The sequence below is a fragment of the Vicia villosa genome, unplaced genomic scaffold (assembly GCF_029867415.1).
Source record: "Vicia villosa cultivar HV-30 ecotype Madison, WI unplaced genomic scaffold, Vvil1.0 ctg.001841F_1_1, whole genome shotgun sequence".
Lineage (NCBI taxonomy): Eukaryota > Viridiplantae > Streptophyta > Magnoliopsida > Fabales > Fabaceae > Vicia > Vicia villosa.
Window position 1 is genome coordinate 359,406 of NW_026705744.1, and position 61,253 is coordinate 420,658.

The 61,253-nt window shown below is 35.1% G+C and overlaps 2 protein-coding genes across 2 annotated transcripts; both read left to right on the forward strand.

Annotated features, from left to right (window-relative positions):
• The first annotated feature begins 6,259 nt into the window (after window positions 1-6,259).
• On the forward strand, window positions 6,260-8,065 carry LOC131636834 (uncharacterized). Its single transcript, XM_058907431.1, has one exon. It carries the CDS (start codon window positions 6,260-6,262, stop codon window positions 8,063-8,065), a length of 1,806 nt encoding a protein of 601 aa, XP_058763414.1.
• Window positions 8,066-34,095: 26,030 nt separating this feature from the next.
• Window positions 34,096-35,954, forward strand: LOC131636835 (heat shock 70 kDa protein-like). The gene has a single exon (XM_058907432.1). The coding sequence runs from the start codon at window positions 34,129-34,131 to the stop codon at window positions 35,938-35,940; it is 1,812 nt and encodes a 603-aa protein (XP_058763415.1). The 5' UTR covers window positions 34,096-34,128; the 3' UTR covers window positions 35,941-35,954.
• The last annotated feature ends 25,299 nt before the right edge of the window (window positions 35,955-61,253 follow it).

Below are 61,253 nucleotides of genomic sequence, written 5' to 3' on the forward strand. Positions count from 1 at the left end.
GATTGAGAATGTCTTCCCGGTGAAGGCTCTTTCCTAATTAGAGATCTGTAGTTCAAACCCCCAAGATGAATTATTCCCGGTGAAACATCTTGGCAAAAACCTTAGAATCCAAAAATATAGGACACATCCACCCAAAGAGGAATTATTCCCGGTGAAACCTCTTACCCATTTGCTTAGAGCCAAAATAAGTTCAAAACTACATAGCTTTCTCTTGTGCTATAACAAGGACCCTCGATTAGCCTCCTCTTGGGCTTTGTACAAGGACCCACAGGCTTCTTAAAAGCATTTCCAGCTTCCTCTTGAGCTTGTATACAAGGACCCATCAGGTTTCTTATAAACATAGGAACAGGTCTTTAGTCACCTTTTAACATACCCTGGTGAGTTTCTTCCAATTTAAACCAGACTTTAAACAAGCTAAGATTGTCTCAATTTCACATTGAGTACATTTTTGGAATGAGAGACATGGACAGTCTCTGTCACTCTTATCTTCATCAATCTTCCTTAGCAGAGTCTAGGATCCTTGTTTCCTTATCCTCAGTTAGTGTCAGCCTTCATCTTGGGCTTTAAACAAGAAGTCTCCACTAGATAATCTTTCTGCCATCTTTCAACTTTCCCTGGAAAGGGTTAGCCTCCAAAGTCAATTAATAAAAAAATCTGTTTAAAATGTCAAAAACCCCTGGAAAGGGTTAGCCTCCATACATTCTATCATTTTAACAAAAACCCCTGGAAAGGGTTAGCCTCCATACATTCTATCATTTTAATAAAAACCCCTGGAAAGGGTTAGCCTCCAACATCAGTCTTTCAAAACCAAAGATTCATTCTCTTAGGAGATAATTTCCCCAAAAGAGTCAAAACCCCTGGAAAGGGTCAGCCTCCAAAAACATGATAAAAGTCAGTCTTTTAACAGACAATTTCACCAGCTGAGTCAAAATCCCTGGAAAGGGTTAGCTTCCAAAGAAAAACAGTCTTTTAATAAATAAAATCTCCTCAGTAGAGTCAAAACCAACAAAAACAGTTAGCCTCAACCTTGGGCTTCATACAAGGCACCAAACAATAAAACTCCCCTGTCAAGAGTCAGCCTCAACCTTGGGCATTGTACAAGGCAGATAATAGAGTCTCCCCAGTGAGTTCTTCATCATTCAGTAGCCACAACCTTGGGCTTTGTACAAGGCAGATTAAACCATATTTTCATGTGTCAAAGATTCCTAACACCTAGGATCTTTTCCCCATAGAGTCATCCATACTCAGTTTATTTTAGAGTCAGCCACAACCTTGGGCTTTGTACAAGGCAGAAAATAATGTTTTTCCTAGCTAGAGTCAGCCTCAATTCTGGGCTTCGTACAGAACACCAAATAAAAATCCATCAAATAAACACTCTCCAAATAAAGTCAGCCTCAATTTTGGGCTTTGTACAGAACACAAAAATACCCTGTAATTAATCCCCAGTGGAGTCATCTCCCAGAGTCAATAATAATTAATAAATCAATCAAAAAGCCTCAAGCTTGGGCCTCATACAAGCCAGCTAAAGTCAAATCTTTTATACAGTAGATAGACATAGCTTATCTTTATAGAGAGATATTTTTACTACTCTACCACATTCAAACAAACAAACATTTCAATTTCAATTTTAATCAAGGCTCCCATTTAGGATTTTGAAAGGCATGAGCTGGCAGTAAAACCCATACATGTGGTAACTTTCCCTAATTTGGATGAGCATCTTTCTTTCATTTAAGAGGCATTTGACTGGTATACTTGCACATACACAAGTAAGGTCCCCCTCTTGAATGAAATGAATTCAGTTATTCTGTCACTCCTTTAAATGTTTGTGGTAGAATAGTATAAATACCTCTCAGTAAAGATGATTTCATGTCTCTTTACTGTAAACAGAGATTTAATTCAAGCTTCAACCTTGAGCTTCAAGCAAGGCACCCAAAAATAATTAATTTCCCTAGTTAGATCCCCGAACTACATTAAGCTCTGACTTCCGCTAGGGATATGTAGGCATGAGGTTCACAAGGAATCTCAGCGAGCTAATAAAATACCAAAAATAGTCAGTTTGTCTGTCTGTCTGTCTTTTAAAATCAATTTAATTCCTTCTCCTAACACAAAGGAGAAACTTTCCCAATCATTAGCAATAAACACAATCACAATGACATAGAGAAGGTTCCTGTAGAGTACTACAGATATGTAGGGTGTTTAAACACTTCCCTATGTATAACCGACCCCCCCGGACTCCAGAATTTCTAGTCTAGGTGAATCCCCACACTTAGCAAACTCCTAGGGTTTAGTTGAGATCTTTTTTCCCCTTTCCTACTCGTAGGACAATAAGAAAGTTCGTGTGATATCGTAGGAAGAATTGAAACAAAATTCCTCCCACCACGGGCGCATTCTCCTTCCAAATTTCGCGTGAAGGGTCTAGCGTGCCGTCCTCCCAAGTGAAACGGGGAGGTAAAAAAAACGACACCACAACTGTCATACCCCAAAATTTGCCCGTACTATCTCTCCTATTCAAATTCAAATCAAAGCATAAATCTCAAAGACACTCTCTCCTAAACAAGGCTCAAAGATTTAGGGTTTTGTTATTCTGAAGAAAAATCAATGGATCAAAAGACTCCGAGGCACCTCATATGGTTTATGATATTCCGAACTACCTCCATGACAAATATCAAGTCTCATCTCAAAAGATTGGTCACTCAATTGTTCAAAAAGTCAACAAAAACACCTTTTGGGTCAAAGCTCGTAACTTGCACATGGAAAGCTCAATTGAGATGAAACCAAAAGGGTCAATTAGAGGACACTCTAATCTTTCAAAAATGATCAATAAAACCTTCATATGGTTAAAATTCAGAGAGTTAGGGATTACCAAAGTTGGACAATTTTGTGAAAATATACAAAAGTGAAAGTGGTGAATTTTGATGTTTTGGACCATTGGGCCAAATTCTTGAATCTAAAACATGTCCAAGAACTGAATGAAGAATTTTAAATCAATTATTTTATTTTTATGATATTTATTTGTATTTATTTGAATTTTTATTCTTTTAAATATTAAATAAATAAATAAAATAAATATGAAATAATTAGAATTATGCATAGGATTTATTCTCCAAATCATATCAAGTATCCAAATATCACACAATTGGTTCAAAAATTCGTGCAAGGAGATTGGCAATAGAATAGTGGAAATTGGATCCTAATTAGAAAGTTCAAGATTTGATTCTCAATCAAGATTCAATAATTTGATTCAATGAGATTCTGCCCAATTTTGTTGACCTAATGCCTCCTACTATAAGAACAGAGTACATACATCAGGTATGAGGGGGGATTCTTGACGAAAGAACCTCAAACTAGAAGCCATAACCGAGCCATCTCACGCTGAAAAAATCAAAGATGTTCTTGGTGACACAGGCCGATTCAGGCCAAATCAAGCCTCTAAATCGATCCCTTGGAGTCTTCTGGGTGTAAACCAATCTCCATCACTGACCAGAACGCGCTGAATATCGTTTCATAAGTCCTGGTTTGCTCTAAAAAAATTTCAGTCTGAATTCATTCATACATGCGCTATAAACTAATTTTGAGCATGTGATTGTGTTTAGAACTTTGTTTACAAGCTTCCAGTGCTTTTCGATTAAAGTTTTGTTGCAGGTGGCGTGATTCGCCATGGTTAGGTTTTAAGAGTTCAGAATTGGGGTTTCTGGTTAGAGACAGTTTCAGGCCAAATTGAGGAGCCTGTTGAATTCGCGGTGTCATCTACGATTGATCTGAACCATTATTTCGCTTTTGCTCACGCTGTTTTGCAGATTTGGAGTGTGAGAGTTTCGGCCACGCATAAAAAACCGTTGCCAAAGAGTTGTGTTCTAAAAAGTTCCGACGAGGAAGAAGAAGCCATTAGCGCGCGTGGAAAATTTGAATGTTATTTTGTTATTTTTATATTATTTGTAGGTTATTGCATTAACATCATTTGAATATATCCTGGTTGGTAGAAGCGTGGGGATGTTAAGCGTGAGGGCCTGGGTTCGATCCCTACCCTCAGCGCTTTATTTTTCACAACTTACATGTTATAAGCTGCTTGTAGATTCCACGCAGCAAGTCCATGAAGGCTCACCATACACCCTTCAGTCCAACCATCAGATCTGTCAAGTGATTCATCCAACGCCTACAAACCTGCGAGTCTACCATGGACCTCCCTCTGCTCACCACACAAGATCGCAAGCTGAGTTTCTACTTACATAATATTTTATTTAAATTGTTCCTTTTTATCTTATTATTATTTATTTTGTTTTGTTTTTCTTACTAAGAATTATTTGTTTTTTGACTATTTTATTCATTTGTCGAAAGTTCGAGTTTTCACAATTTTATTCGTAATTGTTTTATTATTATTATTTAAAAGTCAATATTATTTTCAAATAAATCTTTTATCAATTACATAATTAGGATTACATCCAATAATTATTTAGTTGACATATTGACTCGAACTCTCGATTTTCTTTCTCCATAACTTTGGTATTATTTCAATTAGTTTATTATTTTATTAACCAGGGTTAACTTGTGCCTTATTTAGGGTTTACGAGAATTTGCCATACACTGAAAAATATTTTTCTTTCTGTGTCCTTTTCAGGGTTGAGTATCAGACATCTTCCGATTATGCGCCGTGCCTTCCACGAAGCTAAGTCCCGACTCTATTATCTTTTATTTTTACTTTTCTTTTTTTAAATAATTTTTTGCCCTCAAAAGTCAATGAACTATTCTACACTCACGTGACTCGTCTCTTTGCCATTTTTCAGGGTTAACCTCGAAGGCTACCTCCGACTACAAACCATCTCAGATCAAATTAAAAAGCTAAGTACCCGTTTACCTATCTTATTATTTTTAATTTCTTTTTACCTTCTTATTTTAGGGTTAACTATGATTGCCTCCGAACCATAATGCACTCACCCCTTCTTTTGTTTACTCTTCCTTTTCCAATCTTCAGGGTTTGTCAATTGCCAAAGCGTCGAGTATCGGTAACCCTAAACCCTAAACTATTATATCTTCTGTTTTTTTAATTATATCCCGCTGGTTTCAATTCCCCTCTCCTCCGCTGGTTTCAATTTCCCTTCCCTATTATTACTGTTTATATTAAACTTCTTGGTTAGTAATCCTAGGGAGTGCAAGCCTCTAATGAATTTAGATAATTAATTATAAAATAATTTTCTGAATATAATCACATGATTGGTGCATACACGCACACTTTTGGGTAAACCTCTATGTTGCCTGTTGCCTGTTGCCTGTTGCCTTGTTGCCTTGTGTTTTTTTGCAGAATAGCCAGTCCCTCGAATACGAGGATACCTCAGCCATGTTGCCTCGATTAAGATCATGGTCCCTAATGATGCTGCCTTCGATATACATGATCTCGACCCTCAGAAGTTGCCTACGAAAAGGCTGAGGTATCCTCTGGTTGCCTACGAAAAAGGCTATTCTGATCCTTCCCCTTAGACTACCTGCCTCTCTATGGCATGGTCAGTCTTATGGCGAACGATAATGCGATGACCCGTTTACATCCAAACGAAAGGCTTTCTGCCCTCCCGTGGCATGGATAGACTCTTTCATCCTAAAAGGCTAAAAGAAACCTATCATCTAAGTTTAAGGTAATTGCCCCTAATTGCTTTGCCTTGCTCTAAATTTTTATATTCTTTCTCATAATCCTTCAAAAGGGCTACGCTCATTTACGAGCTAAAGTCCCTATTCTTTTTCTTCTACATTTCTTTTCAAACAAAGAGCAAAGCAATTAAGAGCCCATGGAAAACCATGGATGCAAAGGGTGCCTTACACCTTCCCTTTGCATAATTACCCCTCGAACCCTGTTTTCTTTAAAAAGGTTTTTCCTGTTCTTTTAGCCTTTCCGATATTTGGGTAAAATAAAAGTCGGTGGCCACTCATGCTTAACCGCGACATTTCGATAAAAAGTCAGTTCACCGTATTACACCTAGTATTGAGCCTGATCAACTCGATGTCTATGTATGTGACAGGAGACTTCATGGCTGAGCAACCAAGGAGGAGGGGAAGGCCGAGGACTAATGCTGCCCAGAGTCAGAATGAGAATCCTGAAGGAGGAGTCGGTGGTAATCAATGGGCACAGTTGATGCAAATGCAACAACAACATCAACTGCAGAAGCAACAACAACAACAAGAGTTTATGGCTCAGATGATGCAATAGGTGCAGGGTTCCCACCCACCTCCTCAACAGAATGATGAGAGTAGGGGATTTCGAGATTTTTATCGCATGAATCCTCCCGAGTTTCATGGTGACCTTGACCCTCTCAAAGCTCATGATTGGCTCACCAGTGTCGAAAGGATCTTTGAGGTAACTCCGTGTTCAGAAGAAGACAAAGTGGTTTGTGCTACTCAGATGTTGCGGGGACCAGCTGCCCAGTGGTGGACAAGTGCTTCTGCTAGAATGACTACCTTAGGAATCGACAAGACTTGGGGCCATTTTAAGGCCGCCGTGTTAGAGAAGTACTTTCCAGATAGCATGAGAGCTCAAGAGGAGTTAGAGTTCCAAATGCTACGCCAAGGATCTATGACTGTGGCTGAATTTGCGGCAAAGTTTGAAGATATGGAAGCCTATTCAAATCAAGCTCTTTATGCCCCAGATGAAAGTTGGAAGATTAACCAATTCAAGATTGGACTCAGAGGGGATATAGATTATTGTATGGGGCAGCAACGTTATAACACTTATTCGGAGATACTTGAACAATGTTATATTGCTGAGCAAAGCCTGAAAAAGATTCAGCTAGAGAAGGAACAAGACAAGCCAAGTCAGGACGAGTATAGGAGGACAAGTCAGCACTTAAAACCAAGGGGATCGCCATCTAAAGGCAAGCAAAACCAGAATGTGAGGCCATCACACCCGCCTCTTTGTAGAAGTTGCAAGCGGAACCACTTCGGGAGTTGTAAGAATGGCGAAGGGGGGAAGTGCTATATATGTGACAAGGAAGGTCATTTTGCTAGGAGCTGCCCAAACAAGAATCGCCAAGGAGGGACTACAGGAAGGGTGTATACACTTAATGCAAGGAAGGCAAAGGGGAACCATGAGTTAATTGCTGGTACGTGTTTAGTGAATAATCAGAAATGTCTTATTTTGATTGATTGTGGAGCATCGCATTCTTTTATTTCACCTCAGTGTGTTCAACGTCTCGGGTTAGAGATTGTTCCTTTAGTTTCTACAATGGTAATTGGCACAACAGTCGATGGTAGTGTAGAAGCTACTCAGAAGTGTGAGGACTGTGTCGTAACTGTTGACGGTCGAGTCTTCTTAGTGGATTTGATTTGTCTACCGCTTAAGAGGGTGGATGTGGTGTTGGGAATGGATTGGCTTTCCGCCAATTTAGTACTCATTAATTGTAAGGAAAGGGCCATTCTAGTTCCAGCTGTTGAAACTGCTCCGGAAGATTCAATGACCACCCTCTTGGAAGGTACTATTCATATGATCAACTGTTTATATGATCAAGAGAACATTTTTATTCTTTTTCTAGCTGAGGATTCGAAAGAGCAGTCGTCTGTTTCACAAATTCCAGTAGTTTGTGAATTTCCGGGAGTCTTTCCAGAGGATATCACTTCCTTACCTCCTGAGAGAGAAGTGGAATTCTCTATCGACTTGGTACCGGGAACAACCCCAGTTTCCGTTGCTCCTTATAGAATGTCACCAGTTGAACTTAAGGAGTTGAAGAGTCAATTGGAAGAGTTATTGTCCAAACACTTCATCAAACCCAGCGTTTCTCCTTGGGGAGCTCCAGTTTTGCTGGTCAAGAAGAAAGACGGTGGGATGCGCTTATGTATTGATTACCGCCAGTTAAACAAGGTAACCATCAAGAACAAGTACCCGTTGCCTCGAATTGATGACCTGGTGGATCAATTGAGAGGAGCGTGTGTATTCTCAAAAATTGACCTACGGTCTGGTTACCACCAAATTAGGGTGAAGAACTCGGATGTTCCAAAAACCGCATTTAGGACCCGGTATGGCCATTATGAATTCCGCGTGATGCCATTCGGAGTGACGAATGCACCGGCTGTATTATGGATTACATGAACCGAATCTTTCAACCTTATCTTGATCAATTTGTGGTGATCTTTATTGATGATATTCTTATCTACTCTCGGATACCACAAGAACATGCCGAGCATTTGAGGATTGTTCTATCAGTTCTACAAGATAAGCAACTTTTTGCTAAGCTCAGCAAGTGCGAATTTTAGATGACGGAAGTTAAGTTTCTTGGTCATGTCATATCACAAGGTGGAGTGTCCATGGATCCATCAAAAGTAGAAGCAGTGGTCAGCTGGGAAAGACCTAAGAATGTTTCAGAAGTCAGAAGCTTCTTGGGTTTAGCAGGATATTATCGGAGATTTATCAAAGGATTTTCTCAAATAGCCTTGCCTTTATCCCGACTCACTCGGAAGGAAGCTCAGTTTGTATGGGATGAAAGGTGCGAGAAGAGCTTTATAGAACTGAAGGAGCGATTGACTACAGCCCCTGTCTTAGTTATCCCAGACCTTAGTATTCCTTATGAAGTATTTTGTGATGCGTCAAAGAAAGGACTTGGAGCAGTTCTAATGCAGAATGGGCAAGTGGTAGCTTTCATATCTCGACAGTTAAGGCCGCATGAAGAAAACTACCCTACTTATGATTTGGAATTAGCGGCTATCGTATTTGCACTTAAAGTGTGGCGCCATTACCTATATGGAGTCCACTTTCAAATGTTCAGTGATCACAAGAGCTTGAGGTATCTTTTCGATCAAAAGGAGTTGAATATGAGGCAAAGGAGATGGATGGAGTATTTGAAGGATTTTGATTTTGAGCTTAAGTACCATCCCGGAAAGGCAAATAAGGTAGCAGACGCATTGAGTAGGAAGGAATTTCATGTGGCAAATTTTATGGTGTTGGAATTAGAGTTATTGGAAAAGTTTCGAGATCTCAACTTATAAGTTGTTGAACTTCCCGAAGGAGTAGTTTTTGGTAATCTGAACATCACTAGTGAGTTAAGAGATAGAGTTCGAAGTCGTCAACTTGTGGATGAGGAGTTACAATCTAATTTTGGACGACCCGCTTACTCTCAAACTGCAGACCGGATACTTCTATTTAACCAACGAGTTTGTGTCCCAAAAGATGAAGAGTTGAGAAGGAACATACTCGAGGAGGCTCACAAAAGAAAATTCACTGTTCATCCAGGACCATCCAAGATGTATCAGGGCTTAAAGAGAGATTATTGGTGGCCTGGTATGAAAAAGGACATTAACGAGTTTGTGGCCCGGTGTATTGTGTGTCAACAGGTGAAAATAGAGCACCAACGGCCAGGGGGGTTGTTGCAACCACTTGAGATCCCTGTTTGGAAATGGGATAGTATCTCCATGGATTTTGTGGTGGGATTACCACGTACATTTGACGGTTATGACTCAATCTGGGTGATTGTAGACCGATTAACCAAAACAGCCCATTTCTTAGCAGTCAAAACCACGTACAAGACAATCCGTCTTGCACGGTTATTCTTTGAGGAAATCGTATGTTTGCATGGTGTTCCTTCGAATGTGATATCAGATAGAGACCCAAAATTTGCTTCTAGATTCTGGAAGGCATTCCAACATTCCCTGGGTACACAAGTACGGATGAGCACATCAAACCACCCGCAAACGGATGGTCAGACTGAAAGGACAATTCAGACCTTGGAGGATATGTTAAGAGCTTGTGTGTTGGAAGGCGGGAGAAATTGGAAGGATCACCTACCCTTGATTGAATTCGCTTATAACAACACCCATCATGCGAGTATAGGGATGGCCCCTTATGAAGCCTTATACGAAAGGAGATTTAGAACACCTCTATGTTGGTCAGAAGTTGGTGAGAAAAGTATTCTTGGACCGGAGATTATCCAAGAGACTACAGAAAAAGTGAGGATGATCTGTGATAAGTTGAAGAAGGCACAGGACCGTCAAAAGAGTTATGCAGATTTACGAAGGAGGCCTTTAGAGTTCGACGAGGGGGATCATGTGTTTTTTTAAAAGTTACCCCTCGGCTTAACCTGAAGACCCTGTTTAAGTCAAGGAAGCTAAGTCCGAGATTCGTAAAACCTTACCAAATCATAGAACGAATTGGAGAAGTGGCTTACCGGTTAGCCTTACCGCCATCTCTTTCTGGTCTCCATGATGTATTCCACGTATCTCAGCTTAGGAAGTTTGTTCCCGACTCTTTTTATCCTATTCTTCTTGATACCGTTGAAGTAGAAGCAGATCTTTCCTTCCAGCCCCATCCAAATTGTATCTTGGAGTATTCAAGTAAGAAGTTATGGACCAAGGAAATACCAATGGTAAAGGTTAATTGGGAGAATTTGAATCCAGACAAGGCTACTTGGGAATTAGAATTCGAGATGCGGGCTTCGTACCCTCACTTGTTCTGGTAAGTTTTAAATTCGAGGACGAATTTATTTTAAGGGGGAAGAATATAACATCCCTAGATTTCTAATCACACTAATTATACTAATATTGGTAATTAGGAATGATTATGATGATTAGTAATTAGAGGAGGGTGTTAGAATAAATTGGTGAAGCTAAACATGATTAGTTTATGAGAGTTTAAGTGGAGGGCATATTAGTCCTTTCACTTGTGAACTACATAAACCAATTTTGAAGTATCTAACTGGTTCCCTTCCCATTTTGTTCTTTTCCACTCTTAGAGTAATTCTGAAATCAAGAACAAGAGGAAGAGAGGGGCAGACAAGAGAAGAAGAAGAGAGGAAGAAAGTTCCAAGTTTCTTGCATGCAACATCATCATCCTCATCACCAAACCAGCCTCCAACCTTCATCTTTTCCCTCTTAAGGTGGGTTTCTATGTAGTGCCTTGGGTAAATTGTTAGGGTTTATGATAATGGGGATTTGGGGTTTTGAGAATGTTGCTTGTCTTGGTGTGAGCTTGATGATCATGAATGTTGTTTTTACATATTATATGAGTTATGAAAATTGTTTGATCCTTGATAACATGAGTGTGTATGTTGGATAGTATGATATCATACTTGTGAATTCATGATAATTGAGCTCTTGCCATGTTGGGTTAGCTTGGGATGAGAATAGAATGTGTTTGGAACTGATTTAATGCAGGAAAATGGTATTTTTGCTTCTGGTTCAGTAAGCAATCGATTGCATGGGTCAAGCAATCGATTGCACGGTGAAAAATTGTCATTCTGGACATTCTGTTCAGTAAGCAATCGATTGCACAACAGTGTAAATCGATTGCACATGACAGCAAATTTTCCTTTTATTGTTTTGATCATAACTAGAGTTCCGTAACTCGGAATTTGGCACTGTCGGAGGCATTGGAAAGCTATAGGAAAGGGCTATAAGATGCCTAAGTTTCCACAACCATAGAACACTATTAATTATTATATAATCCACGTTTATATTCTTGTATCTTGATTAATAAAGATAAAGACTTGGAAAGATGAACCTTAGGAAGCATAGGTAAGAGTAATGGTTGGAAGTTGTCCGTTTTTTCCCTTTTTCCCTTTAAGCGGCTCCTTCCAAGATCCTAAAATATGTTGGTGTACTAAGTATGGGACGAGGGGTTAGAGAACAGACAGAAGGATAGTAACTGTTCATTGGTCATTGGTGATCTGAGAATGAGGCATGTTACACATATATGTTGGCTACTCCTTGTGAGATGATTCCAAGGATACCCCTGTGCCATATATATGCAGGTTATTTCTCGAGCTTGAGCCTCGGGAATGGGTCGTGCTCCGTAGTTTAGGAGCTATTATTCGGAGATGAACTCCTGGAGATGTGGACCACCACCTTTCCTTTGTCACCTCCCATTACGGGTGAATGTCGTTGTACGACTCGGGCCCTGGGATATTGGGGGAGTTGAATCGTAGTGGCGATTCAATGTCAATCTCATGGTTCTCTATAATCCACATGAGTTACTTAACACAATGTTGGAAATAAGATTCATTCTCTAGGTTAAAGTAAAGTACTTCAGAACTGTATAGGTAAGGACTTGCTAGGAACTTCGTTTTGAAATCTTGTAGAGCCGAGTGGACCCTAAGATAGGGAAACCCACTGAGATTAGTATCTCACCCCATTCCTATTATTATTATTTTGCAGGTGCTTCATCTCAGGATAAGGGAAAGAGAAAAGCGGTGTAGTGATGGGCGTGATGGATGTTTCGTGAAGCTTTCGTTGTAGTCTTTTGTTCTTTTGGCTATTTTATGTTTATGTATTTTGGTTAACTAGTGTTGTAACGAATACATAACTATTGGCCGTTTAGGCGTATTGTATGTTTCAGTACCATCTTCTAACTATGTAATACATTATTCTAGACATATGTTTTGCGTAGTTGTTGCAATAATTAAAATATAATAATAATAATATAAATAATGATATAAATAATATAGAATAAAGAATATATTATTTAATAAGTGATACAATATTAATAATTAAAATAACAATAATAATAAATGAAATAATAATAATAATAATAATAATAATAATAATATTGAGCCATAGCAATAACAGTTACAAATAAATAATAATAATAATAATAATAATAATAATAATAATAATAATAATAATAATAATAATAATAATAATAATAATAATAGTAATAATAGTTGTAACACCCCATACATAACTGACTAGTATATTATGCATGAAACGTTAAAATTGATATTGAGTACATACACAAGTCAAGGTACAATATTTGATCCATATAAAATACAACATGAAATTCTACTAAGAAGCATAATACATGAGTCTTCAATGGATCTTGCATAGCGGAATGTCAAAACCAACGAGGTCTTCGAGCCAACACCACTTCAAGCCATCAGTCCGAACCTGCTATCTATCAAAAGCTACTAAACTGCACCTGAAAAAGATAAGTTGATTGGGGTGAGATTACTAAATCTCAGTGAGTCCTCCTATCCTATGGGTCCACTCGGATCTACAGGGTACATGTATCAAAACCGAATCCACCATTGATTCGGGGTTCATCCTCACATCCGGTACAAGTACGGAGCAATCAAGTGATTCATCCACCATTGGACTCATCTTACACAAACACACAAATATATAAACAAACAAGTATGCAAACCCGCATCCCATGTACGGGGAATCCAGAAGTACGTTAATACCACTACTAGGTTACAAACACACCCTCGGTGGGTTCACCCATGCCTATTTGTCAAGAGACTTGCACAAGCACCCTGCAAGAGTGATTAAATGGGTTCGCACAAGCCTACATGGCTGCGAGATGACCTTGCCTAAGAGGCGACACCGTCCCATTAATCACCTGTACACACGTGGTGTTAACAGCAAGTGCAACACGCCGTCTCGACGCATGAGCCCATCCGGGTAGGAACCTAATGATGTAGCCTACATGGCATCACTAGAGATGGTTTACCTGCTATGCGTAGGCTTACTTAGCCGCATAACGCCACCATACCGAGCACGCGAGTGTGTTAACAGCAAGTGAGTAGAAAGCCCCGTACGACACTCACAAGCACACTGCAACGGTAGTTCAGGTGTGTGCCACTGTGATCCACGATCAGGGCAGTCCCACGGACGAATCAAGGACCCACGGTCCGAATTGTAACCTAGTACCTGGTCTACTTCGATTCAAGCATACACAGCATAATAAGCGCCAAGTCACACAATGCAAACAGTCCCAATTGTTTAACCAAAACAAAGGGTATCAGTAACCAATCATGTTCCATCACATTTTACATTTACATAAGCACAAGGAACAAATAAGAGTAATTGTATTAACACATTCATGATCATTTACGACATAGCATGTTCAAATATTATTAAGTCAACATTCTGGTTTGGGGACCTATTTCATTAGATAGTATATGTTACTAGCTTTCCAACGATATAAAGTTTGCGCGAAACGGACTTACGACGCAAAAGTTACGGATTTCCAAAGTTTGCTGATTTTTGCACTTTTGCCCAGTAACCGGTTACTGGCATGCAAAATGCCTAGTAATGCAATTTTCTACAGAGTAATCGGTTACCCAGAAGCCAGTAACCGATTACCCCGAAGCAGAATCAATTTTTCTACATTTTAAGGGTTCTAAACCAGTCCCAAACCTTCCCAATTAACTTCCAGCATCACCTAAATCATTCCAACGAATTTCTAACATGCAACAATGATCAAAGGTATATTCGGCCAATAAATAACAGAGACAATTAACAATTATCATATAAACATGTTTTATCATCATTGAATCATGGATTATTTCTCACAATTCCCTAACCCCAATTCTAACCCTTGCATGCAAATTCCCCAAGTCACTATCTAAGGACTCACCTTGGATAAATAGAGGTTAGAAGGATGTTCTTGCTGCCATTGGACTTCCACCATAGCCAAAGCTTCGTCTCCAAGCTCACCAAACCCGTAACCCCTTTATAACTCATTTCAGCATGCATCATCCAACTTTAAACTCACATATCTCCTTCAATACAACACCTATGAATGCGAATTAGTATACGAAATCGAAGAGAATTTCGTTAGCTTTCCAACGAGACCAGAACCGTTACGATCGGAGTTACGAGGAGAGTTATACCTGATTTAGTGGAGTCTGCCATTGGAGTACGAAAATGGAAAAGATGGACATGATTCTTCTTTCTCCCACTTGCTTCTAAGCTCTCCCATCTTTCTTTCTTACTAAAAATCTGAGTTGGAGAGACTAATTTCTTACCTGCTAGCCTTAAGCCCATGCAAATAGAGATTAATGTCCAATTTATCCCCCAACTAAGTCATAACTACAATCTTGCCATTGGTTGGTTTCTAACTAATATATTTCTATTCCAACTAACATTCCTTTAATCATAATAAATCTACAATTCCTTCTTAACACTTCGTAAATATAGAATAAGTCTATTGTGCATTCCAATTACCAATTAACCGTCTAAATGATAATTACCAATGTCAGAGGTTCGGGGTATTACAATAGTATGGATTAAATTATACATAATCATTTTAGCAATCAAACTAATTTATATTAGAGAAGAAATAAAAAAACATAACTAAGATTTTAAAATTAATAATATATTATTTATTAAATAATAATAATATTGAGCCATAGCTATAAAAAATAAAAATAAATAATAATAATAATAATAATAATAATAATAATAATAATGATAATGATAATAATAATAATGATAATGATAATAATAATAATATTAATCAGGATTAAATTATACAAAATTATTAACAACCAAATTAATTTATAACAGAAAAGAAATAAAAAACATAAAGAAGTTTTAATATATATTTTTGGATTCAAAATATATTTAAAAAATATTTTTATTATTATTATTATTATCAATTTAATAATTACAACAACACAAAAAAACTAAAAAAACTAAAAAATAAAAGAAGTCAAATAAGAATGATTACTATATTATTACTCTCACAACTCAACAAGAGATTTTAATACACACAAATTTATTTTTACATTTTATAATTAACTATTTTTTTTATTTTTAATTATTAAGTAAAAATTCTTTCTTCATTATTATTATTTTTTTACTTCATGTAAGTTACAAAATTAAAAGATTATTAGATTATTAACTTCATTAACGTTATATAATAAAATAAGTTATAAGAAACTCTTTAAAATTTAATAAATGTAATATTAAAGTTTAACTTTTTATAATTAATAAATGTAATATTATAATTTAGTGTTAAATTTCTTTTAAATGTAACTCATAAATAATATTTTTATAAAAACGGTTCACTTTGTCATTAATTTCTTTTATACCAAAATTAATATATTTGCAATAAATTGATGTGCTTAATATTATTGAGCATTTTTAAAAAGGAAGAGAATTATGAAAGTTAAGAATAAGAATATGTAAAACCACAGGTAAGATAATTTAAAATAGGTAAAATAATTTTAAATTAAAGTTATTGAAAATGAGAGAATATATAGAGTTAAACTAAATATAAAGGAGGATTGAATTAATCAAAATTTATATGAATTAAAAAATAAATATTAAAAGGATGAGCAATAATTTCATTTCCTTGATATTTTTTTAAAATATTGAAATATTTAATTATGACAGTTACTATTTGATTCATATTAATATTATTTTAAGTAGAATTTACTCTACATTATATTGTTATTTTAATTCATATTTATGGTTGAACTTTCATTGATTTTATGACGATATTTAAGGGGGGAGGAGTGTCTCACCAACTTATCAGTTATAGGTTTATTTTGTCTCACTAAAACTCTATTTCTCGTTATGCTTTCTTTTTTATTTTCATAATCTTCTATTTTTCTTTAGATTTTCTTTTTTTTTTTAATTTTTATAATCTTTCATTATGCGTAGGTTTTGAAGACATATTCGATAATTTTATTGAAAGATTGATCATATTCTTTCATTTTATAAAATAAAATATTATGTGCATGTATTGAAGATATATTTGAGAATTTTATCGAAAGATGGATTCTTATGTGGTATTTTTTTATGTCCTATATTTGTTATTCATCTTCTTACAATTGACATTATAATTTTGAATTACTCTTTTGAGATGAATTGCATTATAGAAAATAATTTGACAATTCAAACATTATATATGAAAAACAATATTATATATTTTTTTCAACGAGGTATGAGATTTTTATAGTTTACCTTCATACGAATTTTAATTTATAAGTTATAAAACTAATAGTTTTATAGTTTTTCTCTCTCTAAGAATTGATCATATATGTTGTTTGAGGTAACATTAAAAAATCTTGCATGTTGGAAATATGTTTGAAAAACTCTAATATAATAGGATCTGAATATAAAATATGTTGAAAAGTAATAAGTCTTTGAAGTATTATGTTTCAGAATTACAAGTTGAATGTAATTTTGTTATTTAAAGGTCTAAGGGTTAAATTGTTGTTTGTCTTAGTAAAAGATTTAATGTTATTGTAGATTATCTTCGCATGTTGAAAATGTGTTTGAAGAACTCTGATTTAGTAGGAGCGGAGGTTTATATTTGGTTTCAATTTCACATGTAATTGTAAATTAGCTACAAATCATTTTTAAGTTTCCTTTGCCCCATGTTCAACTAGGTTTTTGTTAGAATCAAGAATATTAATGATATTATAATGATTTATTATTTATTTAAATACTTAATCTATTTTTGTTATTATATAAGTTTAGATATTTGTAATTATATTTTAATTTTTTTATATTTTGAACTTATTTTATCTTAATAATAGCTTAATTTAACTTTTGTAATGATAGTATGGATATTTCTTTAAATTATATTTGTTTTATCTTAATAATTTATTTAACTATTTAAATTAGAGTAATTATTATTAAAAATGTTTCTTTTTATAGTTTATGATTATTTGGATGCAATTAATTTTATTATCTAATTTTATAATATAAATTTGTGTATAATAATAATATAAAATATGAACTTTATATCACCTTAAATATAAAAAATTATTTTTCTTATTTACAGCATAATACTACGTCAATAACTTACAGTAACAATTTTTTTATAAATAATCTATAATAGAGAATAAATAAAATCAATTTTAATATGAATAAAAAATTTACACATAAATATATATATATATATATATATATATATATATATATATATATATATATATATATATATATATATATATATATATATATATATATATATATATATATATATAATTTAAAACAATAATTTACAATTGAAAATAATTTTAAAAAACTGAATAAAAAAATTTTCTCTACAATGTTAAAAAATCATTCTCTTTTATTAATTTTATATTGAATTATTTTTTAAATAATTATCTACACAAATGTTTAATAAATTTTACGTATTTAAATCCACAAATACTATATAAATTATTTAAATAATATTTTTTTATAAGTTAAATTAATAAGAGGTTAAATAAATAAAAATATTTTTTAATAGTAATAATAATGAAATGAATATTAATGAATGAAATTAATGAATAATTTAAAATCTATGAAAAATATTTTTAAAAAATTAATACTTAGGAGAATAGTGAAAGATTGCAAAATTAAAATAAATACAATATCAAAAGTTAATAATTTAAAAATGTCATTGATTGAATAAATATATAAACATAACTAATAAATTTTTCAGCTATTTTTTTTTCTATTATGTAACTCCTATCTTTTATTTATATTTATTCAGTCACTTATTGTCTTGATACAAATTTTAATTAATAATAAAATATATTAATTAATTATTTTTATTATTATATTCATAATCATGTGTATATAAATGTGTGATATTGAATTATCATCATTTAATATATATATATATATATATATATATATATATATATATATATATATATATATTCTAGATTTTATAGTCATAATAATAATATAATAACAATATTTTAAAGTTTAAAATATTATATACAATGACAATAATATATTATAGTTCAACCGCGCAACGCGCGGGTCTTATACTAGTTTTTCCTAAATTAAGAGTTTGAGGTGTTATGAATAAAAGCAAAACCTTCAAACCCTTCCAACCAAGAAAGAATTCTTCTATTATTTCCACTAAATCCTTTTTTTTTTTTTAAAGTCCTCTCCTTCCTTCCCCTCCAAACTCTCAAATAGACCCATAAAGAATTGCAGACAAAATTATCTTTAAATTTTCAATATAAATATAAGTTAAAATATTTGAGTATCTTATCTTAATAGTGCTAAATATGATATGATATATACACGTTTAAGCATCTTCTCTTGAATTTTTGAATGGTTGATTAATAGTTTAAAGAGGGAGAAAAAGGTTATTGCAGATGCTAGTTCTAGATTGTATGACCATTCTTCCTTACTCATTCAAAACACAAGGTATTCTTTGTATGTAAATTAATATTAGTTATATAAAATTTAGTGTTTTGCATTTTATTTCGGTTATTATTTATCGAATGACCTAAAAAATCAATGAACTTCATCGTGCAGACGTGCATGTCTTCTACTAGTTAGTCATGATTGAACTGAATAAAAATATTTTGTGCAATTTCATAATTATGACTTATTAACATTGTAAAAAAATAGTACACTTTATAATAATAGTTTATAATTCTATATACTAAATTAAACATTTTTTTTATAAAAAAATTCGCAATTTTCATTTGCTAACTTATAAAATTTCAAAAAACCAGAATATAAAATACAGTATAAATACATCTTCATATAAAAGTTTGTTTTAAATAATTTTTTTAATAACTGATTTTTATTTAGATTAGTTATTAAACAAGTAACTTTCTTTCTTGAAGTTGATACTTTTTTTGACTAATTTCCTTTGTCTTTTTCTTTCTTGAGATTTTTTCAATTTTTTATTAGTGCATCATCATCTTCGGATTGACATTCTTCTTCTTGATCACTATCATGTTTAGGTTTCGAAGAAAGGGATTTTATTTTAACTTCACACCCTTCATGTTTCTCCAATTTGTCATGAGTCAAGCCAACTCATATCTTTCTACTTGATCAAGTTTCATTTCATGTTCTTGAAGTTTGCCAAATAATGCATTCAATGACATTTTAGAAAGACTATTATGTACGGATATTGTCGTCACTTTTGGTTGTCTTTCTCTAGACAATAATCTAAGGACTTTTAAGTTTAGTTCATCATTGATGAGGACTTTTCCAAGAGTGGCCAAGTGATTAGTTAGGACGTAAAACCTTTTGTGCAAATCAAGAATACTTTCATGGGGCAGTATTATGAACAATTCATATTCTAGAGATAAAATGTTTCATTTTGATCTTTTGACTTCTTCGGTTCCTATATGTATTACTTCCAATGTATCCCAAATTTCCTTGGTTGTTTTGCAATTAGATACTAAAAAAAAATTGTTCATTCTTAAGGCACATGCTAGTATCTTCTTTGCCTTCTTATCATACAACAATTTCATCTTGTTATCATTGTTCCAAGAGCATTTTATCTTTGGTTATCCTATATTATTTACGACCTTTGTAGGAATTAAGAGTTCATTATTTACAATGTAACACCCTATACCCAAAAATGCTTTTGTAAATTAAAGCACATAAAAACACATATTTATTCAGCAAGAGTGTCACACATTTTTGTTAGAACAAGATTTTGTTCTGCATTCAATCTTTAAGTTTTTATGATAACAGTACATATATTTGTTATGTAACAAATTTGTACTCTAACAGTTTCTTAAGTGTGCATATTTACTATTTTTGTTGATTAAGGATTGTTGTTTAGAAAATCATCTAAATCAACATCATCACACATTAGAAGAACTATTCATCGGAAGTGACATCAGCAGATCTGAAGAATGTTGAATGACTCATCAGAAAAAGGATTTACAAATGCTTCTGAAGCTAAGCTACTCTTCAAGATCAAAATTCAAGCTCAGATAATTTTTTGTTTCCAGCTCAGAAAAATAAGAATGCGTTGTTTAGATAAGCTGCTGCTCTCATCTCTGAAGAATTCTTTCTAACTCTAAAGAATATTTTCTCTTGGAACGTCTATGTTACATGATCTCTTCCATGCCTTCTCTACTTTATATAAGTACATCTCAAAAGAAGAATGATCAGATAACTTGCAATATAAGCAATATGGTACAACAATACATCAGCTTTTTCCACTATTACATGACGTATTGTATGATTTCGTCTTTGGTGTTCTCTTTGTCTCCCACGACCTTTTGGAGACGTTACATTAAACTATAAGGAAAGTTTCAACTCATCCTTCTCAACAGTCATTTTCTTGGGACTATATATATGAGACACTATCCTTTGAAGAAGATGCTAGTTCACAGAGAATAACAACACTGCTAAAAGCTATATTCAAAACTCAGCAAATAAACTTCAAAGAGAAAAAGAGAAAGAAATATCTTAGAGAAACTATACTGAACACTCCATTGTGAGAAATCTAATTCCTAAGTTTATTTAGAACACAAGAGTTGCTACTCGTTAGATTGTGTTAACATTTGTTCTTGAAGTTTTGTTTCTATCTGCTTATTAAGAAGCATTATCTTGTAAACAAATTCATTTATAAATCTGTTGAGATTTGTATTCCTCAAGTGACTAGGTTGTCAGTCTGTATACTCGAGAGGGCTAAGGTGTCTTTCTAGACTCTTATAGGTCATTTATAATCTTTCAAGATTAGTGGATTAAGTCATTTTCTAAGGTGAAATCACCTTGGCGGGTGGACAAGATTTGCCTTTTCTAAGGTGAACTTGTATAACCGAACATGTTCCTTTTCTTCTCCCACTTAACTATCACATTGATTTATGTGAATATTATTTCTAAGAAGAATGAATTTTTGAAAACCCAATTCAAACCCCCCATTTCTTGTGTTTTTCTCTACCTTCAATTTCTTTTATAAAATCTCATTCTCAAAACTTTTTGAAATAAAGCAACGAAAACTCAAAAACATGTTCAATTTAATATCTCACATTAAATATAATTTAAAATCAAACATAAGGGAATTAATTTGATGATTCTCAAGAAAACATCAAACAACTGAAAAACCCATCCCGATGTTACACTATTAAGGTGACAATGCGGGAATACTAAATAAAACTCAAAAGCAATAAATGAAGTCGACATCTATGTCAATCTTTACAGCCGGCATCAACTAATGCTTCTCTACCTGGGTATTGGTACCATCGACACAACGAGCCACACAAGCAACCAAAAAGGGGTGAGAAATACGTTCATAACAGTGTAATAAACAGTTAGAATAGTATTATACATAACATTCACCAATACAAGAATTATTCACAACAACAATAATTGATTCACGATTCAATTATATATGCAATGCAACCAAATTCTCAACTCTAATCCATGTGGTACCAGTCTTGGACATCAAAGTTATATTACTGATTTCTTCCATTCACCAATGATTCCCCTTTGAACCCCGACTCGTCACTGATCCCCCCTTCTGAAATAGCGAATCGTCACTGGACTGGAGTTCTTACATATATCACAGACACACATGATGCATGATATGCAACAACAACATAAAAGCGAAACAATCACCATGGGTTCCTCTTCAAACCGTAAACATTGCCTATTAAGGCCACCACAGTAATTTCTCATTTGAACTAGTCACCTCGACAATATACACATATACATGTAATAACATATCAACACACGTATATAGTTAAATTTTCATTCAACATTACTCAACAACATGGTAAACATGTTATTACTAAACAAATATACTCACCAACAAAGTAACTGTAATATTTTACAACTCATATATTATTACTCATTAGTTTTTACTCATCGACAATTAAACAAATAACTCCACATCCTTTACAGAATCAACAGGTTCAATTCATAACCCATCATAGTTCTCAAGTTTAGCTGCCAACTACCCAATAACTTTACTATAAACTACTTTATAACTCAATTTGTAACTCTTTTAACTTGACAGCCTTAAACAAGTAATAATATGACACACCACATATGATTACTTCACTGATAACTTGCACCCTTCTATTTTCCATCAATGGACCAATCCCACCTTGCAACCTCTTACCAATAACCATCATATAATTGACCATCAGTTTATATCACCCACCAAACCATATAAATAATCTCATGCATCCTCTTTCCCCCTTCACATCTACACCCGATACCTCCCCATCACCTACACCACAGGCCCATCTTGCACCACCCATTAAGATTATGGCCACCCATAGCATGCAAAATATCTAGAAACTTAGAAAACTATTTAATCTTTCTGTTACCACTGATTATTCGACCTTCTCACCTCTTCCTAAAAATCCCAAAATAGTCCTATCTGACCCAGATTGGAAATCCACAATGCAATCTAATTTAATGCTCTTATTATAAATAATATGTGGGATCTGGTTCCACGACCTTGCGATGTTAACATTATTCACTGTATGTCGATTTTCCGTTATAAAAAGAAATCTAACAGTTGTTTTGAGAGTTATCAACCGCGTATTGTAGGTGACAGCAGATCACGAATTGTAGCACATTCAATTACTCATTTTTGATTATTATGGATTTTATTTTGATTTTTAAGTATTTAACACAATATATTATTGAAATTTTGGTAATGCATATTCCATATGTCGTATAGGATGTCGCGACATCTAATCTGACTTAAACAACAATGGCAAGGTGTAAACATAATCAAATAATACTTAAAATTAAAGAGAACAAGGGTAATTATTAGCCAAGTTCAGTGTACAACAACACCTAATCTAGGGAAAAATCTGCACATGAAGGAGAGCTTGTTACAACAGAAGTCTCGATATAGGTGGGCGAAGGAGGGTGATAACAATTCAAGATATTTCCACAACTTTATGAAGGTAAGGTACAAGAGGAATTCTATCATAGCTGTAAAAAACAGGGAAGGTTTGTTAGTGGAATCTGTTGCAGAGGTGAAAAATGCAATCAAGTCTCACTTTGTTGATAGATTTAATAGCAGTGATATCTCAAGACCTTATCTGCGAAATCACTCGTTCAAACAATTGCCTAACCAAGAGGCTTGGTTTTTAGAAGCGGATTTTATAGAGGAAGAAATCAAGGAAGTGGTCTTTGATGGTGATGGGGACAAAAGTCCTGGCCTGGATGGATTCAACTTGGAATTCTTTAGAAATTATTGGGAGATTGTTGGAGAAGAAGTCGTGTCCTTCTTTAAAGATTTCCATAAAGGTGGCAAGCTTCCTAAAGTTGTGAATGCTGCTTTTTTAGTCCTTATTCCTAAATGCGACAACCCCCAAAGCTTATAGAAATATATACCCATATGCCTCATTAGCGATCTGCTCAAAATCATCTCAAAGCTGCTCGCGGCTAGACTAAGGAAGTATATTGGAAAGTTGATATCTTGTAATCAGACGGAATTCATACCGGAAAGACAAATCTTAGATGGGGTTTTGGTTACCAACGAAATTATTGACTACGCAAAGAGATACAAGAAGCAGTGCTTATTGTGTAAAGTAGACTTTGCCCAAGCTTATGATTGCGTGGATTGGAACTTTTTGAGGTTTATGTTAAAAAGCATGGATTTTAGAACTAGGTGGATGAAGTGGATGGAATTTGTTGTGTTTACTAGTTCAATGTCCATTTTGGTGAACCGTAGCCCGACAAATGATTTTCAAGTCACAAAAGGCCTAAGACAAGGAGACCCCCTCTCTCCTTTCTTATTCACAATTGTAGCGGAGGGTCTAGCGGGGATGGTGAGGCAAGCTTCAAGTGTAGATATGTATAAAGGTTTTCAATTGTCAGGAGAAGTTGATTATAGTCTTTTACACTTCACAGATGACACTATTCTATTTGGAGAAGGCTCTTGGGATAATCTGTGGACGTTGAAAGAAATATTTAGAGGTTTTGAGCTGGCTAAGACTAAGATTTACGCAATAGTTTGCTCTCAAATTTTCTCGGATGTTGTATCTTCTTTCTTAGGTTGCAAGGCTGATAAGTTCCCTTTTAAGTTTCTGGGCTTTATCGTTGGTGGCAATCAAAGGAGCCTAAGCTTTTGGAATCCGGTTATTAGCTCGTTGAAAGCGAAACTTGCAGGTTGGAAAGGGGAGCTTCTCTCTATAGGAGGTAGAGTCACATTATTGAATAGTGTGATATCAAACATTCCTAGTTACCAATTGTCATTTTTCAAGGTTCCTTCGAAAGTGGTTAAGGAAATTAGAGCAATTCAACGAAAATTCTTGTGGCAAGGTGCTGTGGAGAAGGGTAGTGTGGCATGGGTTAAATGGGACATTGTTTGCAAGTCTAGAAAAAGGGGTGGGCTCGGTGTAAAAGATATTGGTAAGTTTAATACAGCCATTATCAAAGTGGTTATGGAGATTTTTGGTAGAGGAGGGAGCTATTTGGAGCGGTGTGATGAAGGTTCGATACGGCGATTTGAGATCAAGGTTATGGAATAGCGATGTTGGATTCTATGATACAAAAGATTCTTTTTAGTGGAGGGATTTAGTGGCACTGTGTGATAATTCTCGTGGCTTACTACATAATACTACTGTTAAACTAGACATGGGCAATGTGGCTCGTTTTTGGAATTTTCATTGGCTTGACAGAAGTTACTTGTTTGAACTTTACCCCAGGCTGTACCAGGAAACTGCATTTAAAAATGACATTGTACAAAATATGGGGTACTGAAGAGGAGATACTTGGTGTTGGAATGTTATTAGAGCACAAGAGGTGTTAGGACAGGAGGCGTCAACAGAGCTGGCAGAATTGCAAGAATTGCTGCTGGATACCGAATTGAATTTCAACACTGAAGATGTTATTGTTTGGCCTTTTGACATTTCCAAATGCTATATGTTTCGTTCTGGTTACAAACTGTTAATGCAAGACCAAGTCGGTGGTCTGATGGATATTGGTACTACTCAAGGGCTGAACATGATTTGGGCGGCTCAAGCACCATTAAAATTAAAGATATTTGGCTGGAGATTACTTCACGATAGATTGTCGACGAGGAAACAATTGTTACAAAGAGGAATTATAAACCGCATAATCAAGGGGCCCTTTGTGTATTTTGCGAACAACATAGTGAAGATCCAAACCATATCTTTATCTTCTGTTCTAAGATTCAAAGACTATGGTCAAGTATTACTCAATGACTGGATCTAGACACTCACTTTACAGTAGACTGCTTCATCCAAATCCGGATGAGCGTATCCTCTTTGTCGGGCAAGATACAAAGAAAAATGGCTGCAGCTATTTGGGTGACTATTTGGTGGTGCATTTGGAAATTTCGAAATGATATGATTTTCAATAATACAGTTTTTGATAACGAAGAATTATTTTATTCGATCCTGTGGTATTCTTGGTGCTGGCTTGCAATAGCAGCCAAAGATAGAATTAGGTGTAATTTTTATGAGTGGTTTAAAAACCCGTCTATGTGTATGTGATTTGATTTTGTTGAAATTCAAGTTTTCCTGTTCTCTCTTGTAAGGGTTGAGTATCCCTAGTACTCTCTTCTTTAAATCAAGAGTTATTTATGAAAAATAATAATATACGTTCCTAATATTACACCATGGCTGCCTATGCTGTCCAACCATTATTTTAAACCACACTTGGCAGAAATAAGCACAATTTCATACACTTAGCCATGATTTTCCTATACAGTCCAGAAGTTGTCCACATAGATAAATAGGTGAGTTCTTATAGTTTGCTCGATAAATCCTAAACTGTCATTGTGTTTCACTATTGTATATATTTACGTGACAAATCTCATGCATAGTCCAAACAGTAGCAAATATATATATATATATATATGAAACATATGCATTAGTAGTCTATATAAAAACATGTTAATTTTCTTGGTGGTCTGAAACGTTGATCATTTCTGTTGGTGGTATTCTAGAGGTGGCATGTGATAAATTACGGTGTTGCAGTATTCTGCAGAGGAAAACTGGATTTAGTCACTTTTTGCACTATACTTCCACTGGTGGAAGATATGCTTTAAAACTGCTATTTTATTGAATTCACCACCAACTGCTGTATATTTTTCTTAGCATTACAAAGCCTTTATATAGGCTTGAATCAAAACTGACATAGAATACAATAAGATGATAATTACGATGAGGACTCTTGGTTCTCTCAATCTTAATGTTACAACTCTAACATAACTCTAAATAAAGACAATAATTAGAATTTGATGGTTGCAATTCTCTCATAATTCTTACTAAAGCCGGTGGTAGTTACAACACATTAATTTCAACACCCCCCCCCCCTTTAATGTGTTGCTCTTTAACTCCCATTGCTTCTCTAAGTTGTTGAAATCTTCCTCTTGGTAGTGCTTTAGTAAAAATGTCTGCAAGAAGCTCTTGTGAACTGCAGAACACTAACTGCACATCGCCATCTTCGATCACACTATGAAGTGGAGCTTTATATTAATATGTCTTATTTGACTGTGGAAAACAGGATTCTTCGCCATGGCTATTGCTGATTTATTGTCACAGTGAAGCAGTAGACTTTCTTCTTGCTTTTCTCCGATATCTTCAAGTATTCTTCTCAACCACAATGATTGTTGTGTAGCCAAACCAGCTGCCAAATATTCTGCTTCAGCTGAAGATTGCGCTACAGTGTCTTGTTTCTTCGAACACCAAGAAATTACTCCTGAACCCAGGCTGAACACATAACCAGAGGTGCTTTTCATGTCATCAACACTTCCGGCCCAATCATTGTCACAGTAGCCTTTAATTTCGAGTTTAGAATTCTTTTCAAACCTGATTCCATGTTCCATGGTTCCCATGACATACCTTAGAACTCGTTTTGTTGCTCCAAGATGTAAATGACTTGGTTTACTCATGAACCTTGAGAGTAAACTAGCAGCGAACATTAAGTCGGGTCGTGTAGCTGTTAGATAAGACAAGCTTCCAACCAAACTTATATACATGCTTGCATCTACTAATCTTCCACCATCTTCCTTTTTTAATTTTTCATTCACCACTAAAGGAATATCAACAGGTTTGCAGCCATTCATGCCAAACTTTTTCAAAATATTTTCAGCATATCTCCTTTGACAAATAAAAACTCCATATTCATCTTGGTAAACCTCAATACCAAGAAAATGATGCAGTAAGCCAAGATCACTCATCTCATATTTTTTCATCATTTCTATTTTAAAATTTTCAACCATTTTCTTGTTGTTACCCGTATACACCAGTCATCAACATAAAGGGCAACAAGAAGGATATCATCTTTACCTTGATGCTTCACATACAAGGTATGCTCACTCTGACTTTTTTGAAATCCTTGTTGAATGAAGTAGTTGCCAATTTCACTATACCATGCTCTAGGGGCTTGTTTCAATCCATAGAGAGCTTTCTTCAACTTGTAAACTTTTTCTTCTTGGCCTTTAGTCACAAATCCTTGAGGTTGCTGCACATATACCTCTTCTTTTAATTCTCCATTCAGGAAAGCTGACTTCACATCAAGTTGGTACAGGTTCCATCCTTTCTGAGCTGCTAATGCAATAACTGTTCGTACAGTATCCAATCTTGCAACTGGGGCAAAAGTTTCACTATAGTCAATTCCAGGCTGTTGTGTATAGCCTTTTACTACCAATATAGCCTTGGCTCTTTGAATTGACCCATCTGGATTATGCTTTAATTTTACACCCATTTTACTCCAATAGCTTCTTTGTCATTTAGCTTTTCAACTAGCTGCCATGTTTTGTTTTTCTCAATGGCATTTATCTCTTCTTGCATCGCATTCCTCCAAACATCTTCTTTGATTGCTTCATCAAAATTTTCTGGTTCCACAACACAATAGTTACATCTTGCATAAATATCACTCAAATCCCTCAATTTTATTGGAGTTGAGCTGGGAGATGGTGAACTTGAACTTGGTGAACTTGGAGAGGATGAGGAACTTGGTGTACATGGAGCTGGTTGCTCATTCTCAGCTGCTGAATTTTGTTGTTGTAATATGATTACAAGGACTGTTTTCTCCTTCATTTTGTCTTCTTCCCAATTCCAAGAAGCATTCTCATCAAATACAACATCCCGACTAATGATCACCTTGTTTGTCTTTAAGTTGTAAAGTCTATAGCCCTTTGACATGGAACTATAGCCAATAAAGACACATCTTTCACTTGTTTCTTCCAGCTTTGTCCTCTTTTGTTTTGGAATTTGAGCATAGCAAACACATCCAAAAATTTTAAGATGGTTCACCGACGGTGTTCTTCCACTCCAGGCTTCAAATGGAGTCTTTTTCCACACGGCCTTTGTTGGACACCTGTTCATCAAATACACAGCAGTGTTAACGGCCTCGGGCCAAAAGGTTTTAGGTAAACCTTTCTCAAGTAGCATAGATTTCGCCATCTCCATCACAGTTTGGTTCTTTCTTTCAGATACACCATTTTGCTGAGGTGTATAGCCAACAGTGAGCTGTCTTTCAACACCTTCATCTTCACAAAATTTGTGAAATTCATTTGAGGTGTACTCCTTCCCTTGATCACTTCTCAGCATCTTTATAAATCTGCCACTTTGTTTTTCAACTAATGCTTTAAACTTCTTAAAGATTACAAACGCTTCAGATTTTTGTCTCGTGAAATATACCCAAGTCATGCGGGTAAAGTCATCAATAAACAAGATAAAGTACCTGTTTTTGCCATGAGACAAAGTATTCATAGGGCCACACACATCTATGTGTACAAGTTCCAACACTTGCTTGGCTCTCCATGCACCTTCCTTTGGAAATGGTTGCCGGTGGTGTTTGCCAAGGACACATCCTTCACACACACCCGATTTTTCTTTGATTTTTGGCAGCCCATACACCATCTTCTTTTGATAGAGTAACTTGAGAATTTCGTAATTCAAATGCCCAAGTCTCCTGTGCCATAAACACGAGTCATTCTCTTCTCTGGCCATCATGCTTACATTTTTCTCATAGTTGAAAGATAGTGGAAAGCTCCTGTTGCTAGTCATCTTTACAACGACAAAACTTCTTCTTTCTGAGTCAAAAATTTTGCACTCTCTATTCTCAAAGTTTAGAGAATAGCCGTGCTCCAGAAGTTGTCCAATGCTAAGCAAATTTTCGTCTAATTCTGGCACATAAAGCGTATCATGTATGACTTTTCTTCCTTGCTTCATGGTGACTCCAATGCTTCCTTTCCCTTTCACTTCGACATGTTCTCCATTGCCCAATTTAACTTTTGAGCCAAATGAAGAATCAATGTTTATAAATGCTTCCTTCTGTCCAGTCATATGGTTGCTACAACCGCTGTCCAAATACCAAACATTTTTACCTTCTTCATGCAATGCTTTTTGACAAGCAAAAAACAAATTTCCTTCATCAGATTCTCCTTCTGCGTACGAAGCATGTTGCTGATTTGCAAGACGACAATCCTTTTAAAGGTGCCTGAATCTCTTGCAATTGTGACATTGCGGTTTGCCTTTGTTCCAACAGTCCTTCTTGTCATGAGTGCCACTGTTACAAATTTTGCACCATTTGTTTGATGCTTCATTCCATCTTCCGCCATTTGCGCCTCTTCCAGATTTGCCACGTGAGTTTTGACCTCTGCCTCTGCCTCTTCCAAATCTGCCACCTCTAGAAGACTCACCTCTAGTTTGTATTTGGGGCTTATTTTCACCATTGTTGGGCTGAATGTTGAGTTTAGATTGAAAGACACTCTCAATTGATTTTTCAGAATGTCGTAACACCCTTTGCTCGTAGGATCTCAAAGACCCCATCAACCCTTGAACAATCAAGGTTGATGGATCCTTGGTTTCTTCTATCACACCCACCATTGGGTCAAATCTTGCTGTCAAACTAATCAGAATTTTGTCAACAATTCTGCGATCTTCTATCGTATCACCATGCAACTTCATCTGATTCACCAACTCGGAGAGTCTATTGAAGTACTCATTCAGGCTCTCGTTCTCCTTCATCCTTTCATTTTCATAATCTCTCTTAAGAGATTGAAGCTTCACCGTTCGCACCTTTGAGCCTCCTTCAAACTCTTGTTGTAGGATACTCCAGGCTTCTTTCGATGTTTTAGCTCTCATAATCCTTGGGAAGATGGATAGAGAGACTCCTCTTTGAATCATCCCGAGAACTCCAGCATCTGTGATCTTCTTCTTCTTCAACTCTTCAAGCCATTGACTTGATTCTTCAGCTTTTTCTTTTGATTTTTCACCCTCCGTTGGTGTCGGTTCTTCATATCCGATTTTGACATACTCTAGAACATCCACAGATGTGAATAGAGTCTCCATTTTAACAGCCCAAAAATCATAGTTCTCTCCTTCAAATAGAGGAACTTTGACATTGCTGTAAGTTGCGGAAGGGTTAATTGTAAAAGCCATAACTTTTGTTGTTTTTGCTGCAACTGCAAGGATCTGCAGCTCTGATACCACTCTGTTGGTGGTATTCTAGAGGTGGTATGTGATAAATTACGGTGTTGCAGTATTCTGCAGAGAAAAACTGGATTTAGTCACTTTTTGCACTATACTTCCACTAGTGGAAGATATACTTTAAAACTGCTATTTTATTGAATTCACCACCAACTGCTATATATTTTTCTTAGCAATACAAAGCCTTTATATAGGCTTGAATCAAAACTGACACAGAATACAATAAGATGATAATTAAGATGAGGACTCTTGGTTCTCTCAATCTTAATGTTACAACTCTAACATAACTCTAAGTAAAGATAATAATTAGAATTTGAAGGTTGCAATTCTCTCATAATTCTTACTAAAGCCAGTGGTGGCCACAACACATTAATTTTAACAATTTCTATCTATCGATTGTTGTACATTAATAAAATCATAATAGGAATAATAGTGCAGCATAATTATACATTGTAGCCGTTTTTTTATTCAATACTTAATACCTTTGTCATACTACTAACCATGCTTGAAAATGTCATACTTATGTTCACTTATATTTCCATAGCTGTTATTTTTATTGGTTATACTTTTTCCCCAGATTAACAATGCAACATTTTCACCGATATCATGCAATTTCTGTAAGAAAGAAAAGGTGGTGTATTTTTTTATACGGTTATAGTGGAACTGAAAAAAATTCATGTGGAACAAACTTTCAACCGCATTGCATTCTAATTGAGATTTTGTTCTGAATGTCGCATTAAGTGGGATTGCAAGCCTACTTTTTTCTGGAGGGAGAATGTCGCATTCAAGATTCAAGTGCTATACCTTGAATCATTAATTTGTAACATTGAAAAAATCAGACTTAGCTGGGTTGTTACAAATTAAAAATCTTATTATTTCGAAACTCTTGACAAGTCTGTGAAAGATATAATGGATCATGACAAAGTTGTTTCTAAGAAATTTTTTGAAGGAAAGGTTGTGGTGTTTGGTGGTGACTTCACACAGATTCTACGCCTAGAGGAACCAACAGGTCTGGCATTGTTCATTCAACAATAAATGCGTCATATATTTGAGATCATTGCAAAGTTTTAACTTTAACAAAACTTTACATTAGATGCCTTTTTCTATGATGGCGAGTTTCTCTCTGGGATATAGTTTGTCTATTATGTAGGTTCCACTTAAAATTGGTTTTGTTTAAGTAATATATTTTTAGGTGTATATTTTTAGCATCTTAAAAAATATAGATTTCACCTATTTGTGAAATATGACTTTTCCAAGTTGTTGTAATTGATTATTTTAAGATTTATAATTTGTTTTTTAGAATACTATTGGTGTGTTTTTTTTATATTTATATAGTAATGTTCCATTTTATTACATGTTAACATACAATATATTCTACTATTTATCCATTTAATTTCATCTCGTAGGTTACACATTATTTTTTGGATTCCTATATAAACATTTGAAGTGATTATGGACATTCTCAGCACCATTTTTGCTAGGACTAAAATACTAATCTGTGACCATTTCATTTTCAAGACATGTGTAAACTTAATTGTCTCATTATGATTATGTTTTCGTGTTTTATTTTCTAAGAGTTTAAAAAACTATTTCTGTCAATTTATAATCAATCAAACTTATTTTTAAATTTGTGTCATGTACTTTTATTTGACACAATTGTGTTTACCAAGCAAAATTTTTAAGATATTCATTTTCTATACAACTATATGTCAATTTATATTGGATTTTTAAAGAATCACTTATCCGTATAGATGCACAGGTCTTTTACTAGTTATCCGTGCAGATGTACAGGTCTTCTACTGGTTGCTACGTGTATTATTTAGTTTTTTTTTTCACTAGCAAGGATTCAATTGCAAGCAAAACTGCAGGTTGAGTAGCAGTGCTAGAAAATATGTGGTCGCAAATTTTAAGGATGATCTACTTTCTTTTAAGTTACAAGAAACAAAAACAGTACGATGAGATAATGTGAAGACACTAGATGAATAATGAAAAAAATATATTTTATCAGTTGTTTTGATTCGCTTATATAAATTTATATTTTATTATAAATAATGGAGAATTCAATTTTTATGAGAAAATATAAATAATAATGAATTTGTAAGCAACAATGAAAAGGTGACAAGAGAAACAGCACACTTTTAATTTTAGAAGATGATAAGTTTTATAGAACGATAATTACCACCTTATAGATCTATTTTCAGTGACTTGTGTCTTTGACAAGTATGTCCTCATCAATAGTTCGAATCTAAATCACACCTTAAAAGAGTTGCTGAATAGTCATTCATATATTCCTAATTTATTTTGCAAAGGGTTAAACATCCAAAATGAATTAACGTCCAAAACTCCAAATAATAATAAATCTTCTAGTATTGAAATGAAATTGGCTAATAGGAATAGTAATATATTTTGTTCCTTCAAACACCAAAGAAAAAATAGAGAGCAATGCATGAGGAAAAATTGAGAAACCAGAAACATATCAATACATGTTTAAATATAATGGTTGCATTACAATCTGTTACAACTGCTAAAAGTTAATTGATCCAAAGATACACAGAAACTGATTCACAAAGACATTAAAAGCTCACGTGAATTCCTTTGTTTTTTCTGTGTACAAATAATGACTTTATCAAGAATCTGTGAATTTGAATTATACAATTCCAATACTTGATCAAGTACCCTAGTTAAAGTTATACCATTTTCCAACTTTTCTTCCAAAAGTCTTCTGATAGTAATAATACATTCATTTTTTATGCCTATAAATACTGTTTTACTAATTACATCTGGGGTTTTAAAAAAAGTCGGCGGCTGCGAAAACAGCCGCAACAAAACGATATCGGAATATATTATTCATCGTTTTAAGATAGAGAAAAAAATCGCAAACAAAACTATGTTACGACAGCGAAAAACACCGATACATCCGTGAAACACTGTTATGACTGCAAAACACTGTTACGGATAGAGTTTTAAGAATCTGAAAGTACAAGGAATCAGAATATTTAAGATTCTAAAGTTACTGGAAACAGATTGCTTTTTAACATAAATCAAATTGCTTTACAGTGAGAGTTGACAATCAACTGACAAAGCTAAGAAGAAGAATCACATGTTAATTTTATTGTGCAAGGTTGTGGTTAATTCACACCGCAACGAGAGGTATATGCCAAAATCGCGAAAGCCAATACGGGACTGCCACTGTTTTTTAAAACCCCTATTTATATCCACATTTTCAGTTCACTACACAGAACAACATTTTCTTCTTCTTCTTTTGTTCTCTCCTCTAAAACTCTCAACTGTCATGGCAGCAACAAAAACAAAAGCCATAGGTATCGACCTTGGCACAACCTACAGCTGCGTAGCAGTGTGGCGAAACAATCGTGTTGAGATCATTCCAAACGACCAAGGAAACCGTATCACCCCGTCTTATGTCGCCTTCACTGAAACCGAAAGGTTAATAGGCGATGCTGCCATAAACCAACTGGCCACTAATCCCCACAACACTGTTTTCAATGTCAAACGTTTGATCGGTCGTCGATTCTCCGACCCATCAGTTCAACAAGACATAAATCTTTGGCCTTTTAAGGTTGTCCCAAACAACAAAGACAAACCAATGATTGTGTTTAGTTACAAAGGCGAAGAGAAACGTATTTCACCTCAAGAGATATCTTCCATGGTGTTGTCAAAGTTGAAGGATGATGCTGAAGCTTATTTGTGCCATGAAGTGAAAGATGTTGTGATCACTGTTCCTGCTCACTTCAACAACTCACAGAGACAGGCTACAAAAGATGCAGGGAAAATCGCGGGTTTTAACGTGATGCGGATCATCAATGAGCCTACTGCAGCTTCTATTGCTTATGGTTTTGACAAGATGAACTGGAGAGAAGGTGAGAAGAATGTGCTTGTGTTTGATCTTGGTGGTGGAACTTTTGATGTTTCCCTGGTGACCAATGATGAAGGAATGTTCAAGGTCAAGGCTACACTGGGAGATACTCATTTGGGTGGTGTTGATTTCGATAACAATTTGGTGAACCGTCTTGTCGAACTGTTTCGTAGAAAGTATAACAAGGATTTGAACATCAGTGAAAATTCCAAGGCTTTGGGGAGGTTAAGGTCAGCATGTGAGAAAGCAAAAAGATTACTTTCTTCAACTTCAGTGACAACCATTGAGCTTGATTCTCTATGTGGAGGGATTGATCTACATGTGACTGTTACTAGAGCTTTGTTTGAGGAAATAAACAAAGATTTGTTCAGAAAGTGCATGGAGACTGTGGAAAAGTGTTTGAGTGAGGCAAAGATTAATAAAACCCAAGTTCATGATTTTGTTCTTGTAGGAGGGTCTACTAGAATTCCAAAGATTCAACAACTATTGAAGGAAATGTTCAGAGTCAACGGCGAAATCAAAGAGCCTTGCAAAAGCATTAATCCTGATGAAGCTGTGGCTTATGGTGCAGCAGTTCAAGCAGCGATATTGAATGACGAGGGAGACAAGAAAATCGAAGACTTGTTGTTGTTGGATGTGATGCCTTTTAGTCTTGGTGTTGAGACAGATGATGGTGTCATGTCTGTTTTGATTCCTAAGAATACAATGATCCCTACAAAAAAGGAGAGTGTTTTTTCTACACTCTCTTGTAATCAAGACAGTGTTTTGATCAAAGTGTATGAAGGAGAAGGAGTTAAGACTGAGGATAACATTTTGCTTGGGAAATTTGAGCTACAAGGATTCTCTTCAACATCTAGGAAGGTTCCAAATATCAATGTTTGTTTTGATGTTGATGTGAATGGTATTTTAGAGGTTACTGCTGAAGATAAGACACAAGGGTTGAGAAAGAGGATTACTATCATTAACAAGGAGGGAAGGTTGAGTAGTGAAGAGATGAGGAGGATGGTGAGGGATGGAGAGAGGTATAAGATAGAAGATGAGGAGGTGAGGAAGAGGGTGAAGGCAAAGAACTTGTTTGAGAATTATGTTTATGAAATGAGGGAGAAAGTGAAGAGGCTTGAGAAGGCTGTGGAGGAAACTATTGATTGGTTTGATAGAAATCAATTGGCTGAAATTGATGAGTTTGAGTTCAAGAAACAGGAGTTGGAAAAGAATATGAAGGTTCTTTGATTTTGAGGATTGGTAAAAAGATTTAAGAACAAGTTTAAGTTTAAGTTTGAGAGATTATGAAGTAATGTAAAATAATTTGACATCAACATCAAAGCTTTATTACTCAATTTGCTTGTTTATGAGTTACTCAATTCACATTAGAGTGATAAAATAGCTCTTGCATATTTTTATGCAATGGAAATTAGTGTATGTTTATTTTTAAAAACAAAACAAGAAATTAGTATGTGTAATCATTTTTCTAAGTTGTGTACGTTACTTTATGCCATATGTAGGAGATAGATATTTATTTCGGGATATTATGTTTAAGTATTGTAAAATGAACGAATGGAGCGGAATAGAGTGGAGCGAAGTGAAATAAAATAAAAATATCATTTTATTGTTTGCGTATGTCGGTTTGAAATTTTGATTACCATCAACTATTTGAATATTGTGCAAATATTCTGCGAAACCCATCATGTGATTGGATGCACCCAAATCACGAAATCATGGGCGAGAAACATCAGAAACTTACCTTGAATTTCCAAGGATGAAAGAGCAAAAAGTATCATTAGTTTAATCAAACTGTAAAACACCACTATTTGATGTAGGGGTGTGAAAAAAACCGGTTTATAAGAACCAATTTTAAAAATCCAATGCACCAATTTTAAATATCCAATTTGTGTTGGATAAAAACCATTCCAAATCCATTTTTGTAATTATAACAAAAAACTGGTTTCCAATTTTAATAACCAATGGTTATCCGTATAACCAAATGAATATGATATCAATGAAAAGTAAATTGTTACTGTGTATAATTGTTATCTTTCTTTAGTATCTTTCTTTACTGTTATCTTTCTTTACTGATTCATTTTTTGTAATCTTTCAAATTTCTATTATCTTTTTTCACTGAATTCAATTTTTCAATCTTTCAAATTCTTGTTATTTTTCTTTATTGAATTCATTTTTTTAATCTTTCTTTTAAAAAAAGTATTATCTCATTAAAAACTCCTGAACTTAACGAATTAATTTCTCTTCATTAAATTCTTGTTTTCATCACTACATTAAAATTTTTAATTCTTATTAAATTGTATTTTTATCCTTTAAGTTATGGGTAATGCTAACTTGTGCCCCAAGGGCACATGTTAAGAAATTTATAAATGGAATATTTGAGTGTGATATAGAAACTTTGGGTTTGAAAATTGTGTATTGATTTAATTAAAAGTTCATAGTTAATTTATTTATTTACTTTTTCAATACAAACATTCCGTTTATATTTTCTTAACATGTGCCCTTGGGGTACAAGTTAGCATTACCCTTAAGTTATTTATAAGTTTATTTTATTCTCTTAAACTTATTATTTTAAAAATTGGACCAAATCAATTGGTCGAACATGAATCGAAGGTGTCATTGATCTGATCAAATTGCTGGATTGGATAAATTTTGGAACCAGTGAAAAACAATCGCAAACAGTAAAAAATAATAAAATATGACGAATCTATGATTTTGAAAAACCAGTGGATTAAATGCTTGTGTTTTTTCTTTATATAAAACTACGTTGTTTTGTTTAAAAAAAATTTAAAAATATAAATATAAATAAACTTTGTTTAAAAATTATTTGAAACAACTTTTCGTCTTTAGAATTAAAGCTACTAGAAAAATTATTGTGTTATTCAGTATCGTTATTGGTTTAATAACTAATCTGATCATTAAAATATTGGTTAATATTTTATTTATTTTAATAAAGAGAAAAAAGGTAATGCACTGACAGTGTAAAATATTTTTACACTGTCAACCAACCATCATCATATATTCAATTAAACAATTCTTTTATTTAAAAAATTTTTTTTAATGAAATGGCAAATTAATGACTCTCTATTGAATGACAGTGTAAAACTATTTACACGGTCAGTGTACTACCTTTTAACTCTTTAATAAATTAGCAGTAAATACTTGATTCTTAAATTATTTATTTTATTTGAACTTCATAAATTGTATGCATTAAACAATATAATTTTTAATTTAATTGTTTAAAATGTCATAAACTTATAAATTAAAGTATAAAATAAAATAAATTAAAAGATCATTATGTTGAAAAAGAATAAAGTAGTTTTTTAGGTGACCAAGGTAGAATGTTTACAAAACATGTCAAGTCAATTGTTTAAATGTTATTACAAGGATGAAACAAATCCATTAATTTAAATGAAGTGAATGTTATTATTCATCTGAGTTATTTTTTATTTAATTTTCTTTAGGAAAAGCATAAAATAATGAATAATTTCAAATTTCAAGCAAATTAATGATTTGAGTCTATCAAAAGAATTGGGAGTTTGCGACGTATACCAATATTAAGTTACACAATATCAAAAAAATTCTAATAAAATATAAGCTACCATTTACTAACAAATTAGTTTGGTTAAAAACCAATTTCAACCGGTTTTGAAACCAAATTAAAACCATTTTGCAGTTTCTAATGGATTTTTATAAAAATGGTTTGGTTTCAAAATTAAAACCACTAAAATGGATCGGTTCTTGTAATGTGGTAACCATGCACACCCCTAATTTGATGTACCACTAATGGAATGACCAACTCTAGAATTTTTAGTGACATGGAATGCCTGCACAAAATATGGTGGTGTTGTGGAGGAAGCGTGAGATACTTAGAGATAATTTGACCCTGTTGCTTGCAGTAGTTAAAAAATTTCTTATTGCAGCTACAAACAATGTGTCAAAATGGTTTCCAAGAAAAGAACTAAACATGTCTCATATTATAATGTTTACCTATACTTTTAGCAGCATATGTAACCACCTCATACTCGAAAATGACAACTCATGAGACACGACTCCTTGAGTAATAAGACATTATTCATCTTTTATAAGTTCTCCAACACATGCATCTAAAGAAGGAATGATATTTCTATTCAACAAAGCACCTATTGACAAGTTCTAATTGTAGGCAAAGCTTCATGAAAAATTGATCTCAATTATTTGTGTTGTAGGCGTTTTGGATTACAGCGAGAGAAGTCTTTGAACATCAACATGCATAAGAGCAGATTGTTCTGTCCATAGTTTCAAAAAAAAATAAGAATAGTATTCTTGAATTATCTTATTTGTAATTGACTATCTCTAGCTCCAACTCAAAATGTTTAACTGCATTGTCTTTTGAAGTATTTGAAATAATTAATTAAAAATATTAGTGTAGTGAAAAATGTGCGTTGAAAAAATAAAGGACTTCAGATGTTGACATCGTGGACGGTTAAACAACTGAAGAGGAAATGTTGGAACAATTAAGGACACTTTTGGTGACGAGCTCTTTTGAAGAAGAAAAAATTATTAATGGTGAGAGAAAAAAACTCAAGAGAATTTGGAAGCAGGTATGGGATAACACGAAAGACCCGATGTGTCAGGAGGGGCTATCGGCAGAGAGGAATATTTCATGTTATGACACAGAAGTGTGAGCTAAGTATGAATTGGGAATAAGGCAATCGTGTTTGGAAAATTTGGGGAGTTTCAATCACCAACCAAATGTTGCAATGGTAGTATTGTGATTGAAATAAGATTTGAATGTGAACATATACAGATCACTGCAATTATGAGATTAAAGAAAAAACTAAGGATTTATGGACGTTGCTGAAGTCATGAAGTTCTCTACGTAGATGCCGACTTCATTTTGAGAGAAACGACTTGGATTGTACTTAGAGTATTAGCGTTTATTGTTTTGGAGGATACTCAACAGATGTTTCTGTTGAAACATATTCTGTTAATGTTTTGAATATTACAAACTATTTTATCTAAAGAAACTCCAAAGTGATTTCATCAATTAATCATCTAAATAATTTATGGTCTCTATCAAACAAAGAGTTAAAATGATGATTCAAGATTGAGCTGACAAAGAACAAAGCTTTAAGAACATATGGATTCTCAGAAGTTAAACAAGTTACTCTTCAGAATTATGGTCCCAGAGTTACTCTTCAGAATGACAGTCCCAGAGTTACTCTCCAGAATTATGGTCCCAGAGTTACTCTTCAGAATGACAGTCCCAGAGTTACTCTCCAGAATTATGGCCCCAGAGTTACTCTCCAGAATCATGGTCCCAAAGTTACTAGTCCCAGAGTTACTCGTCCCAGAGTTACTAGTCCCAGAGTTACGTGTTCCAGAGTTACTCGTCCCAGAGTTACTCATCCCAGAGTTACTTGTCCCAGAGTTACTCGTCCCAGAGTTACTCCTCCAGATTTACTTTGCCAAGAATAAGTCTTTGTTGAAATGGTCAAATGTCAGAACTTGCAGATTGTCAGCAGTACCAAGTCAAGCCAAGACCAAGTCCAAAGCTGCCAGCACTTCTCATGAGAAACTCTCGGCACTTCCTTCTCCTTTGCTTTGCTCTATAAATACAAGACTTATGCTTCATTCTCATGCACCAAATATATCCACAAGCATACAAAGAAAACCAAAGTCTTTATTCACAAAGAAATCATACTCTCTATATATTATCTTTAGCTCTCACTACCATATAGTGATCAAAATATATTAAGAGTTATCATACACATTCTATATTTAAATACTCACTGCCATATGGAGAGTATTTAGGAACTTATTGTAAACCTACTAAGATCACAAAGTATATCATAGATATACAAACCAATCATTTTGTAAGCTATCTGTAAGCTATACCATTCAGAAGTGTAAGCCTGGTGAGGCTAAGAATACATAGAAGAAAAAGCCATTGTAAGAAGTATTTGATAAAGGATAATCTCACAGGGTGTGGGGACTGGACTAGCCAAGTTGGTGAACCAGGATAAGTTTTCTTGTGTTCTTTAGTTATTGTCTTGTTCTTATATTATTCATACACTATATTTTATCACACACATTAACACTAATTATTTAAACCTCTAAAGACATTACTAATCACTTTCTTCTTATTAAAGGCAACCTTTTTAAATACTAAGATAAATTTTAAAAGGGACACAATCCAACCCCCCTTGTTGTGTCGCACCTTATTCCATCAATTGGTATCAGAGCACCGGGCTCTGAATATACAGAACACTTAACCGTGTTAGAGTTAATCGATCAAACAGGAAATGGCTGATACAAAGTTTATAGCTGAAGGAGGATCATCACATAGGCCTCCTTACTTTAATGGTTCTGACTACTACTACTGGAAAGGTAAGATGAGATTGTTTCTACTATCTCAAGATAACAACATGTGGTCTGTGGTTGAAAATGGCAACTACACACCAATGACTACTGCAACAGACACAGTTGCGTCAGTTCCAAAAATTCAGTCACAATGGACAAAAGAAGAAAACGACAAGGTACTACTAAACTCTAAAGCTCAATTTATATTATCATGTGCTCTTAGCAGGGAAGAATACAACCGGATAGAAGAATGCACAACTGCCAAAGAAATCTGGGATGCTCTCAAAATACATCATGAAGGAACAAATCATGTTAAAGAAGAAAGAATTGATCTAGGAGTCAGGAAATTTGAAACCTTTGAGATGAAGGAAGAAGAAACCATAGATGAAATGTTCTCTAGATTCACTATAATTGTCAATGAACTAAGATCACTGGGAAAAGCTTATTCTGCTCATGAAAGAATTAGAAAAATTCTAAGATGTCTCCCAAAGATTTGGAGACCTATGGTAACAGCTATCTCACAAGCAAAAGATCTAAAGATTCTACAAGTTGAAGAACTTATAGGATCTCTTCGTGCTCATGAAAGTATCCTCAATGAAGATAAACCACAAAGAAAAGGTAAAATGATAGCTCTTAAAACCTCTCATAATTCTGCATCTCAAATCTCCACCTCACAAGGAATAACTGAAGAAGAGACCGGATTTCTATCTGAGGATGAAAATGATTTGGCTTTAATCTCTAGAAGAATTCAACAAATGATTTTAAAAAGAAATCAAAACAGAAAGTCATTTCAACCCAGGAAAGATTACCAGAAACCTGAGATTGATAAAAGCAAGATTACATGTTATGGATGCAACAAACTTGGACACTTCAAAACAGAATGCCCACTCAAAACTCATAGGAATTTTTCCTCTAAAAAGAAATCTATGCTTGCACAATGGGATGACTCAGAGAACTCTAACTCTGAAGCTGAAGATGAGGAAGCTAACCTATGCCTGATGACTAACTCCGATTCTGAAGAGGTAAGTACACTAAACTCCTGTTATACTTGCAAAGAAATAGGAATTTTATTTGACAACCTATTAGAAGATTCAAATATCTTAACTCAAAAATGCTTATTTCAAAAAGAACAAATTCATACTCTTAAAACTGAAAAAGAAGATCTAATAAAATCCAACTTAAAACATTTAGAAACCATTAAGGAGTTTCAAAAGGCATATTCTTATTTGTCATTACATCAGAAAGTTATTAATGAAAAAATCAAACCTCTTAACAATCAAGATAAAATTGAAAGTCTTGAAAATCAAGTAGAAACTCTCACCAAAGATATAACCTCCTTTGTAAAATCTACTGAAACATTTCAAAAAATAATGGGATCTCAATCAGGGGTCTTTGATAAAGCTGGATTAGGATTTAAACAATCTGAAAATCAAATGATTTATGAGAATTTTTTTCTTCCAAATAAAAATAGAACCAAGACTCAAACAAAAGAAAAAACTATTTTACAGGAGAAAAACATTATCAAACCAAAATGTTGTTATTGCAAGAAAACCAATCATCTTGAAAAACATTGTTATTTCAAAAAGAAAACCAATATATCAAATGATCATATTTCTAACAACAAAGGACCCAAAGAAATATGGGTACCTAAAAGATTACTAACACATAATGCAGGAATGTCTTCTGACCCTCAAGAAAAAGCCTTGGTACTTGGACAGTGGCTGCTCAAGACATATGACTGGAGATAGGGAAAGTTTTGTCTCTTTCAAAAATAAAGAAGGAGGAACTGTAACCTTTGGAAACAATGATAAAGCAAAAATCAAAGGTATTGGTTCCATAGGTAAAAAAGGTAATATCTTTATAAACAATGTGCAATATGTGGAAGGATTAAAACACAATCTTCTTAGCATTAGTCAACTATGTGATGATGGCTATGAAGTTAGTTTTAATCAAAATTCATGCATTGTAAAAATCCCATCTTCTGACAAAATTCTTTTTCTAGGAAAAAGGCACAAAAATCTTTACACATTTTATTTAGATGATCTTTCATCTGAATCTTGCCTTTTATCTAGGGAAAAGGATAAGTGGCTATGGCACAGAAGATGTGGTCATACAAGTATGAAAAATATTTCAACACTTTTGTCATACCCCAAAATTTGCCCATACCATTTCTCATATGCAATCTCAAAATCAAGACATAAAGCTCCAAAACACACTCTCCTATACAAAGGCTCTGAATTAGGGTTTGGTTCATTCAAAGAAAAATCACTGAATCAAGGGCTCAATGTGGTTCCATAAGGTCAGCAACATCCCCATAATCCTAAAATCATTATGTGATCAAGGGTTGATCATAATGATGCAAGGAAACATCAGAAGAGTCAAAAGTCAAAAGTTACTATTTTGGGCATGAGCTGAAAAAGTCAATCAAACTTTGAAAATTCACCAAATATTCATACTTCATCAGAAAAATTCCCACTAAAGCTTATTTTGAAGGGAATTCATTCCTCTATCCAATGGTCCAAGAATCAGAGCTCATAGGTCAATGGTTTAAGGGATATGGCTTCATACATTATAGGTCCTTTTCAAAAGTCAACAAAAAGACATTTTTTTCAAAAGGACATAAAATGAAAATGGAGAACAATTTTGATATGAGACCAAAGACACTGGCTAGAAGACTCTTTAAGGTTTCCAAGAAGTCTACAAGCTTGAAAAAATATTGAGATATGGAGAAATGGCGTGATATACAAGTTCACTTATTTTTCAGATGGGTACAAAGAGGAAAAAGCCTAAAATTCAAAACATTTCCAAATGGGCCTATATTATTTCTACCCAATCTTCATCATAAGCCCATGCACGCCCTAAGACTAGTTTTCTTTTTTATTTTTAGGTTTTTATTATTTATTTTATGGTTTTTATTATTTAAATCATAAATTAAACATATAAAATCATAAAAATAGTTAAAGATTTTAGTTTGCCTTAATTTCAATCAAATATATCACATTAATGATATAAAATTCGTGATCCATAGAGCTTGAGTGAAAAATATTGGATTTGGACTTATTTAGAAGGTTTTAAAATATATTTCTAATCAAATTTTTCAAACTTGGCATAACAAGATTCAAGAAGATTTGATTGAGTTTTACAACCCTAAATCCTTCTCTATAAGTATGTGAGCCAAGCCAAAGCATAGGGATTCACATTTGCAGCCTCAAAAGAACACAATCCCGAGTTCAAAAAGTCACCAAAATCTCAAAACAGAATTTTGCTTCCCAGGGCAATTCAAAGCATTTGATTGATTCAAACGTGTTGTTGGAGCACCTTTGAAGCTGTTGCAATTGCTAGCAGGGTTGGGAACGTCCAGAATCATCAACAAATCGCCACGGTTTGCGTTTTTCTTTTATCCTTCGATTACACTATTTCACGCATCATCTTTGTGTTTAAACTGCATATTCACGTTTGTAATGATGCCTCGAACGATTCTGGATAATTTGTTTGCTTATTGTGTGCGTGTTTAAGAATTCACCATGTTAGGGTTTTGGACTTTGCATTGGGGCTTTCTGAGTAACGGAAAATTAGGGCAAATCGTATATATCATGAGATTCGTGGCCTTTGGACGATGACAATGGTACCGTCGCGCCAAATTTTTGTAGTGGTTTGCATGTGTTCGTTGTTCGCAGGTGTGGAAGCTTTGGGTTTTTTACAGCGTACTGGTAATAAGCGCTGTAAAAGGTCTGGCTCCATGAAGAAGATGATGTGGTGGCGAGATCCCATTGGCAGGTTCAAAAACAGAAAAGGCGCGTTATGTTTTTGTTTTCCCTCGGATCCGGTGCGATGCTCCTATGCCAGGCGCCATGCTTCCTCACCCTATCAGCCATGTGATCTCACTAATTCTCCATCTGACGCACAGCTAGCTGCGAGTCCACCATACGCCACACGCGCGCGCCACACTTAATCACAAGCTAAGTATTTTGCAAATTTTTTTATTTTTAATTATACAGCCTTTTGTTTTTATTTTTATATATTTACCCTTTGTTTTTTAATAAAAGTTATTCTTAATATATAAAAACTATATAAAAATTATATAATATTTTTTACATGTTTATTTTATTATTTAATCTATTTATTTATTTTTTAATTAATAAATTCATATATACTTGTTTCCTTTTTATATTTATTTAAATGACTTTATTTATTTATTTTAATTTACCTTTAAATCTTTAGAAAATCATAATTGTTTTATTTAAACTCCGAAAAAATTCCAAAAAATATTTTCGTATTCGTTTTAATTTTCTGATTTAATTAATTAGGTCGCGAGACCAATAATTAATTAAATCATCTATTTTCTCTTATTTAATTTCGTACCCTAATCAGGGTTCACGGAGATCATGCCCTACACTGAATGTTTTCTTTTCTGTGCTTTTTTCAGGGTTAGCAACATGATTTCTCCCGATCACGCGTTTTCAGAAAACCCGAAGTTAAGTAATTTTATTTAGTTTAATTTAAATTATATTTGATTTATCTTTTAAATTAGGGTTTGTGTCGCTTTCATCTTCTTCTGCCTTGTCCCTTTTCAGGGTTAACCTTAAAGCGTCCTATCAACCATATCAGATCAAATCTGAGCTAAGTACCCTTACCTATTTAATTATTTTATATATATATTTATTTATTCTTTATTTTAGGGTCAATCCCGTTCGCCTTTGAATTAGCCATACACTCACCCTATTTTGTTTGCCTTTTCCAGGGTTTGTCAAATTGCCAAAGCCACGAGTTTGGTAACCCTAAACCCTAACCTTTTATTTTATGTTTAATTATTACTTGTGTCAAACCCTATTAAGGGATCCGCTGGTTACAATTTCCCTCCCCCATATTACTGTTTCTTGCCTTATATTATCTGTGTGGTTAGTAAAATAGGGAGTGGCAACCATGAATTGAATTTAGAATCGCTAATTTACAAGATAATATAATTGAATATAATCACGTGATTGGTGCACACACGCACGCTTTTGGGTAACCTCTCTGTTGCCTTGTTGCCTGTTGCCTTGTGTTTCTTGCAGAATAAGCTATGTCCCTCGAATTTGAGGATACCTCAGCCATGCTGCCTCGATAATAAAAGGTCATGCGACCCTAAATGATGCTGCCTTCGATACACAATTATGACCTCGACCCTCGGATGTTGCCTACAGAAAAGGCTGAGGTATCTTCTGGTTGCCTAACGAAAAATGGCTTATTCTGATCCTTGCCTTAGACTACCTGCCCTTCTATGGCATGGGACAGTTTTATGGCAAAGGATGCTTCGACGACCCTTCAACCTCCAAACGAAAGGCTTCCTGCCCTCTTATGGCAAGGATAGACCCTTTCATTCTGAAAGGCTAAAAAGAGACCTATCATCTGAGTTTAAGGTAATTGCCCCTAATTGCCTTGCAATGCTCAAACTTTCATTATATTCTTTCTCATAATTTTTCAAAAGGGCTACGCTCATTTACGAGCTAAAGTCCCTATCTCTTTCATCTACATTTTCTAAACAAACGAGCAAGCAAAGCAATTAAGAGCCCATGGAAAACCATGGATGCAAAGGGTGCCTTACACCTTCCCTTTGCATAAATTACCCCCCGAACTTAGATTTCTTAAAAGGTTTTTTTCTGTTTCTTTTTGCCTTTCCGAATATTGTTTGGATAAAATAAAAGTCGGTGGCGACTCTTGCTTACCGCGACATTCCGATTAATAAAAAGTCAGTTCACTGTATTACAGAACTGGCGACTCTGCTGGGGATGCTTTCGATTAAAAGAGGGGTTACCTTAAAAGTTTAGGATTCATTTAAATGTTTTCTATTGTTTGCTTTGTTTGATTTAATTTTGCAGGGCTGTTTTGGGTATTCTGTTGTGTGAAAGATCCTAACCCGGATCTGAGTACCTTAGGTATATGGCATGAGATCAAGGAGACTGCACAGCGTATACTGATGTGGTTGATCTGATGGCCATCGTTAGTGTGGCACATTGGTTTGTCCTGGTGTTCCTTGGGATCCGACCTGAGGAAATGCTTGGCTGCCGCGTGGTGTCATTAAGCACTAATTCGCCCTTAGAACCTTAGTCGAACTTGACTTTGGCCTTTTAGAAAGTAGCGAGATGGCTGGCTTTGGTTCCGACTGAAGTTGGTTGATACTCGAAGCTACACTCATATGGACTGGACTTTCAGGACCTTTTCGGTTGGCGATTCGATTGCCGAACTGAGATAAGCGCCTTCGAGAAAGGTCAATGATATGAGCTCCCTAGAACCCGATCTTTATATAGGACAGGTTTGAACCGACTAAACTTCAGGGGGAGGGTACGCACCTCTGGACTACATGCAAGCCTAACCTTAAGGCAAAATTGTGTGACTTGTTTGTGTTTGTTATCTACTTGACATCATGACATCATAAACATCATAAGCATCATAACATCATGACTAACCATTCGAGGACCAAGGAATTCATCTTTGTTCTGTTTTGTAGGTCATGGAGACTAGAAACACCATTCGAGTTAACTTTGTGAAGATACCTTCCGAACTGAAAGAATTGGTATTAGAGATTCCTGGAGGTTCCCGATTCTCTGAAAGACATGGTCTCTTGCCCAGTTTAGTTACTTCAGGTTTTGACGAAGAAATGATGAGTGTACTATTTCAATTCTTCGATCCCGAGCATCATTGTTTTACTTTCCCGGATTATCAGTTGGTACCTACTATGGAAGAGTTTGCTGACATACTTGGACTCCCCATCCGAGATCAGATTCCGTTCACTGGTTTGGAAGAAATTCCAAAATTAGAAGTTATCGCTCCCGCTTTACATCTTAAGAAGTCTGATATTGATGGTCATTGGGAAACCAGAAGTGGAGTCAAGGGATTCCTCGCTAAGTTCTTATTCGGAAAAGCTCGCATGTTTTTGAAGTCCATGAGTTATCAAGCCTTCGAAGACATATTAGCTTTACTCATTTATGGTTTGGTATTATTCCCTAATCCTGATCAGTTCATTGATGTGCACGCCATAAAGATATTTCTGACACGCAATCCAGTTCCTACCTTGCTTGGAGATATCCTACACTCTCTTCACACTCGTACTATGAAGAAACGAGGGACTCTTATGTGTTGCATACCTTTGCTATCTAAGTGGTTTATTTCGCACTTTCCTCGCTCAGTAATGAGGAACGATCAAAGGCTGAAATGGCATAAGAGAATAATGTCACTCTCTCATTCTGATATCCGCTGGCTTTCCTTATCCAATGAGAGTGTTACCATCATCGACCGTTGTGGACAATATCCTAATGTGCCGTTACTTGGCATACGAGGGGGTATTACTTATAATCCTTGTTTGGCCTTGCGACAGTTTGGTTACGCTCGAAGAGATGGTCCTCATCAGATGCTTTTACAAAGGGTTGTGTTTGATTATGAAGATGATACTCAAAATCACCGCCGGAAGTTTATACGAGCATGGGATACGGTGAACAGAATTGATAGCAAGAGCTTGGGGCAGAGAAACTCCATTCCTTTGGGGCCTTATCTTAGATGGGTGCGCACTCGTGCTCAACGTCTCGTCATGCCTTATCCATATGTCCTACCTGTGATAGTGGAGCCCGATTGCGAGGAAAAAGTTCCTCAAGTTATTGCTCATCCAGACATGCCAACTGACATCGAAGAATTAAAGAGATCTTGGATTCAATTAAAAGAAGAAAGAGACACTTTTGAAGCTCAGTTTCGTGCTAAAGAAAAGAAAGTATTAGAGCTCACAAGGCTACTTCAAGCGGAGCAAGGCATCAACAACTTCATCGGTTCAAAAAGGAAGCGTCCATGGGAGACTTGAAGACTTTTGTTTTTATTATTTTTTTTTCCTAGTTTTATATTTTCATTATTGTAAAAGATACGAATAAAACAAATTGCAAATTCTTTCCCTTAAGTATTATTAATAAAGTTTCTTTTGTTTTGTTTTAAACAAATTTGAATTCCAAAGTCCTCAAAGCATTGCATATGCATAATCATATCATCGCACAAATGCCTCATTTTCCCGCTGTTTATTTCAGCAAGGAAATGGATCTCGAACAATCTGTCAAAAATCTTCAGGCTCAGAATAACCAGTTCCAGAAAGTAATCTTTCACTTGGCCAAGGGGCAAGAAGAATTGAAGGCACTTCTGATCGAGAAGGAGAAGAATCAATATAAGTATCAAGGTGGTCAAGATAATCAGAGATCCAAGCCTAAGCGGTCATTTACTCCATTACATGTGTCGCAGTCTCAAGCTCTGCAACAACTGCTCAATCAGAACTTGATAACTCTATTGCCTCCATATTCACTTCCTACTAATCCCGCTCCTGGGTACAAGTACCATGCAAGATGTGCTTATCATTCAAACAGTCCTGGTCATGATACAGAGGATTGTGGACCGTTGAAGCACATGATCCAAGACCTCATTGATTGCAAGATCATTGACTTCAATTCACCTGAGAAACCTCATATGGCCAATACTGGGTACAATCGGAGGGGTCGCAATGAACCCAACCAATCTGTGGGGACAGTTCTGACCTCTACACTAGCTCCGCAACAAAGACGCAAGTCGGATACATCTAAACGTCAGTTTACAAAGATCAACATGTCACTGGCTCAAGCATTACAACATTTGCTGAGAGAGAACTTGATTACTTTAAGGGATCCTCCTGTAAAGCCTAACACTTCCGCCCCTAGCTACAAGCCCAATGCGAGGTGCGCATATCACTCCAATAGCCCTGGGCATGATACGAATGATTGTTGGCCATTGAAGAACAAGATTCAAGACATGATCGATGCTGGTGAAATTGAATTCTATCATCCCAAGACTCCTGTGGTGATCATTACTCCTATGCCTAATCACAAAAAGATTGATTAATACCTAGAAGGATGAACTTTTTAGATCATTAGATTTAATTTCATTTGCAATTTCTATTCTGTTTGTTTAAACACTCCAATTATGATAGACATTATTTGTTTTAATAATCATCATCAGTGCATTGCATATGTTTGTCTTGAATAAATTATTTCGCTATCACTCTTTTTAAATTATGTCGTTACTCTGCATATGTTTTGTGATACTCAACTCCTGCTAAGCTGTAAGCCTTTTAAGGGAGGATGACGAAAACGATATCGCAACCTCATGTAGTATGCTTTTGAACAGACTATGCTGACGATGTACAGGCATTGTTTCAATTCCTAAACAGTGGAGATATAAGGATGTTAATCCCTCGTTAACCCCTTTGAGCCTAAGAAGTAGAAGTTTTCTTTCTTGTACTAATTAAAACCCTTGATCATAACCTGGGGCAGGGTAGTTCTCAGTTAATTTGGCTGTGCATTCTATTTTAAGAGAATCATTCAGTACACCTTTCAACAAGGGTTTCAATCATAAACGTTCAACCATACACATCAAAGAAGTGTTGGAGATGTCAATCAAAAGACAATGACGGTTCATCAATCATCCAAACAAGGCAGTCAATATCTTTCAAAAAAGAGAAAAAATGGAAAAAACATATATACAAAGAAAAGCCTGCTAAGTCAAAAATCAAAAAGAAGACTTGGGCAAAAATCAAGGCGTCCCGCTGACTGTTAACTCAAAAGAGACAGTTCAGGCAAAAGTTAGGGATATCAAAAAGATGAAAAAAGAAGTCAATAAATTCTTGAACAACTCAAAAATGTGACTACCAAAAGGAAGAAGTGACTGCCATCTCAAAAGTTCTCTCTGCTTGTGAACCATCATCATTATCAAAGGTGCAAATCCAAAAGTCTCTTGGAACCTGAATGCATAAGTCGAATCAACTGAGCTTAGGACTGAAGGTCATCACGAAGAGGGGTGGGTGCAATCAAATTTTGAGCCTTTGTCCTTTTGTTTCTTAAACCGTGAACCAAGCCACGTTACAACCCTTGAAAGTCCTAATTGAAGCATGGTTAGTTCGAAAGCATACTGTCACCAAGAAGGTATCCCGACTCCTTAAGGTTTACTACAAATGTTAAGTTGATATCCTGTTTTTTACAAACATCATGTTTTTACAAATATCACGCTTCTACATCTCCTGTTTTAATGTTTTCAAAAACTCAAAACAGACGTATGCATTGCATCTCATGAATTCATTATTAAAACATATTCTGCTACATAATTTCAAATGTTAGCATCAGAATAAACTTGTAACAGGGTACAACTAATGACTGAAAGTTATCCCGACAAACAAAATCACTCCAAGAAGCCATGTCTCTTACGTATACAAGGGGCATGACATGTTTTGCCCAATCAATCTGGGGCAATCAAGTCAAGATTCGAAGAATCTCTCAAAATGCCAAAAGTCAAAGGCATTCATCCCAAGTGGACTTCAAACTATTTCCCGACCAATCTGGGGCAATCAAGTCAAGATTCCGAGAATCTCTCATGGATGCTCGAACAATCAGGGGCATACATCCAAGTATATCTAAAGCTAGTCCCCAATCAACATGGGACATTGTCTTGAGCCTATGAGCGCTGGGAGCATATCACCCATAGTGTACCTTTCATAAAGTCCTCGCGAGGCGAATCTTACCAAAGTTCCTGCTAACTGGGGCAAATCTATGCAAGTCCAGTTTGACATCTTCGATCAACACTCATTGGCACGTTCTAATCAACACAGATCCAGGAATGACAAGTGCTACAATACTGGGGGCAACTCTCAAGACACCCATGTCCCCCCACAGAGCCAGGTTCATAAAATCACATCCCCACAGAGCCAGGTTCATAAAATCACATCCCCGCAGAGCCAGGTTCATAAAATCACATCCCCAACAGAGTTGACATCTTCAACACCACCGACACTTTGTTCTTCTCCAACATGGCTTACTAATATCTTTCATCCCCAGTCAGGATCCATCAAATTACTATTCATCCCCAAGCAGAAGTCATAAATCCCCAGCTAAACATCTTCAAGACAAGACCAGACGTCAAAATCACAAAGACATAGAGATTTATTTTCTCGACGAAGATAACATAAATCATATTCGCATACCACATGACACAAACATACATCGCATACATCACTGCATAACAAATCCATAACATATGAAGTTTCTCATTTATTTTGAGATACTCATTACATAAACACATGCATCATGACATAAGAAAACTAACCTCTACTTTTCAGGATACTACTACCTCTATTTTCAAGTATTAAGTCGACACCTTTGACGGTTCCTTAACATATCAAGAGTTAAGTCGACACCTTTGACGGTTCCTTAACAACACACTTCAGAGTTAAGTCGACACCTTTGACGGTTCCTTAACAACACACTTCAGATATAAGTCGATACCTTTGACGGTTCCTTATACAATCTATCTACATATCTGAGTCGATACCTTTGACGGTGCCTCAATGATATGCTTCAGAGTTAAGTCGATGCCTTTGACGGTTCCTTAACAACCCACATCAAGAGTTAAGTCGACACCTTTGACGGTTCCTTAACGACATACTTCAGATATAAGTCGACACCTTTGACGGTTCCTTATACAATCTATCCGCATATCTGAGTCGATACCTTTGACGGTGCCTCAACAATATGCTTCGAATTTAAGTCGATACCTTTGACGGTTCCTTAAATAATCCAATTCAGACTTGAGTCGATACCTCAGACGGTTCCTCAACATTCAAAGACTAAAAACAGAAACCTCGCAACAATCAATACTCCAACAACTACCAGATGGCATCTACAAGCCCATCTCCGACAAAAGTCCCTCCTTCAGCTAGGGCAAATTTCTTAGTATTCTAGTGTTCAATCACCTTCTACCTTCAGATACCGACTGGCATACAAACCACTCTACATCTTCAGGTCTAAGATAATTGAACAGGGGCAGCTGTCATACCCCAAAATTTGCCCATACCATTTCTCATATGCAATCTCAAAATCAAGACATAAAGCTCCAAAACACACTCTCCTATACAAAGGCTCTGAATTAGGGTTTGGTTCATTCAAAGAAAAATCACTGAATCAAGGGCTCAAAGTGGTTCCATAAGGTCAGCAACATCCCCATAATCCTAAAATAATTATGTGATCAAGGGTTGATCATAATGATGCAAGGAAACATCAGAAGAGTCAAAAGTCAAAAGTTACTATTTTGGGCATGAGCTGAAAAAGTCAATCAAACTTTGAAAATTCACCAAATATTCATACTTCATCAGAAAAATTCCCACTAAAGCTTATTTTGAAGGGAATTCATTCCTCTATCCAATGGTCCAAGAATCAGAGCTCATAGGTCAATGGTTTAAGAGATATGGCTTCATACATTATAGGTCCTTTTCAAAAGTCAACAAAAAGACATTTTTTTCAAAAGGACATAAAATGAAAATGGAGAACAATTTTGATATGAGACCAAAGACACTGGCTAGAAGACTCTTTAAGGTTTCCAAGAAGTCTACAAGCTTGAAAAAATATTGAGATATGGAGAAATGGCGTGATATACAAGTTCACTTATTTTTCAGATGGGTACAAAGAGGAAAAAGCCTAAAATTCAAAACATTTCCAAATGGGCCTATATTATTTCTACCCAATCTTCATCATAAGCCCATGCACGCCCTAAGACTAGTTTTCTTTTTTATTTTTAGGTTTTTATTATTTATTTTATGGTTTTTATTATTTAAATCATAAATTAAACATATAAAATCATAAAAATAGTTAAAGATTTTAGTTTGCCTCAATTTCAATCAAATATATCACATTAATGATATAAAATTCGTGATCCATAGAGCTTGAGTGAAAAATATTGGATTTGGACTTATTTAGAAGGTTTTAAAATATATTTCTAATCAAATTTTTCAAACTTGGCATAACAAGATTCAAGAAGATTTGATTGAGTTTTACAACCCTAAATCCTTCTCTATAAGTATGTGAGCCAAGCCAAAGCATAGGGATTCACATTTGCAGCCTCAAAAGAACACAATCCCGAGTTCAAAAAGTCACCAAAATCTCAAAACAGAATTTTGCTTCCCAGGGCAATTCAAAGCATTTGATTGATTCAAACGTGTTGTTGGAGCACCTTTGAAGCTGTTGCAATTGCTAGCAGGGTTGGGAACGTCCAGAATCATCAACAAATCGCCACGGTTTGCGTTTTTCTTTTATCCTTCGATTACACTATTTCACGCATCATCTTTGTGTTTAAACTGTATATTCACGTTTGTAATGATGCCTCGAACGATTCTGGATAATTTGTTTGCTTATTGTGTGCGTGTTTAAGAATTCACCATGTTAGGGTTTTGGACTTTGCATTGGGGCTTTCTGAGTAACGGAAAATTAGGGCAAATCGTATATATCATGAGATTCGTGGCCTTTGGACGATGACAATGGTACCGTCGCGCCAAATTTTTGTAGTGGTTTGCATGTGTTCGTTGTTCGCAGGTGTGGAAGCTTTGGGTTTTTTACAGCGTACTGGTAATAAGCGCTGTAAAAGGTCTGGCTCCATGAAGAAGATGATGTGGTGGCGAGATCCCATTGGCAGGTTCAAAAACAGAAAAGGCGCGTTATGTTTTTGTTTTCCCTCGGATCCGGTGCGATGCTCCTATGCCAGGCGCCATGCTTCCTCACCCTATCAGCCATGTGATCTCACTAATTCTCCATCTGACGCACAGCTAGCTGCGAGTCCACCATACGCCACACGCGCGCGCCACACTGAATCACAAGCTAAGTATTTTGCAAATTTTTTTATTTTTAATTATACAGCCTTTTGTTTTTATTTTTATATATTTACCCTTTGTTTTTTAATAAAAGTTATTTTTAATATATAAAAACTATATAAAAATTATATAATATTTTTTACATGTTTATTTTATTATTTAATCTATTTATTTATTTTTTAATTAATAAATTCATATATACTTGTTTCCTTTTTATATTTATTTAAATGACTTTATTTATTTATTTTAATTTACCTTTAAATCTTTAGAAAATCATAATTGTTTTATTTAAACTCCGAAAAAATTCCAAAAAATATTTTCGTATTCGTTTTAATTTTCTGATTTAATTAATTAGGTCGCGAGACCAATAATTAATTAAATCATCTATTTTCTCTTATTTAATTTCGTACCCTAATCAGGGTTCACGGAGATCATGCCCTACACTGAATGTTTTCTTTTCTGTGCTTTTTTCAGGGTTAGCAACATGATTTCTCCCGATCACGCGTTTTCAGAAAACCCGAAGTTAAGTAATTTTATTTAGTTTAATTTAAATTATATTTGATTTATCTTTTAAATTAGGGTTTGTGTCGCTTTCATCTTCTTCTGCCTTGTCCCTTTTCAGGGTTAACCTTAAAGCGTCCTATCAACCATATCAGATCAAATCTGAGCTAAGTACCCTTACCTATTTAATTATTTTATATATATATTTATTTATTCTTTATTTTAGGGTCAATCCCGTTCGCCTTTGAATTAGCCATACACTCACCCTATTTTGTTTGCCTTTTCCAGGGTTTGTCAAATTGCCAAAGCCACGAGTTTGGTAACCCTAAACCCTAACCTTTTATTTTATGTTTAATTATTACTTGTGTCAAACCCTATTAAGGGATCCGCTGGTTACAATTTCCCTCCCCCATATTACTGTTTCTTGCCTTATATTATCTGCGTGGTTAGTAAAATAGGGAGTGGCAACCATGAATTGAATTTAGAATCGCTAATTTACAAGATAATATAATTGAATATAATCACGTGATTGGTGCACACACGCACGCTTTTGGGTAACCTCTCTGTTGCCTTGTTGCCTGTTGCCTTGTGTTTCTTGCAGAATAAGCTATGTCCCTCGAATTTGAGGATACCTCAGCCATGCTGCCTCGATAATAAAAGGTCATGCGACCCTAAATGATGCTGCCTTCGATACACAATTATGACCTCGACCCTCGGATGTTGCCTACGGAAAAGGCTGAGGTATCTTCTGGTTGCCTAACGAAAAATGGCTTATTCTGATCCTTGCCTTAGACTACCTGCCCTTCTATGGCATGGGACAGTTTTATGGCAAAGGATGCTTCGACGACCCTTCAACCTCCAAACGAAAGGCTTCCTGCCCTCTTATGGCAAGGATAGACCCTTTCATTCTGAAAGGCTAAAAAGAGACCTATCATATGAGTTTAAGGTAATTGCCCCTAATTGCCTTGCAATGCTCAAACTTTCATTATATTCTTTCTCATAATTTTTCAAAAGGGCTACGCTCATTTACGAGCTAAAGTCCCTATCTCTTTCATCTACATTTTCTAAACAAACGAGCAAGCAAAGCAATTAAGAGCCCATGGAAAACCATGGATGCAAAGGGTGCCTTACACCTTCCCTTTGCATAAATTACCCCCCGAACTTAGATTTCTTAAAAGGGTTTTTTCTGTTTCTTTTTGCCTTTCCGAATATTGTTTGGATAAAATAAAAGTCGGTGGCGACTCTTGCTTACCGCGACATTCCGATTAATAAAAAGTCAGTTCACCGTATTACAACTTTCAAAATTAGATCTTGTTAGAGGTCTTCCCAAACTCAATTTTGAAAAAGACTCAATTTGTGAAGCTTGCATAAAAGGCAAACAGGTCAAAAGTAGTTTTCATTCAAAAAATATTGTGTCAACACACAAACCTTTGGAACTCCTTCATATTGATTTATTTGGTCCTGTAAAAACTTCAAGTCTAAGTGGAAAAAGATATGGCTTTGTCATTGTTGATGATTTCTCAAGGTACACATGGGTACTTTTCTTAAAAAATAAAGATGACTCTTTTGAAGCATTCAAAATCTTTTGCAAAAAAGTTCAAAATGAAAGAAACTCAAATATTGTTGCTGTAAGAAGTGATCATGAGGAGAATTTGAAAATATTTCCTTTAAAACCTTCTTTGATGAAAATGGTATATCTCACAATTTCTCCTGTCCAAGAACACCTCAACAAAATGGTGTTGTAGAAAGGAAAAATAGAACTTTACAAGAAATGGCTAGAACTATGATAAATGAATCAAATGTTGAAAAATATTTCTGGGCTGAAGCTATCAATACTTCTTGCTATGTTTTAAATAGAGTAACCATAAGGAAAATTTTGAAGAAAACTCCTTATGAACTATGGAAAAATAGAACTCCAAATATTTCATATTTTCATATCTTTGGATGCTATTGCTATATTCTTAACAACAAAGATTCTCTAGGAAAATTTGATTCAAAATCTGACAAAGGCATCTTTCTTGGTTATTCCTCAACATCAAAAGGTTACCGAATTTATAATTTGAAAAATCAATGTGTAGAAGAAAGCATGCATGTTATGTTTGATGAACTAAATGTTGCAGCTTTAGAAAATTCTCACGAGGATGAAGTAACCGATTTAGAAGCAATTCCTAACACTCAACCAACAGATACAAGCAACACTATGAACATTATCCAAGAAGCTAAAAACAACTCTGAACAACCTACAACAAATCCTCCAAAAGGATGGAAAAGTGTAACTGATCATCCTCATGAACAAATAATAGGAGACACCTCTGATCAGGTAAGAACTAGAAATTTCTTTAAAGATAACTCTAATAACATGGCAATGATATCTCAGGTAGAAACAAAGAATATCAATGATGCATTAAAAGATGAATCTTGGATGGAAGCCATGACAGAAGAATTATCTCAGTTTGAGAAAAGCCAAGTTTGGAAACTAGTTCCTTACCCTCAAGATAAAACTATTATTGGTACAAGATGGGTGTTCAGAAATAAACTTGATGAAAATGGAAAAGTAATCAGAAACAAAGCTAGACTCGTAGCTCAAGGTTATAATCAACAAGAAGGTATAGATTATGATGAAACATATGTACCCGTGGCAAGGTTAGAAGCTATTCGAATTCTTTTAGCATATGCTGCTCATAAAAATATTAAACTCTTTCAAATGGATGTAAAAAGTGCATTTTTAAATGGGTTCCTAAACGAGGAAGTATATGTTCATCAACCACCTGGTTTTGAAAAACATTCTCATCCTAATCACGTTTTTAAACTAACAAAAGCATTATATGGTCTTAAACAAGCTCCTAGAGCTTGGTATGAAAGACTTAGGATTTTTCTCATTAAAAATGATTTTCTCAGAGGAAAAATTGATACAACTCTTTTCAAAAAATCACACAAAAATGACTTACTAATAGTTCAAGTTTATGTTGATGACATCATATTTGGGTCAACCAATGAAAAAATGTGTGATGATTTTTCAAAACTGATGCAAAGTGAATTTGAAATGAGTATGATGGGTGAACTCAACTTCTTTCTGGGTTTACAAATAAAACAACTCAAAAATGGCATTTTCATATGTCAAGAAAAATACATTAAAGATTTATTAAAAAAATTTGGAATGAATGAAGCAAAAATTATGGTAACACCTATGCATCCATCTTCTAATCTTGATAAAGATGAACAAGGACTATCCGTATCAGAAAAAGAATATCGAGGTATGATTGGTTCATTATTATATTTAACTGCCAGTAGACCTGACATTGTCTTTTCAGTAGGTCTTTGTGCACGTTTTCAAACTGACCCTAAGGAATCACATTTGACTGCTGTCAAACGCATCTTTCGATATCTCGTTGGTACCACTGACATTGGTTTATGGTATGAAAAAGGAAATCACATCAACTTAATAGCTTACTGTGATGCTGACTATGCTGGAGACAAAATAGAAAGAAAAAGTACAAGTGGAGCCTGTCAATTTCTAGGACAAGCTCTTATTACATGGTCTTGCAGAAAACAAAATACAATTGCTCTATCAACAACTGAAGCAGAATATGTGTCTGCCGCAAATTGCTGCTCACAAATTTTATGGATAAAAAATCAACTAGAAGACTACTCACTTCAATACTCCAAGGTATCAATTTTTTGTGATAATACTAGTGCTATAAACTTGTCAAAAAATCCTATTCAACACTCGAGATCTAAACACATTGAAATAAAACATCATTTTATTAGAGATCATGTTCAGAAAGAAAATATAGAACTCATTTTTGTAGATACAGAAAATCAATTAGCAGATATTTTCACCAAACCTCTAGTGGAAGATAGATTTAATTTTCTAAAATCAAAATTATCTATTATCAAAATACCTAAGTAAATATTTTTTAGGTAATAAAATAAAAAAAATAAATAAAAATATATATATATATCACGTGTGTTTTTCTTGAGTACATATATATATATATATATATATATATATATATATATATATATATATATATATATTTTGCTCTTAGTAATATATATATCAGATTTTTATATTAATCAAAATATTGCCTATATTAGAGTTTTCAAAAATTCACGTGTGTTTTCTCATTGTCTTTCTCGTTTCTCTATATCTCTTCATCATTACAAAAAAAGCTGCCTCTTCCCATACCAATCAAATCAGCACACCTTCTACCAACTTCCCATCAAATCCTTGCTCTTCCCAACGATCTCTAATAATTCAACTTAATCTCTCTTAAATCTTTCAAATGGTATTCAAAGTTATAACTATCATTGTTCCATTTGCTGATACTATATTCTCTCTTCCTTCCAAAACACAGAAAACCCTCTCCATGGAAAAACCACCCACCAAGCGCCGCACCACCACCACTCGACAAAAAACGACCATGAAAACCACTGACTCTCGACCAACACCCACCACTCCCACCCGTCGCTCAGCACGACATGCAAACATCTCTCACGATCCTACTCCCTCTGAGCAAACTACAGAAGAATCTCAAAACCCTAATCTTCCTCTTCCCTCAACCCAGATCGTCTCTGCTCCTCAACCCACCAAACCATCCTCCTCACACGTTTCCACTCAATCAAGCGAAGGAACCTCTCTCGTCTCCTCGTCTTTCCAAGCTTATGACCATTCATCTGAAATCTCAACAAAAGAATTCATCTCTGATGATGATGTTCGCTCTCTCTACAATGAAAAATGGCGTTCACTCCCTATTGTTGCCGGAAAAACCGTCGACTTGGATAGTTACTCTATCTGGGGTTACGACATAAACGAACTCGCAATAGCCACAGGTTGGACCAACTTTCTCCAACTCTCTGATGTCTTCTACCCTAGATTAGTTAGGAATTTTTTTGCTGCTATTGAAACCTCTGACAATGATACACAGCTAATCTCATCTGTGAAGGGTCGTCAAATAACCCTAACCCCAGAGCTCCTTTGCGACATTTTGCATGTCCCAAACAATGGACTTCATCTCTTTAATGATGACTGGCCCTCATCTTATGACCTAGACATTGAATCCTACAGACTCTCCATCACCAAACATCAAAATGAATGCTTTGTGTCTGCCAATCTCGAACCCCTCAGCCATATCATTCATAACTTCTGCATTCACACTATCCTTCCAAGAAAAGGCAGTATGGAACAAATCACTGATAAAGACCTCCTTGTTATCTATCATTTCTCAAAGAAAACTCCTCTCAATATAGGATATTTGGTGCTCAACTATATCAAACACACTGGTCTTAGAGAAAGAAGCGCCCCCTATGGTATGCTTCTTACCAAAATATTCAAGCACTTTAATGTTCCTCTGGACGATGAGGACTCCTTCGAGATCAACAAAATCCTGGATGCCTCCAAGTTGAAGCGCATGAAAATTCCTTCACTCAAGCGTGCACCATCACCTAAACCTGAGGCCAAATCAAAGCGCAGGCGTCTTGTCAAGCAATATGCTCCAACTGAACCTTTAACAACAGGTACTGAATCTCCTAACTCTCCAAACAGCCTGACCACAAATTCTCCCATTCCATTATCTGTGGCTCTTCCAAACACTGCTGACCTAGAATCCCCACAAGACCCCTCACCGATCTCTCCTCATGCCTCTAAATCCGTATCTCCAAACCCAAAGGAAACAAATAAACAATCTCCTGTAATCACACAATGCATTGACCTCACATCTACATCACCAATCCCAGTAGAATCCTCACCACAAACAGTTGTCATCACTCAAGCTCCAATTTCTCTCCAAACTGAAACTCTCTCAAATGTTTCAAGTCCTCCAACCCTAGAGACTTCTAACACTGACATGATCAACATTTTCGCTCTTGAAAACCTTCTCTCAAGTCCTCCTAGTGCTTCAGCTCATCAACCACCCTCACCAATATCTCCTCACACTCCTGCTTCAGCTCAGCTGTCCTCACTCATATCCATGCTTGAGGCTGAATTATTAACTCCACCCACTTCAAATCAACAAACTTCAATTATTCCCCA

What these genes read in the sequence shown, in the direction of transcription:
- LOC131636835 (XM_058907432.1), top strand. Translation starts at nt 34,129, where the DNA reads ATGGCAGCAACAAAAACAAAAGCCATAGGTATCGACCTTGGCACAACC.
- LOC131636834 (XM_058907431.1), top strand. Translation starts at nt 6,260, where the DNA reads ATGAATCCTCCCGAGTTTCATGGTGACCTTGACCCTCTCAAAGCTCAT.